Genomic DNA, 72,089 nt, shown 5'->3' on the forward strand with positions numbered 1-72,089 from the left:
TGGGTGTATGAACACATAAATGTGGTACGATGGATGTACAAGCCTTGATATTTAATCCAACAGCAGCTTCTTAACAAGTCAGCTGCTGTTGGATCAAATATCAAGGATGGGATGATGAGTACATGTTTATACACCCATTCATTATACAAATTTTCATCTACTTTAACAAATGTTTGTTTTCGTACAACCAAAGATACCAGTTACATGGTCTGATTGCTTTGACTTGTTTTGTTGGCCCACCCACATAGTCTATTTTTTAGTGTTTAGTGTTTAGGCCTTAAGAATAAAAAGTTAAAAACCGAATGGCGGGTAACCCGCGGGCACCAACGCCCAACCCAGACCCACCCGCGGGTCACGGGTACGGGTTGGGTGCTGGTATTTTTTTTCGCGGGTATTGAAATGGGTACCCGTACCCCTGCGGGCCCGGTGTACCCGCGGGTACGGGTCCCATTTTGCCGGGTCTATCTGCGCTCGAGCTCATAAACCTTTTTCCCTTATTATTATGATTATTATTAGGGATTTGCTAGCGTCCATCGCAAAAGGCATTTCGCGGATGGTCTGTTGCATCTGACAACAGCCACACCGGCTCACTTTTCAGCATATTTTGTCTTCATTCACGAAGTGGCTGCTGTCAGATGCAACAGACCATCCACAAAATGCCTTTTGCGTATTATTATTATTATTATTATTATTATTATTATTATTATTATTAGGGGAATGCTAGCCGTATACGGAAGGTCTGCAAATAAACCTCACACATGAGGATACGTCTCTACCTAACTCCTAGAGTCTGGCTGGAATGTGGAATGCATTCAAAAGAGATAACTGTTTCCACATGTCTTCATGGAGGTGCATTTGAGATACGTATGTAGCTACCATTTCTCCTAGCCTCCTCCTCCTCTTCTTCTTCTTCTTCTTCTTCTTATTATTGTTATTATTATTATTAGGGATTTGCTAGGGATCATTGCAGAATGCATTTTACGGTTGGGCTATTGCATGTGAGAGCAGCCACACAGGCTCAGACTTTGTCTTATTTGTTTAATTAATCTGGGATGGCTGCTCTCTCATGCAACAGTCAAATTGCTAAATGCCTTCTGCGATGGTCCCTAACAAATTCCTTAATAATAATAATAATAATAATAGTATTAGTATTAGAGAAAAATGTTCCTAAGCTATAGCTCAAAAACACATGTGGCTTCACATTTTTTGGGGGATTCAAAACATTCATTTTGAAGGCCCTTGCATGGATTGGGTGTGTACCAAAAATCAGCCCTATAAGATCATCTTAACCCAATCAAAATTGGAGTGGAAAATGGACAGATATTGTGTGTCCATGTTTCTGCCCATTTTTTCCCTCAACAGATGGCAGGGTTAGGATGATCCTATAGGGCTGATTTTTGGTACACACCCTATCCATGGAAGGACCTTACAAATGAATGATTTGGATCCCCAAAAAATGTGGAGCCACATGTGTTTTTGAGCTATAGCGTAGATAACCTACAGCTTAGATAAGCTACAGCTTAGGAACACTTTCCTCTTATTATTATTATTATTATTATTAAGGACTTGCTAGGCAATTTCACATAAACCTATTTCTTGGCCAAGGGGGTTCTCCTCTTCAGAAAAAGTGACCCAAGAAATGGATCACCCAAACAATGTGGCCCCTACTGTATCTTAAGCTAGTGTGTAGATAACTTATCTACACTAGTGTGTAGAAACTCTTTTCTCATATGCTACAGCCGGTCCATATGCCTTCTGCGATGGTCCCTAGCAAATCCCTCATTATTACTACTACTACTAAATGAGGCGGGTGCAAGTCGAAATGTGGCCAGAACAAATCTCCCAGCCCTAGTACTCAGTTGATGCAGTCATGACTCAACTAAAGAAAGTCGGGCACACACACACCCCCGAATAGTTAACTTTTAAGCCTTTTGGAGTTAACGGTGGCTCCTCCACCCCCTTGTATATCCCCTCTGGGGGAAAGTATCACTGCCCAGAAAGTCGAAAGAGTTTTGATTGACTTTGTACCTCAAAACACGGCCTTAAATAATAATGTGGCCAATGTAAGCGAGTACACTCGGCGAGTTTTGAAACTTTATAGTTTAAACGGTGTTCATCATAGTTTACCCCAAACGAGCTCTTTGACTATTAAAATAAAGTAAGTGATACATCTAGTCCCTTTTCTTCCCTGGGAACCCCCTTCTACTTCAAAAAGAGCAGTCTTAAATACAAGAGAGGGGGTGGCGCGTGGAAGAAAAATGGGGAGAATATATCATTTCCCTAATATATAATTGCTATTATTCGGAAATATTGGGAACGTGCTTTAATCATCTTCACCGGCAATTAAATACACGTCATGAGATATGTGAGAGGTAAAGCAAAGGAAGAGAGCGTTGTGAGCGTGTGAATCCTATAAATAAAAGAGGTGAAAGGAGGTGGAATTTATCTTTTCTTCCATTAATACCTAAGGCTCCTTTCCCTTCTTTCAAATCTCATCTCTCCTTATTATAAAGCAAAAATCTCAGCACCCTTTCAATCCAAATTTTTTCTCTCTGATTCAATGTTTGAAATCTCAAACACCCATCTGCATCTTTGTGTTCTTTCTTTTTTTTTCCATTTTTATTCCCCTTATGACCCAACATATTTAGAATCTTTGGAGGGTCTGTGAGTTTTTCTTATTCTGAATTCTCTTTTCCATATTTCATGTTAGTACACAAAATCTATCGATTCACCGGCCGTAAATCTGTAGATTTTTACGCTGTTCTTGGTCAAATACTGAAGTAATTAAATCCAGATAGATTGTTTTTAAATTTACCATATCAAGTCATCACACATGTGATAATGGAGAGAGAGGAAGAGAACTACTCAGTATGTTTTACTCTCTATATATCCCTCTACTGTTATTTTCCCATCAATTTGACATGTAAGAATGATGTTTTACTTGAAATCTGAAATGTTACAGGCAGATCTTCCGTCGGGCTTTACGGGACTGGACTACTCTCTAGATCACCACCACCATCATCAACTTCTCAGGCCAAGGAATATTGGAGAGAATTCGGAAAACGGCATTGGGATGGTTGATTACATGTTGAACAATCCTCCCCCTACCTCGGCCGACAAATTGAACTTTGCCGACGTGATGCAATTTTCCGATTACGGACCCAAGTTGGCCTTAAACCAACCGATGATCTCCGATGAATACACCGAGATTGACCCCGTCTACTTCCTTAAATTCCCTGTATTGAGTGACAAGTTTCAAGACCCTCTAATGGTTCCTCCCCCACCGGCCGATGGGAGATTCAATCAAACAAGTATAGAGAGTAGAGCAACAATTATGGAAGAAGGTGATGATGATGGAGAGGAAGAAGAAGCTTTAGTATCCGAGGAGACATCGGTGCGGCTTCATCTACTAGGAAGTATGAACAACAGCGGTTAGTATAGAAAATCAAAATACTTTCCAATATACCCAAATGTCTTTTGATGAAAATCAAGCAATACTATTAATTTTAACTGAAATTTTTTTAGATACCCTAACAGGTAAGACCCGGCGGAAGAGGCCAAGATCTGTTAAGACTAATGAGGAGGTGGAGAGCCAAAGGATGACTCATATTGCAGTGGAAAGAAACAGAAGGAAACAGATGAATGAGCACCTTAGAGTGCTTAGGTCTCTCATGCCAGGCTCATATGTGCAAAGGGTAATGCAACAAAAGAAACCCTAATTCTCTATTCTTATTTTCTTTTATCCTTTTCAGCCACATGCTTACTTTCTAAAAAAAATAGTTTTTGATTTTTGTTTTGTTACCTCAATTTCTAAGCTGTTAGAGTAAAAACTATGATGGGTTTTAAGTTTTGATCTAAGAAGACTCATGCTTTCTTAGTTTCAAGAAATTAAAAAACTACAAAGAGATGGATTTAAAGTTAGAGAAAAATGAAAATTTCATGATTTTTTCAATGTTAAATTCAACAAAGGGATGGTACGTATTTCATGCTTTTTTCTCAACGTTAGATTCAACAAAATTATGGGTATTTATGTTGAAGTAAAAATTAAGAAGAAAAAGAGAGATCTTAAACAAAAATTTCATATTTTTTTCAATGTTAAATTCAACAAAAGGAAGGTATTTCATGATTTTTCTCAAAGTTAGATGCATCAAAATGATGGGTATTTATGTTGAATTAAAAATTAAAAAAATATAAAGAGAGATAATTTGCTGATGAGTAGGAACAAGAAATTGAAAAATAAAATAGAGTGATAAGTTGTCTACTGAGTAGGAAATGTGGGTTTTTTAAGTAGTATAAATTTACAGGGAGACCAAGCATCAATTATTGGGGGTGCAATTGAGTTTGTAAGGGAATTAGAGCAACTTCTTCAGTGCTTAGAATCCCAAAAGCGACGACGATTATTTGGCGGAGAAGGCACTCCACGTCCCATAGGCGATTCTCCTTCTTTGGCAATCCAACCATCACAAACACCATTCTTTCCCTCCTTACCACTCCCTAATGATCAGATCAAGCTCCTAGAATTTGAAGGCGGCCTCCAAGAAGAAACGGCCGAGATCAAATCATGCTTAGCGGATGTCGAGGTTAAGCTCTTGGGCTTTGATGCTATGATCAAGATCCTCTCTCGAAGGAGACCCGGCCAGCTTCTTAAGACGATAGCTGCCCTCGAAGATCTTCAGCTCAATATTCTCCACACCAACATCACCACCATTGAACAAACTGTTCTCTACTCCTTCAATGTCAAGGTAACATTCTTTAATCTCATGTTTGGCAACCATGAATTTTTTTTTTTTTCAGAAAAATATTAGCTTACCAAGTGTTGAGAGAGTAGGGAAAGTGGGCAACAAATCAAATATATTAACTACTGAGCAAACCTAGGCTCATGTAAAGATTCCAAAAAGATGCTCTGGATAGAATTTAGAGGGCATGAGTTAGGAGATGATGCAAAGTGGCAGGGGCGGAGCCAGGAATTTGAACTTGGGGTGCCTAACAAATTTGCACAGGGCTTGCATTGGTCATTGGGGGGGGCCATAATGGGGGTCAAATGGATTTTGCAATAGTCATTAGGTGGGGTCAAAGGGATTTTGCAAATCATTGGGGGGCCTTGCCCCCCCCCCCCCACCCCAAAGCTCTATGTGCCTCCGCCCCTGCAAAGTGGCTGAAAAATTAGGGGAAAAAAACTCTATTTTGAGTAGAGTTTTTCTTTTCCTTGTTTTTCAGCCACTTCTCACCCTCTCCTCACTTACACCCTCTCAATTCTCACCCTCTCCCACTTTCCCTACCCCTCTCTCAACACTTGGTATGCTAATATTTCATGGAAAAAATCACAGTTGGCAAACAGGCTCTCTCTCTCTCTCTCTCTCTCTCTCTCTCTCTCTCTCTCTCTCTCTCTCTCTCTCTCTCTCTCTCATGCTTGAAAATCATATCCAATGGTCAGATTGCCGGCGAGCCGAGGTTTACGGCGGAAGATATCGCGAATTCAGTTCAACAGATATTCAACTTCATCCATGCAAGTACCATATGATCTTCAAACAGTTTCTCTTCTGTCATATTATGGGCACTCTATATTAGTAAAACTATTACTTACCAAAGTGATGCTACTTCAAAGTTAAAAAACTGTCTGTACTCATCTATCAATCTATATACATTATTTGCTGCCTTTGTTGTAAATCTATCTGTTTTGGAAGGTTCTGAGACAGTCTCTGGATATGGGTTTTGTTAATTAAAGCTTTTTGCACGTATTCTGGTTGAAAGTCAACGTGCACGACATTTTTTGCAGTGGGTTGACCTGTCAGACTTGACTTTGTTCTGATTAGGGTTTTGGGAGGAGGATGGTCCCGATCACTTTGGATTTTCCCTTCTCTATTTTTCATTGGCTGATGATAAATGCACCGCTTTTCTTAACCATGACCACCCTCCAGTAGTGCTTTTGATTTTGAGTCTTTTTTTCCATAGTTATGAAATTACAATGATGGGGTGGCCCTGGTAAATAAACGGTCGGATTTATCATTTCCGTTCTCATTTAGCTATTGACGTAGGGCCCATCATCTACCACTCATATCACACTATTCTAATTGATTTTCAAAGTCACACCCATGGGACCATCCTAATCATCTCATGGATGGATTTTATTTATTGATCGGATGGTTCAGAGTAATTATTGCTTGTGTTGAATAATGTATTAGGGGTAGTTTAGTCATTATTAGTAGATTAGGGGTATTGACGTAGGGCCCATCATCTACCACTCATATCACACTATTGGGCCTATATATACATCATATTCATGAAGAGCTCCCTAGTGGAGTTTTTCCATCCTTCACTCCTCTTCTTCTTCTTCCTCTCTTCTAACCCTAATCTCATTACTATCATGGTATCAGAGCCAAAGGGATGATCCTCAATGAAAAGAAGAAGAGTCTATCCTACTTTATCTCTTTCACTCCATTCCCTCCGTCTCTTTCCCGCAATATTTTTTTTCTTATTGTTTTCCCAAACAGCGTAAACCTCTCTCTCTCTCTCTCTCTCTCTCTCTCTCTCTCTCTCTCTCTCTTCGAAAATAGAAAACCCTAAAATATCAGATCTAGCAAAATCCCTAAAATATGTCTCTCTAGTTTATCTTTCCTCCTCCTCTCATATTTTCACTCTCACTCTCACGTGTGCCATATCGTTTCTCTCTGTTTGTGCTATTTTTGCGCCGTATGGCCTTCTCTCTCTAACATCTCTCTTTTCGTATCCTCCCACCGTAAATCTGAAACCCCATATCCCTCTATTTATGGAAAACAAAACAAAAAGATTTTCATTCACTCGCATTTACGATCTCATATCCTCTTCTCTCTCTCTCTCTCTCTCTCTCTCTCTCTCTCTCTCTCTCTCTCTCTCTATTGTTTAAGGCAACCATTCTTGTGGGTTTGAGTTTGTCGTAAACTCAAAAAAAAAAACATGCAAAACTCTTTTGCTGTGAACTCTCATTCTCCATCCAAACCCTTTTGGGTTCTCTTCTCCCACCTATTCGTCCATATTCACCCCAAATCTTCACTCTAAATCATTTATTTCCTTTTTTTTATATTTTTTGGCCTCTTTGAGTCTCGACTCAAACATCTCAATCTCAACTCACAATCCCAAATCCCCTTCTTGTATCATACTTTCTCACCACCTAAGCCAAATGGCTCCCAATATACCCAAACTCCCTCTAAATCTTTTTATTTTCTCTTCCTTTGGGTTGCTATCCAAGGCGCATACCAAGAGTTGACTGAAATGTCCGAGAGAGGTATGGTGCCTTGGAAGTCTTCTTTCGTGGTTTTTGGTGTTGTTTATTTTCTTTTATTGTCTTGCGGTTGTCTTCTTGTCATCTCTTATCTCTTTCTTTCCATTGTATTTTATGACATTTGTGTTCTTTGTGTTTTTCTATGTCCTTTATGTTGTATTCAAGGCGCACAACAAGTGTTTAGTGAAGTGTCCAAGAGAGGTGTTGCGCGTTGCTTATCATCTTTTGGTTGCAAGTTGAGAGACCGCAGGCTTCAACTTGAGGGGGAGTGTTATCATGTAGCCCTTTGAAGTCCTTTGCGTGTTGTCATGTAGTTCTTTGTATCTTTCCTTTAGGGGGAGTGTTGTTCTCTTTGTTGTCTTTTCTTGAGGGGGGAGTGTTGTTAGTATTGTCTTTATCTTCTTGAGGGAGTGTTGTTTTATTTTCATATCGAATTTTCATGTCTCTTTGTGTTATCCGGCTTTATGCCTTATCTCTTCATGTTATCTTCCCCCTCTTTTTCCTGGCAATGGCTTCCATATCTATCGTTGGTTGGCTCTCTTACAAGTGACGGGACCGTCACCTCTAAGAGAGCCGACCAATGATGGATATGAAAGTCATCGCTCGGAAAAGGAAGGAGAAGATAACACGAAGAGAGAAGGCATAATGCCGGATAACACAAAGAGACATGGAAACATTGTATCTAAACAAGACAACACTCCCTCAAGAAGACAAAGACAACACTAACAACACTCCCCCTCAAGAAAAGACAACAAAGAGGATAACACTCCCCCCTAAAGGAAAGATACAAAGAACTACATGACAACACTCAAAGGACTTCAAAGGACTACATGATAACAACGATGGCTTCCATATCCATCGTTGGTCGGTTCTCTTACAGGTGACAGTTGTTTTCCGTCGATCTCTCTTTTCCGGGCGATGGTTTCCCCATCGTCGGTTGGCTCTTTTCAGGCGAAGATGTTCATGCAGTCGACCTAGTCTCTAGACGATGGTGTCACCATCGTTGGTTGTTTATCTTCCCTATCTCTTCTTCTCTCTAGGTGATAGTTTCGATGGTTTCCCATCAGTAGTTATCTTCTATTTGCATGGTGCTGCTTAACTGGTATTCATGTTCGTGGTGCTTCACAGTTGATCACGTGCGCGCTTTTGGTGTGCCTTTTTTGCTCGATGGATCATTGCTATTTCCCTACCAAGGTGCACGGTTCGATCATTTGTGGTTCCAGACTTATTTGCCTGGTTCTCATTCAGTGGGGGACCTGGTTGTGACTGCTCTCACCGTAGTGCTACTTCAGGGGGAGCTGTTCCTTTTTTGTGGCGCTGATCTCGACGACCATAGTCTAATGGTGGCAGTTATATTTTGTTATGCTTTCCTTATGTATTCACCACACCAACTTGAGGATGAGTATTATACCAAGCTGGATGTGTGTATGAATTGTACGTTTTGATGTATGGTCTTTTGTTGTTCTTTTAGTTGTTGTTGTAGTTTCTTTGTAGCAAGCTGGATTTTCATAGTGTATACACTCCAGTTTGAGGGGGTGTTGAATAATGTATTAGGAGTAGTTTAGTCATTACTAGTAGATTATGGGTATTGTAGTCATTGTACATTGTTGCCCTTGTTTGGGCCTATATATACATCATATTCATAAGGAGCTCCCTAGTGTAGTATCTCCATTCTTCACTCCTCCTCTTCTTCTTCCTCTCTCCTAACCCTAATCTCATTTCTAACAGCTTGGTTGCTTATCGAAAATAAGGTGCACTACGCAATGGCCCATCTGATTTCGTGATTATAAGCACAACCTCGCATCAATATTATTATGGAAGCAAATGATATATATCTGCACTCACTTCATTGTCTTAACAATGATACTTTTGTCTTCTTTGTTATAATTTCTGAAAAATTATCAGTAGCCAATTGACAAGGTGATTGATGAATTAGAGATTCAATTATCAAAGCAAGAAGATTCAATTATCAAAGCAAGTGAGTGTAGGTCCCGATTTTTGGAATACTCTCTAAGCTTTGTTGTCGTTGTTGTTGTTATTGGTGGCATATATGCTACACATAGGAATTCGGGGCATTTTGGTCATTTTTTTATCAGATATAGTTATTTTGGTTATTTTTATTGGAAAAGGTATCTCATTCATTTTTTTTTTCAAATGAAGCGCAGCAATCTAAGGAGATGTCACTTGTTAGGGACTTCATTGTGAACTGGCTAGATGTGATGAAGGTGCATTATGTGACATGGAGGTTGTTGTGCCCAAATTCCAGCACAAGAGGTCTTAGGAAAAACAGTTACCTTAGAGATTTTGTTTCTAATTATTTTATCTTTATCTTTAGCTAGCATCCATTTAGTTTTAAGAGATTTTAAATCTTTTTAGAGTTTTTCTTTTGTTATTAGTTAAATAAAGAAGCTGTCCTATAGTGGTTTTTAGTGGTTTTTAGTGATTAGGGGTCTTTTATTAACGAAGAGTCATTGACTTGTAAGGTGATATATACGAAGGATTGAGAATACGAGGGTGGGGGGGACTTTTGGACATTTAAAACATTTTGTAATTCATGTATTGAACGAGTGTTTGATTACAAAAAGGTTATAAATCATCGTAATGTGAAGATTATGGCTATCCAAATTGAAAAAGCATGCCTCAGAATGGTGGGAACAATTAAAGATCCGTAGAGAAAGATTAGGAAAAGTGAAGATCAGTTCGTGGGAGAAGATGAAGTTAAAGAAGTTCTTATCAGAAAACAACCTTCAAGACAGCCACATGAAACTATATAATCTTCAGCAAGAAAATCAGGTTGTAGATAACTATATGGAGGTGTTCGATTTGCTTATAATGTGGTGTGTAGTGATTGAGCCTGAAGAGCAAATTGTCACGCGCTATTTGGGAGTCTTAAAAAAGAAGATTGAGGATGTGGTAACATTATAACCCTATGGGAGTCACAATGGCATGTACAAGTTGACTATTAATATTGAGAAGCAATAAAATAGCGCTCAAGATGTTCGATGATGACTGACCTCGAGAACTAGAGCCAATACCTAGGGAGAACCAGGAAATCAACCAATTTCAGTCAGGATGCGACAATTTTTTATCATATCGGCAGTGAAAAGGACCATAGAGATTGGATGGAGGTCTAACCCCTCTAGCAAGCCAAAGACCGGTGGGACACCTAATTAAGTACTTCAAGTGCTTAAATTTCAGGCATATAGCTTCATAATACCCAAACCAAAGGTATCTACACTTGATCGAAGAACTTGTTCTAGATAAACAACCACAATTTGATGACTATAATGATGATGTGGATGACTAGATCACTTGGAGCAATCATGGAGAGACATTAGTTATTCGATGTGCCATGAACACAGCTCCAAAGTTGAAGGAAAGTCTGCTTGTTTGTGGTATAACATTTTTCATAAGATGTATGTCAAATGAAAAGAATTGCAATCTCATCATTAACAGTGAGAGTTGTAAGAACATGGTAGCACAAGAGATGGCTAACAAACTCAACCTCAAGACCGAGAAGAGGCCTATGGCTTACAAGCTTGCATGATTCAAAAAATAAAATGAAGTACTTTTAAACTAACGATGTTTAGTTTCTTTTTCTATCAGTAAACCATATCAAGATACTTAATGGTGTGATGTGGTGCTGATGGATGCTTGTCACTTGTTTTTAGGTTGACCATGACAATATGATCGAAAAGCTACCCATGATGGGTACAATAGAGGGGGAAGTCCATCGCCAAATTTTTTTAAGGAATCGAAAAATAATAATGGATGGTATTTATTGTTTGTTAAAGAAGTTAACAAGGAGAGTTCGATTCCAACATTACTTTGAACCCATGATAAGTGAATATTTTGATGTTGTTTTGCATGAACTATCGGTTGGATTACTGTCGATGAGGGACATTCAACATCATAAAGACCTTATCCTAAGCTCGAGTTTACTGAATAAGGTACCCTATCGAATGAATTCTAGTGAGCATGAAGAACTCCATAAGCAAGTGGCGAAGCTTATTGATAAGGGACTAATTTGAGAGAGTGAAAAAAACATACGAATAATTATTCAAGAAGGCTAATGTGCCAATATTTCTCTGAAATACTCCTGCGTATCCTACAGCAAGTGGATGATCATTGTCCCTTGATCGAGGGTGATTAATTATGTAGGACGGTATCTGGATTCTTTAGGTTCTTTGTCAATTTCTAACTTAAGTTAGAATCCTACTTGAATTAGGATTACAGTAGTAGTTTAGTCTTTTAGTTTGAGTAGGATAAGTAGCAGATGTCTTTTAGTTTGTGTAAATACCCGAAATACCCTCCCTCCAAAATTCGTCCCCCTCTATTGGTGAGCGGCGTTTTTGTCCTTAAGAGTTTGAATTAGATTAGGGCTTCTTTAGAAAATCCTATAAATACATCATTAAGGGAGATTAAGAAACCATAAAACGTTTTTTTTTTTTTTTTGCAACCCTAAGAAGAGATCTTCGTGGAGAAAGAGAGGAAGTCAGTGATTCAAGAAGAGAGGTCGCGAACCGAGGTAAGATTATTAATCTTTAATGGTTAAACGAATAAAAAGAACCCTAAATTAGGAATTCGATGTGAAAAGAGATGTGATTAGAGGCTTGATTTTAATCTATGACGGACTTTATGGTAGATCTTGGATTCCTTGGGATTCGTTTCGTGTTGAATTCCCAAAGAACTCAAGATCAATTATTTGTATCCATAGAAACCTTGATATTCGAGGATTTAGCATAGAGTTGGATTTATAATTTTTAGTAATTAATCATTGGGATTCGGATCGTGAAATTGGGTTCATTGGATTCCTCTTGATTATATAATTCCAATGGATCTGACCTCGCGTAATTCAGAGTCCAGATGAGAAAGATAGAAATTACTAAAGCTATGTGAAATCGGGTAAAACCGGTTTTTTCAGGGGCAGGCGACTGGTTAGACCAATCGACTGGCGCACCCAAAAACTGTGTTTTACATCGAAACAGTAGTTGAGGGACAGTCGGCGGGTTCGACCAATCGACGGGTTCGACCAGTCTACTGGAGCGCTTAAGAGAGTTTCATATATGGGGACAGTAGCCTTCGGCCAGTCGACTGGTGGAGCCCAGTCGACTGCCAATGACCTGAGAATTGTGAATTATTTTGGGGACCCCCAATTCAGTTTGTGTGTGCATTGCCTTAATTTTAGGCCCTTATGTGATGTGAATGAACCATTTGAAATAGGTATTTGACCTCTAAGGAAAGGGATAAAGAAACTGATTCGGTATTGAGGTACGTAATTTTGTACTACCTTAGTGTTGCGATTCACCTTTTGAATACTATGACATTGTTGATTGTGAACCCCAAACTTTCTGAATTGTGAAGCTACTAATAAACTTTAGATCTTTATTTGGATTTTGCATGCTCAACCCCTTTTTGTTTTTCTCAAATATATGAACCCTTGGAATATTGATTTATCTTTATTGTGAAACTATTTTGGAATCAAGTTGAAACACTTACCTTGAACTTTGAACACCTTCTTTCGAACTGTGTGAACTTTGAACACCTATGGAGAGGCTTAGGTATATGTGAACTCAGAAAAGACCCCCACCAATAGGGCATAGGCATTATTAGCCTATATGTGAACTGTGATCCCGCCAATGGGGGACAATCGTTGGCCCTGTCGACAGGTATGTGAACCCAGGAACTAGTTCCGACACCATGGGCGGTCGGTGTAAGCAATAACTTGCTTTGTGGACCCGTGGGCAGTCGGGGTGAAAATAATTTGTTTTTTGAACTAAGCCGATGATCTCAGGGTGGTATCGTACCCATATTGGTTACTTTCAGTGACCCTTTGAATATATTGTGACCTTCGATGTGATACTAGACTTGTGCCCTTATGAACCTTTGTTCCCTCCTTATTGAACTTGTGATAATCGCTTTACTTGTGGTTTATACCCTCTCTGTGAACTTTCCTTTTGTATCATGCAATTATCCCACTTTTGTAGTGTGTTATTATGTACTGAGCTTTTTAGTTGACTGTGGTTATATTAATATTTCAGAGTTCGATCCTCGTGGAATCAGCGATGAGGGCAAGAGTGATCCTGATTTCTGACCATCGTTGCTTATTAGTACTTTTATATTATTTAGACAATGAGTATTGTTGAGGACTATTGATATTGTGTTATTTGATTTCGTACTTTCATTTTTGTGGGATTTTAGGTTAGATGAGAGATTTGGAAAAGAATTGATATTTGATTATTGGGCGGATGTAAGACATTTAAATTTGGTTATTTAGATTATTTGGATTATTGCAAATGATTTTTATATTTGCGTTGCTTATTAATACTTTTATATTATTTAGACAATGAGTATTGTTGAGGACTATTGATATTGTGTTATTTGATTTCGTACTTTCATTTTTGTGGGATTTTGGGTTAGATGAGAGATTTAGAAAAGAATTGATATTTGATTATTGGGCGGATGTAAGACATTTAAATTTGGTTATTTAGATTATTTGGATTATTGCAGATGATTTTTATATTTGCTTTGCTAGGCTTGTATGCTTGTGAAGCTTGCTTTGCAGGTGTATGGAGATGTCACACCCCTAAGCCTTGTGTATTGATTATGTATGTATGAGTATGGGTTGGGGGCGTGACAGTTTGACTAGATGAGAAGTTGAGTTCGAGTAAGATAAAAAGTTAAAAAGGAGGAGGAAAATAAAAAATCAATAAATAGGGGGTGTGTGCATGGTGCATGGAGACTTTCTTCATTGAGTAAATTTCGGTTTAAGAGTTTCCCCTTCGCTCTTCTTTCCTTGTGGATTCAAGGCTTTCACCAGGGTAAGTTATTGACCTCCCCTTCCCTTTCAAGCTTCTGCTTAGTCAATTAAAAAATCTTCTTTTTTATGAAAAAAATCAATTATTGAACTTAACCAAAGGATGAATTTTTGTGCACTTAACAAACTTTTTTTCCCTATTGAATGCTAAACATTGACCCAATATAGAAGCTTCTTTTAGAATATCTCGTGAAGTATGGATGAAAAAAGAGCGTTGAGAAAGTTGGATAAAAAGGTTGGGGTTCATGTGATGTAGATAGGGATATCCAAAACCTTTTTTCATAGCTTTGAAAGAGGCCCCAAGAAGAATCTCTCAAAGAATGCAACTAAATCTTCTAGGCTCTGTTTGGTTGCAAAAAGTAGGGAAGACGGCTGAGCATTTCTAGGAATATGAAATACCAAATGTTGTTTGGTTGTCATTTTTTAGCTCAAATCCCATGGGACTACTAGACATGGAAGAGACATCATTATTAGCTTTTTGCTTAGGTGGCGCCTATGTGGCGGGATTGTCCCCTCCCCTACTTTTCCAATGCCGGACCTTGTTTTTGGTAAAATTTAGAGGGGAGAAGAGTAGAATATGAAATGACATGTGTAATCATTACTTTTCTCTCTCTTTCTCTCTCTTCTACTATTTATTTTGTTAATGACACCCCTCCATTCTCCCACATGCTTTGACATCTAACCAAACACACTACCAAAATTCCCTCTAATTTTCTCTAGACAAGTTTACACATATCCCACCCTTGTCACCTCCTTGTTGACTACTACTTCCACTAAAATCTCATCTAACCAAACAGAGCCCTAAGAGCTTCATCCAAACTTCTATCATCTTAAGGGAAAATTTTATGTGGGTCACACGTGATCGAGGCCGTTGATCTTGTCAAACAGCATTAGGCAATACATGCGCTCTTCGTCTCGGGTCAAACCTACATCTGATCATCAAGATCAACGCATTTAAACGTCAGTAGTTAGTGGTAAAACCCCTGTTTGGATATTGAAGGAAAAACATTTCCTGGGAAAAGTTTTTTATTTGTTTTCACATTTTAGAGGGAAACGATAAATTTTAGGGATATCATTATAAATTTGGCTACTGATGTTGGCACTACTCTTGATAATTGCACAAACTCAACTTATCTTTTTCTTCTTTCTCGCCTTCTTTGGGCTTTTTGGGGACTGTAAAAACCTCGGACAGCTTTGTATCATAAGATCTCGTTTCCGTACATTGAGTACAAATCAACGAGATGCGGGGTAGAATTTTCTTGGAAAAAAATTCTAGGGAAAATGAATTTTCCAATATTTGGCTAACACATTTTCAAAGAATAAAAAACATAATAATTTTTCCCTTTTTTCTAGGATAATTTCAGCGCCATGTTCGGATCCAAAGTTTTCCACAACACGAGAAATTAATGTGTGGATAGTTTTAGGGTGATGATATTTTTACCCCCCCCCCCCCCTCTCCCGGCACACTTGCACACCCCCTTATAAAGTGATTTGACATAAAGTTGCCCACTTTTCACGTCAAATCAGGTTATCAGGGGGGCGTGCACGTAATGGAGAGGGGATGAAAATATCATCTCCCTAGTTTCATGCCAAAATGTTGGATTTTGGAGTCCTCTTTCCATCACAAAAGGCTTTTCGAGCTCGTCTGTCACACGTCAGACCAGAGGTTTCTGTCACACCTCAGACCAGCCACCTCGTCAATGGAGGTTGTCTTCATTCATGAGGTGGCTGGTCTGACGTGAGAAAGACCAGCCGTGAAATGCCTTTTGCACTAGCAATTCCCTCTTTATTAAAAGGAAAAAGTGCCAATGGGGGGTCACTAAAATACGAGAATTGCCAACGGGGAACACGCTTTTGAAAAATTGTTGGAGAGGTACGAAATGGGGGTTAACAAGTCTAAAAGGGGGTTATCAACCCTCTAAATGGGGTTATCAAACTCTCAAAAGGGTTTACCATCCCTCTTTAACAATTTTTCAAAGGGAAAAATACAGATACACCCCCTCTAGTTTCTGACACATTCAACTCTAACTCTGACTTTCAAAGTGTGACAAGTACACCCCCTGAAGTTTTTTTAACGTGATGGATTAGACGGCGAGGTGGAAATTATCAAAATGCCCTCATCTTCCTCAACTGAAAATTAGGGTTTTATTCAAAACCTTGTTTATTTATCAACATAAACCCTCGATTTAGGAGTTTTATTTTTCTTCATTCACACATTATCATGATTTGCACATAAACCCTAATATTTTAGGGATTTTCTTTGCTTTTATCAATGTTTTTTTTCTTAAATGTGGGTTTTTGTGTAGCCATGGGGTGGGCTTTCATTGTCTGTCGTGGAGGTGACGGCAGCGGCCAGAGGTGCGACGGCGGCGGTGGGAAATGGCAACCCTAATCCCTCCGCAAATTAGGGTATTTTTATCCTCAAAATATTAACCATGATTAGTTTCAGTCTTTCCGTCATGTTAAACTGACGGACAGTTGACGGAGGGGGTGTACTTGTCACGTTTTGAAAGTCAGGGTGAGAGTTGAATGTGTCAAAAACTAGATGTCTGTAAATGTAATTTTTCCTTTTTCAAAATTGTGTCCCCTGTTGGCAATTCCAGCTTTTTTGCGTCCCCCATCGGCAATTTTTCCTCATTAAAAACATGCCCTTTATAGTGTTAAAGCGAAGTACCTCTCTTTCTAGCACGAGAGGAAGCAATAAATAATGAGAAATAAAAGGACATGTTTGGATGTTGAGAAATTTTTTTGTTGGAAAATGTTTTTTCCTAAAAATTTCTTCATATATTTTTTTTCTTAAAAAAATTGTTCTTCAGTTTGGTTTACATCCTACAAGTTTTATGAAAAAAAATTAAATTCTAATGCTCGATTGATGTTTGTCAACATTTTCATGAAAAACTACCAAGAGTAATGCTAATATAAAGGTACCCCTTTGCACGAGCCCAACGACAAGGGAGCCCCATTTGACCGACATCCTATCCTATAAAAAATGACCAAACTAGTCTTTAAACTTCAATTTTTTATTAGAGTCCGGTTACTTGGTACCATTGGTATTATCAATAACAAAATTTTTAAAGAAAGTTTGAACTAAATAAAAAAGTAAAAAATATATGTTGCATGCATATGAAAATCCATGCGACCCAACTTTTACTAGGCATATCACTTTCCTTTTATCCCAACACCCCTCGTGAGTAAAATTCAAAATCATTTCCCTACCTTATGAGAAAGCCAACCCTGCCGACCTTTCTCTCAACTTGTTTAGGTACGTACGTCCCCAATCCTAATGCAATCTCTCTCCTCCCCTTTTCTATAAAGTATTGTATGGCCCACTCCATGGGATGATCCAAACGGTCCATCTGTTGATCCGGAACGTAAATATGTTGGAGCCCAGAAATCAGTTCCATAGGATGATCCTGACACTCCAATCTATAAAGGGCTGCACATTATGAACACCTCTATAGATCGTAGGGTTAGGATCATTCTATGGAAATTATTTCTTGGGCACAACCTATTTACGTTGTGGATCAACAGATGGACGTTTTGGATCATCCAATGGAATGGGCCATACGGTCACATCATGTAAAATCTCATATCTTAAAAAAAATAAAAATAAAAAAATCTCAGCCGTATATCTACTTAGGAGAGACTCCATACATAACTAAACCAAAGATTGTTTTAAACTTTCTAAAACAATACCAGGATATAGATCATTACCTGGTATATTATTGTTACCCACAAAAAGATAATCTTATAACTCATCAACATTTCACTTTGTTAGATTATTTGATGTTTGATGATTGCTATATTGGCATATTTACTTATAATCATCATTGATCCATATAGTTGAAATATTATTGGCAAAATGACTAAACATAGATTTAATAACAGAAATGCTTTAAAAAATCATGTGCATTTTCATTATGATTGTTGTAAAGTTGATCGATCCTCGATCCGGGTTCTTAGTTGTGATCAGATAGTCATAGTATAAATGTATGTTGCTTCTCCCTCAACAATGTAATATAAAATGTTTAGCAGGAAATCTATAAGGGCCCGTTTGGATACCACATGCATTTGTATTTTAATTTGGATTTTAGTTTTGGATACAAAACACATCAGTCATCTTCATGATCATGTTTTGAGAGAGAGAGAGAGAGAGAGAGGAATGTCTCGCTACTGCGAGAGCAACGTCGAGGAGCAGCGATGGTGACAGAAGTTGCCACAAACATTGATTTCCAAATAATGTCTCGCAGAAGAGATTTGAAAATCAGAATTTTTTGCACTGTTGTAACTGATTTGGAAATTCTAAGGATCTGATCTAGTTCAAAATATCAACTAAATCCATATCTAAATCTTGCTGGTATCCAAACGTGGACTAAATTATTTTTAAATGTATCTAATTAGGTGGCCTCATTGTAGGTCATGCCCTAGTTAAGTGTTCCACGTTTACCATAAACTCAAAGCCCACCAAGCACTTTGTTCAAATGGGTCAATGTTGCACAGCAAGGATCCTCACACTATTTCTAATTAGGGTCCATTTCTTTGACGTAAAATGGGCCTAAAACAAATTGTAGGCCATCTTTTCCCTCCAAATGTGCGTAAAATTTGTTTTATGCCCAGTTTACACCGAAAGAAACAGAGCCCAGGGGTAAATCTCCTTTCATATGCTGTAATTTTCACTTCGATTCCTATTAAGGTCCCAGCAAAAAGAGAACAAAGGGTGGAGTAGAAGCCATTTAGGTCCATGATATAATACCAGATCGGGATCTCAAGGAGTGTCAGCAGTGTCTAGTCAATAAAGGGGTACCATTATCAGTATAGAGTGCAGATACTTTTACTCAAAATACTATCAACAGCCAATCAAAGTAGTAAATAAATGAGTGACATTGTGAAGAGAGAGTGCAGATATCATTACTCATCACAAAAAAAGCTCGGATCAAATGAAAAAGAATTCCTCAGCCGGGTTTTGTCTCTGTTTTTTGAAATTTAAGTTACCACGAAACTCTCCTAGAAATACCCTCTAAAGAGGTTCCATGTCTAAATTTGTCTTCTTTGTTGTTGTTACAAAAGGCGAGGCGAGGCGAGGGAAGGACTGAAGGAGGGCGGGATATGCAACTGATGCAAAAAACAGAGATAAACATCTCTGCCTCCCTTCGCTTTGCCGTGTGACAATACTAATAATAACAATAATAATAACAGGCCTCCATTTTGTTTCCTCCCCCCTCCCCTCGCCACCTCACAATCCAAAGAAAAACAGTTTTCCTTTGCAGATATTTAGTTTCTTTCTTCATAATATAAGCCACTTTCATGGACAATAGCAAAAAATAATGAACATGGCAAAACCCACCAATTATGCGCTGTACTCAAAGGACTGTGGTGGCTGAGGCTCCTCCTCAACAGCCATCGCCGAGGCCGATCCCTGCTGAACTGTTGCGGGCGAGACCATAGAGGAGGGTGCATCTGTGAGAACAAGTACTTCTGGTTCAGTTGGCCGCAGATCCCTCAAGAGAACAAACCCAGATGGGGCTGGTTTAATAGGCACATATCTGCTTTCCTCTAGAAACTTGACAAATTTCTCCTGAGCAGGAACCACCCTAGCTGGGTTTGTCAGGATTTCAAAAGACGGTTCAGGTTCCACCTTCTTTTCTGATGGGTTATCCACCTGAAAATAGAACATCTTAACAATAAATTTACAACTACAACAAGGAAACAAGAGTTGACACAACAACACATTTTCTCATATCTAATGCATGTCTGTCCTGATGCCAATATAAATGGCTTTAGCAAAGCAATAAGTCTCCAAGGCTTTGCACTGGATGTATGGGAGTGAAATAAAAAAGAGTAACATGAGAGTCGGCAAAACGTGTAACTAGATGCTGATATAGCTAAACTCTCTCTATCATTAATATACTATAAAGCTCTATTTTGGAACATTCATGTTATAAATTAGAGTTAATAATGAATAGAGAAATTTAAATATTTAAAAAAGGTTATATATTTAAGGTAGCTCATGCATTCTCACAGTTGAGAATCTTGCATCTTTGACAGCATATTATATGTACCTGCATGGATTCACCATCCTTGTCAGTGGATTTAGGTCCCTTCCCAGAACTCGAGCCAATTAAAGCATCTTCATTGGATAATTTTTCTGTGCTAGCTTTCTGATCCATCTCTTTCTTAGCCCTAGCCTTGGCTTTTGCGGATGTTGATAAAACAGCGGTAGGAAGTTTAACTGTTGATGTCGTAGTTGGTGGAGTTGTAGGGCGGGGATACTCAAACAAGGATGGCTTGGCATTGGATAAGAACTCAAATTTTGGGACTTTTAGATCGAAGTTGAGTCCAATGAAAGCAGTAGGAGAGAAGGCGAGACTAATGAAATAAATAAGGGGGTACCAATACCAAAACTGACTAAATACCACGAGCCCAACAACCGCAGTTATCTTATCATGCTTAGTTTTAGAAAGCAGCCTGATGGTGACATTCCTCCCACCTGCATCAAGAATACCAGCAGCCAGAATTGCACCCATCTTGCTCATTGTGTCTTCATGCTTATCAAGGACTATTTTCTCCAATTGTCGCCTGAAACAAAACGTGCAACTATAAGTTAAGAGCCAATGATGAGTGGTGAGGTGGGGTCATACCTATGTCACAAATATCACCGATATTTTCAAAATATCGCGTATTTATCGCGACGTTTTGATAAAAAACAAAATCCCGAAATAATCTCGAGATTTTAAAAATATAGCGATATTTTCATTTTTATCATAAAATATCATAAACAATCACAATAATATCCTGATATTTTTACGGTATTATTTATTTTATATTTTTTCTTAAATTGTATACATTTACAAGGCGGAAACAGCCTCTCTATAAAGCAGGGGTAAGGCTGTGTACATCTAGCCCTCCCCAGACTCCGCAATGGCAGGAGCTGGTGGGAGCCTCGTGCACTGGGCCGTCCTTTTTTTGTATACATTTATATATTTTTAAAATAATTTTATTTCTATCATTTTTTCCCAATATAACCCCGAAAAAATAAAAAATAATATATCCCGAGTTTTCCCTTGCCAAGAAATTCCCGAGAACGACATTTGTGACATAGATCATACTCTGTAAAAATAATACCTGAATGTTCCCACACGGGAATCACAAGCTTCATTAGTCTGTACCATGACCATAGCCATTGCTATGAGAGCCCCCTGGCGAACAAAATCGACAACATCTGAAGTAAGAGGCTCCAACAAAGAAATGGCTTCACTCAGACCGGTACCTGCACAGGAAATGCCCACTGCCAGAGCGGCACCATACCGAACATGTGGGTTGTACGATTCAGAGAGCAAGGAAACAATTCTTGGAGTCTGCAGAGATTTAAAACAAAAGCAAAGCAATGGTAAGATATAGAATAGAAAGAATAGGATGTGAGAACTAGCATATAGGGGTGCAACTTGGATCGAGTTCAACCCAAAAAAAAAAAAAATCAGGTCGGGTTGGGTTTTCCTAACCCGGGGTTGAGTTTGGGTCGGTTCAGGTTGAGGGCTCGGGCAACCCGACCCGTTGGAAACTCGACATTTTTTTATCATTTTCTTTTAAGTTTTTAGTAAGCTTAAAAACTCAGGTTGGGTCAGGTTGGAACTTGGGTCGGGTAGGTTCAAGTTGGAAAAAAGGGTTCCTCGGGTTGGGTCGAGTTGAACCTCATCACGTTAGAACTCGGGTCGGGTCGGGTTGAGTAAATAGTTCCTCGGGTTGGGTTTGGGTTGGCCTCAACCTGACCCAACCCGACCCGAGTTACACCCCACTAGCATATTATACTATGCATACATTGAGCCAACCACAATTTATGAATTGAGTTATTGTTTTTTTTTTTTTTTAATGACATGAATTGAGTTATTGTTATCATGAAACAAAATGCCAACACCAATTTTTTATGGTAGGATTAACAAAAAAAGTTGAATCACTCTCTTGTTTCATTCTCATTGAGTGCTTTAATCTCATGCTTCTGCCATTGCGATATTGCATCTAGTTTTGTTCGTCTCAATTAACTCAGAACCAGATATGGCCCAGAGCCCCCACATCAAGTCCAATGATTGGAGAGAAAGGGTATTGATTTAGTAAAACAGAAACTCAAACCAAGAACATTCAGCAACAACTAATTGGAAGGAAAGTTAAAATGCCAACCTGTTCAGGTTCCGAGTATAGAACGAATCCAAGGGCTAGAACGGCAGTCCTCCTTACATCATCACTCACGTCTGATACAGCGAAATGCAGCAGCTGCCGAATGGCTTTGTTGTTTGCTGTTCCTCTATAAGCCAACGCCAAGGCATACATACCTCCATAACGCAGTATCGGATCTTGATCGCGGGTCATTTGCTCAATCAATGTGTCAGCCTCTTCTTCCCTCCCATACACTGTAAGTGCAATTCCTAGAGATAATCCCCTGCAATAATTCAGGTAACCAAATAAACTATGTCAGAAATATCATTCTCGGGAATTTCTTGGCAAGGGAAAATTATTTTATTAAGGGTTTATATCGGAAAAAACGATAAAAAAATTATTTAAAAAATGTATAAATATATAAAATTTAAGAAGAAAAAAAACCGTACAAATATCCGGATAATATCACGACATTATCATGATATTTTATTATAATAATGAAAATATCACTATTTTTAAAATCTCAGGATTATTTCGGGATTTTGTCGTTTTATCAAAATTTCGGGATAAAAATGCGATATTTTGAAAATAAAATATCGGAGATATTTGTGACATAGCAAATAAATAAGGACATGAAGCTTGATGAGTGGAAGCTTCGCTGAGATATCCTAATACGCGTACCTGATTATTTTCTCATGCTGTGTGTCATGTGCATAAGCAAGCATCTCACTTGCCTTCTCGCTAGCAGTTCCAACCATCAATAAACCCATACTGATACCTGCGGCTTCCCCGGCAACAGCACTATCCGTATAAAGAACGGTCTTGACATCATCATATATCTCCTCATCGGCAGTTCCAAGAGCTGCTAAACCAAGACCCAAGCATGCCCCATGCTGAATAACCTGCATGCGAAAAAAATTTATCCTAATATAAAACTAATTACTAGAATATAGTTAGGTTTTAAAACCAGGGAATCAATAAACAACCTCAACACTTGTACTGCGTAGGCTTTCGCGAAGGAATTGTTTGATGCCTTCCCCATGGTTGGCATGAATAAGACCTAAAGCATAAAGAGCACCGCCTTCAGAGTATGGACTTCCGCCACCGGCAGCACCACTCTGTGGCAGGTACGGTGCCATCAGAGACCTGCCTTGCTGAAGGTGACCTCGGTGAATAACACCCAACCCAGCAGTAGCGCTGAATTTAGCCCAATTCGTAGCTCTGCTCAGCCAGTCCTGTCAAGACAAAGAACATGAGATAGTTAATTATAAGCATGGTTTAAAATTTTGGGCCAATACCAAAAGTACATGACTTCAGTGTCGACCCAAATTTCGGCCAAAATTCAAGAAATGCTGATTCGATTTTATTTTTTTTGTTTTTTCCAAAAAAAATTGGATGTTTTAAAATTTCGGGCTGAAATTACAGAAATTTCAGATGAAATTTTATAACATGACCGATTTTTTTAAATTACCAATTTTGGTATTTTGGCAGAAATTTCAGTTCCGGCCACTACCAAAACCGACACCGAAACCGAATTTTAATCCTTGATTATAAGTAATTTGAATTAGTCTTGGAAGTTTCAAACCTTATAGTCCAGTGTTTAGACAGCAAGAAATTAGAGAATGGGAACATGTAAAAATTAAGGACAGATATCCAAGTTACCAGGTTTTCCCTCAGAAATGTATCCACAGTTGTTCCAGCATGCATTATTGCATTGGCATAAATAGTTGCACTGTGGCAAACACTGTTTCTCATTTCAACAGATTGCTTTATTGTCTTCAGGATCAAAAGATCGGACCTACATACAAATCCCAATTACAATTCCGTTATGAATAATGGATCTTCAATCAAATTGCTAGAGAATTTGCATAACAAGACTTCTATTAATTATGAAAAGATGTATAAGTCATAGTCTGACCTGTTGTGACTGTATAGAAACTGCAATGTCAACTGTATTGATGTCTCTCCTGACAAAATCCCCTTTATTTTAGCTAGTCTCTCAGCATAAGTGACTTCATTTGGATCCATTTCCTCGGCAGTTCCATTAGGTGTAAGAACTCCATCTGTCATGTGAATATCTTCTGATGTAGTCGTAGCAATTGGATGCTCAGGGTTTAAGCGATTTGAAGATTGAGACTGTCGAGACTTGGGATCAGGTAGACAATTTCTCATTTTTAATAGGAAAGATTGATACTCATTTTCCACAAGATCAAAAGCTATCTGAAATGACAGCAGAGCCTCATCCTGCAGATCACATTAGTGCATTATCATTTCCAAAAGAAAAAAGTATACTACTAATTTCAATAGCCAAGCACAGAACTAGGGTTGCAACTCGGGTAGGGAGGGTCGGGTTTTCCAAAACCCTATCCTACGAGAGAAATTATCTCGGGTTGCGTAGGGTCAGGCCTATTTTTTTATGGGAAAACCTGAGATTTATAAACACGACCCTACCTGAGATAGTTTCCGGGGTTGGGTTGGGTATTTATTTTTTAGCGTAGAATAGTGACTACTTTCAAAGATTGTACAAAACAACAAATCTTCACACAAAAATCTCTAAATTTATGTCATCAAGAGCATAAATTTAAGAAGGAAACTATATTTTCGTATCACAAATATTATCACCTAAATGAAAACAGTAATATCAATATATTGGAAAATAATTTACCATGTTATTCAAATGATATTTAAGAAGACACAGTAAGAAAGTCATAGTACACCTATATGAGTTGGGTCGGGCTTCAGGTTTCGGGTTTTTTAATTCTTTAAACCAGCCCCTACCCAAGATTGAGTTGGGTTTTTCAACCTAAACCCCAACCCAACCCAGGACCCACGATTTCTAAACCAGACCTACGATATTTGCAGGTTGGGTTGAAGCAGGTCCGGTAAAACCCAACCAAAGTTGCAACCATACACAGAACCAATGCCAGCAGAACTTCATTGTGAAATCATGCACTAAATTATCATAGTTTACCATTCAAAAGAAAGGTACAATGTCATAACTTCAACTTCCAAGTGCAGAAAACGCCAGAGGACAACAAAAGTAGTACCTTATTGGTAGACCGCAGAAGCTTCTCTAATATGCTAGCAACACTTTCAGGTTCATCCAGAAACATAAGACATTGGCAGATGCTCAAGTAATCAGGAGAAGGCAGTCTTTGATATATCTTAACAAGAAGTCGAAGAACCTGTAAGCAAACAAAGTCAAGGATTAGCTCGCTAGAGCACTCATCCTAAAGGTTGTTATCAGTTCTTTCGTGCATGTATACAGGCAATAAGAGAGACCAATAGACCTGTCATCTCAAGCACCTAATAGAGCGGATTAATAAGCGTGTCAGAATCAAGCAACGTAACGCCTAAGGTAGGAATAGATACACAGAACAACAATGAATTATGTCAAAACATTAAGCATAGAAAAGCCCAAAATTAATTCGGGATAACGTCTCTAAATGCACATCAGAACTCGAAACATAAATCCCAAAATTTTTACAATCCTAATTTAAACTATTAGCTTAGAATTTCAGCCCTTATATCCATCTAAATAAGCTCTGACTTCTATTTTTAAAGCAGCCAAAAAACCAGCAGCAGGAAGGACTAAAAGGGATCTTCTTTTTGGCTTAAACTGATAATTCTCGTGTCTGGCTCAAGTTCTGTCTTGAAGTTATGAATTAAATTAAAATGATCAAAACATTGGTAATAGCTAAACGGAAAATTACAAGAATCATTAAAAATAGAAATAAATATGAATGACCATTAAAAAAAAGAAATAAATATCAACATCATGGTAACTTTTTGTCATGCTTTCATATGTTTTGCGTTTTTCTTCGTCGATTGATGGTTCGGCATATTTTTAAGGGTAGATCCATGAATTTATGCATTTATTTGACTATTTTTTTGTTATTTTTCCCATTTTCTTCACCCTTTTCATATTTTCATAATTAATATGTGCTGATGTTTTGAGCAAAATCTTATCTTTAGTTGTTCACTCACTTTTAGACTTATAGTCTAAGTCTACGAGTAGATAGAAATAAAGGAAAAAGCAAAACAAGTGATTTAATGACATCCCAACAAACTTGAAGGCATCGGAAACACACTACAAAATTATATAGATTCAACTATAAAAAAATATGTATTGGGTAAATAAATATGCCATAATCATTAAATTTATGGTATATAGGAATATGTGATGGAAAGTACATGCATTGCACTGTTTTTAGTATCATGTAAAAAGGAAAAAAATTCACAAATATCAACCTACAATACCCAGATACACATATGAATGCAAACATTGACATAGGCACGGAGATACAAGTCAGCAATTTTTGAAATGTAGGACACAGGGATACAGAAATCCCATGCCTTTGGATAAGATAAAAGACATATATATAACATAACATAGTTAAATTTAACTAGATTCAACTAGAAGATGGAATTAATTACTTTTATAGCATGAATAACACTCACATACTCAAAATTACAATTGCATATGCCGCATTTTTAACAAGCAAAAAACATGATAGTTATTTTTACCTGTACAAGTATATATGCAGCAACAGTATGAGCATTCCTATCTGGTCATGTCGGACATAGGATGGTAGGCCGACACAAACATTCAACCATCTAGGAATCATAAGTATTAAGCAATATGTATCGCTCTAGCAACATGCTGATATGCATACCAATTTCACACCCCCGAAACCGCCCCATCCAAATTCCAAAACACAATTTCACACATAACTGCCGACCCTCACACAAAAGAACTCCCACCTGACTAGTCTATGATAATCACCTAATTGATCCTAATATAAGTTATACAATAACCAATGATGGATTTTAAAATATTGCATTATAATGAACTTGATAGATATTGCCTTTGGTTGTTAAGGAAGATAATTTCTTTTACCTCACGCCGATATTCTCGTCGATTAACAAAAGAATGGGAGATACCAATGCAATATGAAAGTGTTCCGTGGACATTCTCACTGCTTGTAATTGCTTCTTCAAGCTTATCCAGTCTTCTACACTCAACAGCCATTCCCATAGCTTGCTGATATTTTCCATCCAAAATACATCTAGATGAAACAAAGGTAAGATAAAGACCAAACATTCAAAATAGGAATGCAAGAAAAATGAGAACACATTAAAATAACATACTTTTCAAGCATTCTTTCCACTATAGCCTCCAATCTAGGATCCACCTGTGCTGCTTCTTTATTTGACTCTGCAGCTTTTGACTTAAGACTCGCATATTCGTCTATGGCTTTAGCTGGTAGCCACATAAAACAATATACAAGAAGCTAAATTTATTTTTTTATATTTTTTTTTAATGGTAAGAAGCTAAATTTATTCTGCTGGAAAAATACCATAAATTTCAAGATAAAATGCATATGCCAAGACATAAAACAATTCTTACCGAGAAGTGTATGAACATAATCAGAATCTTCCGAAACATCAAAAAGAGGTCCAGCACCTAGTGCATATGACAATGAGTCATTAAGTTCCCCAAGGTAGTAAAAAACCTGCGGGAAAACCAACACCGAGTAAAAGTGATTAATTAAATCCATTTCAAAAAATAAGTGATTAATTAAAGTTGTACTTTTATGCAACAAAAGTCCACAAGGACATTGATGCCCGAGGCCGCAAACTGAAAGAAGTTCAGGGTGTTGCGTTATCTGCATGCCAAGACCCAGTATTTGTGGCTGACCAGAAATTTCGTAATAAAAACTGACTGCGTACATTTTAAATTTGTCTAGAATAGTCCATCAACCATCAAGTCCAGAGATATCAAGATTTGCATTTATCGAGTGCTCAAGACAGAGTGAAGAAGCCGATATCTTTGACCAAAATATCATAAATCCAAATAAAAATCCACAGTTTATGTCATTGTTTAATACCTCAAAAGATGACTCAACTTGGAAATGAGGTGACTCGCGTCGTCTGAGTAACTCAAGACTCATACTTTTAATGTGATGGACTAATAGAATGCCTGAGTTGCATATATTTTACATTTTATCATAATATTCAGCCAACGAGCTACTTGACAAGTTGACTCAATTTTCTACTGAGTCAACTCGAGTGGGAGGAGTTCAAGTCAAACTGTTGAGTTTTTAAACCATGGTTTATGTGGAAGCATGAAACACCACCAAAAGAATTAGGAGTGCACTTGACAAAGAGACATTCATCAGTCATTAAACAAAAGTCGACAGAATAACAATGACAAAATCCTTAATAGTTAATCATGACCTTTGAAACAACCAATGCAGCAAGTTGTCTTTGATCAAACTCCTCATCTTCATATAGACTTTCACTGCATAAAACAATAACAAATTAGCTACTCCAAAAATAATAATTAATGTAGAGAAAATGCACCATCCATACCGAACTTTAAATCAAATATAGAATTACAACTTCCATGCATAGCTATCAAGTTAGTTTCGTTCGCGTTTCGTTTTGGTCAGTGGAATGGGGTGTTTCGGTGTATCGTCCGTTGCGGTGTGTTTTGTTTCGAAAAAGACGTTGGGACGGGGGAATTTAAACAATAAAAAATTAAAAACAAATAAAAATGGAAAATAGAAGGAACCATTAACAAACTTAACAAAAAAAATTACATTTGTTCCTACATAAAACATCTACAGTAATCATGATATTGGCTTTTGATGAGTCTAATTAATGTCAAATTTAGTGCAAAAAATCAATGAAACTAACTATTTATCATACAAGATTCTAATTACAACTATTACAAATAAAATTAAAAAACAGTAAAAGAAACCTTAAAAGACAAATAAAATCTAAAATATAGTTCTTTTTTTAATGGTGGAGAATTTCATTATCTAATATATAGTTCATCTTCGAATACAGTACTTTAACTTAGATAAAGACTACACCCTTTAATGTATAATGCTTTGGAAGTAGAAGATGAACAGAAAAATTACGAAAAATATCGTACAAATGCCTTGCTTCCCTCTTCGTATCATTCAAAAAAATATCTTATTCTCTCAAGTATTTCGGAAATTCTTGATGGAGTGCGCAATTCATGTGTTTTTAACTTTCTCATATGTTTGACGAGGTAAAAAGTGGCTATAAATCGAGCCAAAAACAAGGCTAAAATAGGAAAAAACCGTCTTAACAAAATACAAGTTTGAACGAAACAGTACAAAAACGAACCATTACCGAACCAAATTTTAATCAGTATGTTCCTACTTTACATACCCCAACTAGTTTGGGACAAAGGCTTAGTTGAGTTGAGTTGAGATGTTTCTACTTTACATACTGGTTTTGACATTGGTACGAAACGTTTGGTCCGTTTCAGACGAAACGAAACGAAATTCACAAATTAACTTCTATGCATATAAAACTATCTTTTCTAATGGTAGTCTATACATGTTTTTTTTAATGGTATAATAAAACTATCAAAAGAGGGCGAGCCTCGGCGCAACGGCAAGGTTGCTCCATTGTGACCCAGTGGTCATGGGTTCGAGTCACGGAAACAGCCTCTCTGCAAGGCAGGGGTGAGGCTGCATACATCTAGCCCTCCCCAGACCCCGCAATGGCGGGAGCCTCGTGCACTGGGCCGCCCTTTTTTATAATAAAACTATCAAAGCATAAATAGGCCAAGATTAATTAGCTTAACTTTAGTAAACAAATTGAGACTCATCAATGGAAATTTATTTAATTAAAATTGATAAATCTAAAGCATCAAACATCATCGAAGCACAAAAAAGTGATGCAAAATTTTAGTTGTATAAATCAACATGCAACGGACATGAGAAATTAGTGAAGGCTCTAGAGACTAATAGTTCTCCCCACTAAAAGTTTAGGAAAATAAATAAAGTGAAGCGATATATTGGCCACTTTTCTTCCTCGGGCAACCACCCTTTGGTGTATGTATGACTACGCTATTTACAATGCAGCGAGGTGGCCCAAGGAAGATTAGGGGACAAATATATCATTTCGCTAATATACCATCATAATAGAAATGTTGAAAACAAGGGTTTCCTCAGTCTTGGTGGGGTCTGTAGAACTGACTTACGTTCAGAAACAACAAAACTCTAATTAGAAAATGATTCTTTCGGTCAGGACCATGCCAAGCTACAAAGTATCTAGAAGTCGCAAATAAGTACTCTAAAGTCAACACCTTAGTTATCAATTTTGCTCCGTTCGCCGTTTTGTTTTGGTCAGTCGAACGGAACGTTTCGGTGTTTCGTCTGTTTCAGCCTTTCACTTCATAATAGACGCTACAACCGGAGAATCTTTTTTAATAGTTAAATATTTTTAAAAAATCTAAGAAAATAGAAAAACTACAAGAAACTATCATGTGAACCAAATTTAACCAAAAAAACACATTTTATTACTTAAACAATAAATTTATTGTGATGCATCAAAAAATTAAAAATAATAATAGGGTCTAGATGGGTTTATATAGAATTTAGGTAGGTTTATATAGGGTTTTTCATGGTGGGGGAGAGATGGAAAATAACCTTCAAACGGCTATAAAACGGTCAAAAGGTCAAAAATAAGGGTAAAACCAAAAAAGAGTCATTAGGGGGTGTTTTGGTGTGTGTGTGTGCGGGGAGGGGGGGGGGGAGGGGGGCGGGGGGGGCGGGGGGGAGAGATGGGATGTAGAACTTTTATGGACTGAGTAGACAAACTTCCTTTCTAGTTTTTGCTTTGGCACCATCTATTTAGGCCAGTTTCAATATTTTCTACAGGGAGATCCTTGAGATTAATAAAAGGGAGACCTTTTCCTTTTGATTTTATTAGCGATCTGCTTTCTATCCCTTAATTTCATAGTTGGCACTAGTACGAGCATAGATTTATGTGATTCGAAGTAGATATTGTCCAGTGTGTGTTACTATAACTAATGCACATCTCAAGAACCATTGAGGTCGTATTGTTGACAGCTACTCATATTAGACCCATCGCATAACTAATGCGCGTTTAGATCTGAGAGAAACAAGTGAAACCGTCACCATAAATCAGTGTGGAGAACTATCCCATGAGAAGTGTTGATCACTCGTGTAACAGTGAAGGTGAGAGGAAAACTACTACTATTTGTAGCAATTGTGATGGGATGAGATCTTGAAGAGCTAAGTACCACACGAGAAGAAAATGGTCAGCTCAACTTCAATGGATGATGACTTTGCAATCCAGGATGCGAAGGATAGGAAGTGTCCTACGGAACCATAAGAGGATGACAAGATTGGTGTACTTAGGACCATAGTTGCCAGAGCGGAAAGCGAGTGCAAGAAGTGATGCAGGAAGCGAAAGCGGGGAGCAGGGGGTTTAGAAAATAGAAAATGCAGGAAGCGAAAAGCTATAAAGAAAATAAAGAGAAAATGCGTGTGAAGCGTCATTGGAAGTCAACATGAAGCATCTAAGAAGCTTCATTAGAAGCGAACAAGTACATAGAAAGAGTAGGATTGTAGTAGGTTAGGAATAGACTACTTAAAGAAGGACCTTGGAGTCATGACAAAGGGACTGATATTTTGTGGAATGAGATGTCTAGTTATATCAGGAAAGTGGCTCGAAGTCAACATGAAGCATCTAAGAAGCTTTACATAGAAAGAGTAGGATTGTAGTAGGTTAAGAATAGACTGCATAAAGAAGGACCTTGGAGTCATGACAAAGGGACTGATATTATGTGGAATGAGATGTCTAGTTATATCAGGAAAGTGGCTCGAGAGGTACTTGGAGAATCTAGAGGAAGTGGGCCGCCGTCTAAAGATATGTGGTGGTGGAATGAGGAGGTCCAAAAGGTGATTAGGACTAAAAGAGAGTTATAAATGTTTGCATAAGTGTAGAAATGAGGAGAACATTAAGAAGTATAAATTGGCTAAAAGGCAAGCTAAGAAGGCAGTAAGGGAAGCTAGAGGCAAGGCCTATGAGGATTTGTACCACAAGGTACGGACGAAAGAGGGTGAAAAAGATGTTTACAAGCTTGCTAAGATGAGAGAAAGTAAAAGAAGGGACTTGAATCATATAAATGCATCTACGACGAGAATCAAAGATTGTTAGTAAAAGAAAACAAGGTTAGAGAGAGGTGGAGAAGCTACTTCGATAAGTTGTTTAATGGAGAACCCGTGGCGAATTTGGAAGAACTTGATAACGCTTTCGATGATACAAACCAGAGGTTTGTTCATAGAATTTGAACATCAGAGTTAAGAGTAGATATGAAAAATATGAAATTAGGTAAGGCTATGGGGTCTGATGGTATTCCTATTGAGACTTGGAGATGGTTGGGTGATGTGGGTTTGGTTTGGTTAACGAGATTATTTAACAATATTTTGAAGACTAAGAAGATGCCTGATGAGTGGAGGATGGGATGTAGAACTTTTTTGGACTGAGTAGACAAACTTCCTTTCTAGTTTTTGCTTTGGCACCATCTATTTAGGCCAGTTCCAATATTTTCTACAGGGAGATCCTTGGGATTAATAAAAGGGAGACCTTTTCCTTTTGACTTTATTAGCTATCTGCTTTTTATCCCTTAATTTAATAGTTGGCACTAGTACGAGCATAGATTTATGTGATTCGAAGAAGATATTGTCCAGTGTGTGTTACTATAACTAATGCACATCTCAAGAACCATTGAGGTCGTATTGTTGACAGCTACTCACATTAGACCTTAGAAGCAGGAACCTTCTCTCGGGGTGCCGCTCCCACCTTGGAACCTCGATTCGGCGCTCCTTAGGAAGGAGCTTCCAGGGAGCGCGACCCCAGAGAGACGGGAACCACTCTAATGACGCTCCCAGCCTGTTTCTATTACTCTATAAGTCCCACCATCACTATCTTCCTCACTTCAAACTCCTCCAACTCTTCAAAGTACTTCATGGGAGCAAGCACAAATGCTTGTGCATCTTCAGAAGGGACGAGGAACGAGTGCACACAAATGAAGATGGTGAGGATGGTTACAAATTAGCTTTTAGATGTACTTAAATTTTGAAAGATACACATGAAAATGGTTAGAAACAACTATTTTTTGATGTATTTGAATTTTGAAAGATATATAAATAAAATATTACATACACGCTCCCAAACTTAGACTCTTCTAGACCCACGCTTCCCCGCTCCCACTCCCGCACCCTCCTCCGCACCCGCTTCGTGCTTCTAAGCATTAGACCCATCGCATGACTAATGCACCGTTTAGATCTGAGAGAAACAAGTGAAACCGTCACCATAAATCAGTGTGGATAACTATCCCATGAGAAGTGTTGATCACTCGTGTAACAGTGACGGTGAGAAGAAAACTACTACTATTTCTAGCAATTGTGTTGGGATGAGGTCTTGAAGAGCTAAGTACCACACGAGAAGAAAATGGTCAGCTCAACTTCAATGGATGATGACTTTGCAATCCAGGATGAGAAGGATAGGAAGTGTCCTAAGGAACCATAAGAGGATGACAAGAATGGTGTACTTAGAAGCATAGTTGCCAGAGCGCGAAGCGAGTGCAAGAAGTGATGCAGGAAGCGTAACCGGGGAGCAGGGGGTTTAGAAAAATTGAAAATGAAGGAAGCGAAAAGCTATAAAGAAAATAAAGAGAAAATGTGTGTGAAGCGTCACTCGAAGTCAACATGAAACATTTAAGAAGATTCACTAGAAGCGAACAAGTACATAGAAAGAGTAGGATTGTAGTAGGTTAGGAATAGACTGCTTAAAGAAGGACCTTGGAGTCATGACGAAGGGACTGATATTATGTATAATGAGATGTCTCGTTATATCAGGAAAATGGCTCGAGAGGTACTTGGAGAATCTAGAGGAAGTGGGCCGCCGTCTAAACATATGTGGTGGTGGAATGAGGAGGTCCAAAAGGTGATTAGGACTAAAAGAGAGTGTTATAAATGTTTGCATAAGTGTAGAAATGAGGAGAACATTGAGAAGTATAAATTGGCTAAAAATGAAGCTAAGAAGGCAGTAAGCGAAGCTAGAGGCAAGGCCTATGAGGATTTGTACCACAAGTTACGGACGAAAGAGGGTGAAAAAGATGTTTACAAGCTTGCTAAGATGAGAGAAAGTAAAAGAAGGGACTTGAATCATATAAATGCATCTACGACGAGAATCAAAGATTGTTAGTAAAAGAAAACAAGGTTAGAGAGAGGTGGAGAAGCTACTTCGATAAGTTGTTTAATGGAGAACCCGTAGCAAATTTGGGAGAACTTGATAACGCTTTTGATGACACAAACCGAAGGTTTGTTCATAGAATTTGAACATCAGAGTTAAGAGTAGCTATAAAAAATATGAAATTAGGTAAGGCTATGCGGTCTGATGGTATTGCTATTGAGACTTGGAGATGCTTGGGTGATGTGTGTTTGGTTTGGTTAACGAGATTATTTAACAATATTTTGAAGACTAAGAAGATGCCTGATGAGTGGACGATGGGATGTAAAACTTTTATGGACTGAGTAGACAAACTTCCGTTCTATTTTTTGCTTTGGCACCATCTATTTAGGCCAGTTTCCATATTTTCTACAGGGAGATCCTTGGAATTAATAAAAGGGAGACCTTTTCCTTTGGACTTTATTAGCTATCTGCTTTTTATCCCTTAATTTAATAGTTGGCACTAGTAGGAGCATAGATTTATGTGATTCGAAGTAGAAATTGTGCAGTGTGTGTTACTATAACTAATGCACATCTCAAGAACCATTGAGGTCGTATTGTTGACAGCTACTCACATTAGACCCATTGCATGACTAATGCACCGTTTAGCTCTGAGAGAAACAAGTGAAACCGTCACCATAAATCAGTGTGGATAACTATCCCATGAGAAGTGTTGATCACTCGTGTAACAGTGACGGTGAGAGGAAAACTATTACTATTTCTAGCAATTGTGATGGGATGAGATCTTGAAGAGCTAAGTACCACACGAGAAGAAAATGGTCAGCTCAACTTCAATAGATGATGACTTTGCAATCCAGGATGAGAATGATAGGAAGTGTCCTAAGGAACCATAAGAGGATGACAAGATTGGTGTACATAGGACCATAGTTGGCAGAGCGGGAAGCGAGTGCAAGAAGTGATACAGGAAGCGAAAGCAGGAAGCAGGGGGTTTAGAAAAATAGAAAATGCAGGAAGCGAAAAGCTATAAAGAAAATAAAGAGAAAATTTGTGTGAAGCGTCACTGGAAGTCTAGATGAAGCATCTAAGAAGATTCATTGGAAGCGAACAAGTACATAGAAAGAGTAGGATTGTAGTAGGTTAGGAATAGACTGCTTAAAGGACCTTGGAGTCGTAACGAAGGGACTGATATTATGTGGAATGAGATGTCTCGTTATATCAGGAAAATGGCTCGAGAGGTACTTGGAAAATCTAGAGGAAGTGGGCCACCGTCTAAAGATATGTGGTGGTGGAATGAGGAGGTCCAAAAGATGATTAGGACTAAAAGAGAGTGTTATAAATGTTTGCATAAGTGTAGAAATGAGGAGAACATTGAGAAGTATAAATTGGCTAAAAAGGAAGCTAAGAAGGCAGTAAGGGAAGCTAGAGGCAAGGCCCATGAGGATTTGTACCACAAGTTACGGACGAAAGAGGGTGAAAAAGATGTTTACAAGCTTGCTAAGATGAGATAAAGTAAAATAAGGGACTTGAATCATATAAATGCATCAACGGCGAGAATCAAAGATTGTTAGTAAAAGAAAACGAGGTTAAAGACAGGTCGAGAAGCTACTTCGATAAGTTGTTAAATGGAGAACCCGTAGCAAATTTGGGAGAACTTGATAACGCTTTTGATGATACAATCCGGAGGTTTGTTCATAGAATTTGAACATCAGAGTTAAGAGTAGCTATGAAAAATATGAAATTGGGTAAGGCTATGCAGTCTGATGGTATTCCTATTGAGACTTGGAGATGCTTGGGTGATGTGGGTTTGGTTTGGTTAACGAGAATATTTAACAATATTTTAAAGACTAAGAAGATGCCTGATGAGTGGAAGATGGGATGTAGAACTTTTATGGACTGAGTAGACAAACTTCCTTTCTATTTTTTGCTTTGGCACCATCTATTTAGGCCAGTTTCAATATTTTCTACAAGGAGATCCTTGGGATTAATAAAAGGGAGACCTTTTCCTTTTGACTTTATTAGGTATCTGCTTTTTATCCCTTAATTTAATAGTTGGCACTAGTATGAGCATAGACTTATGTGATTCGAAGTAGATATTGTCCAGTGTGTGTTATTATAACTAATGCACATCTCAAGAACCATTGAGGTCGTATTGTTGACAGCTACTCACATTAGACCCATCGCATGACTAATGCACCGTTTAGATCTGAGAGAAACAAGTGAAACCGTCACCATAAATCAGTGTGGATAACTATCCCATGAGAAGTGTTGATCACTCGTGTAACAGTGACGGTGAGAGGAAAACTACTACTATTCTAGCAATTGTGTTGGGATGAGATCTTGAAGAGCTAAGTACCACACGAGAAGAACATGGTCAGCTCAACTTCAATGGATGATGGCTTTGCAATCCAGGATGAGAAGGATAGGAAGTGTCCTAAGGAACCATAAGAGGATGACAAGATTGGTGTACTGAGGACCATAGTTGCCAGAGCGGGAAGCGAGTGCAAGAAGCGATGCAGGAAGCGAAAGCGGGAAGCAGGGGGTTTAGAAAAATAGAAAATGCAGGAAGCGAAAAGCTATAAAGAAAATAAAGAGAAAATGTGTGTGAAGGGTCACTGGAAGTCAACATGAAGCATTTAAGAAGATTCATTGGAAGGGAACAAGTACATAGAAAGAGTAGGATTGTAGTAGATTAGGAATAGACTGCTTAAAAAAGGACCTTGGAGTCATGACGAAGGGACTGATATTATGTGGAATGAGATGTCTCATTATATTAGGAAAATGGCTAGAGAGGGACTTGGAGAATCTAGAGGAAGTGGGCCGCCGTCTAAAGATATGTGGTGGTGGAATGAGGAGGTCCAAAAGGTGATTAGGACTAAAAGAGAGTGTTATAAATGTTTGCATAAGTGTAGAAATGAGGAGAACATTGAGAAGTATAAATTGGCTAAAAAGGAAGCTAAGAAGGCAGTAAGGGAAGCTAGAGGCAAGGCCTATGAGGATTTGTACCACAAGTTACGGACGAAAGAGGGTGAAAAAGATGTTTACAAGCTTGCTAAGGTGAGATAAAGTAAAAGAAGGGACTTGAATCATATAAATGCATCAACAACATATATATGCATCAACAACGAGAATCAAAGATTGTTAGTAAAAGAAAACGAGGTTAAAGAGAGGTCGAGAAGCTACTTCGTTAAGTTGTTTAACGGAGAACCCGTAGCAAATTTGGGAGAACTTGATAACGCTTTTGATGATACAAACCGGAGGTTTGTTCATAGAATTTGAACATCAGAGTTAAGAGTAGCTATGAAAAATATGAAATTACGTAAGGCTATGGGGTCTGATGGTATTCCTATTGAGACTTGGAGATGCTTGGGTGATGTGGGTTTGGTTTGATTAACGAGATTATTTAACAATATTTTGAAGACTAAGAAGATGCCTGATGAGTGGAGGATGGGATGTAGAACTTTTATGGACTGAGTAGACAAACTTCCTTTCTATTTTTTGCTTTGGCACCATCTATTTAGGCCAGTTTCAATATTTTCTACAAGGAGATCCTTGGGATTAATAAAAGGGAGACCTTTCCTTTTGACTTTATTAGCTATCTGCTTTTTATCCCTTAATTTAATAGTTGGCACTAGTACGAGCATAGATTTATGTGATTCGAAGTAGATATTGTCCAGTGTGTGTTATTATAACTAATGCACATCTCAAGAACCATTGAGGTCCTATTGTTGACAGCTACTCACATTAGACCCATCGCATGACTAATGCACCGTTTAGATCTGAGAGAAACAAGTGAAACCGTCACCATAAATCAGTGTGGATAACTATCCCATGAGAAGTGTTGATCACTCGTGTAACAGTGACGGTGAGAGGAAAACTACTACTATTTCTAGCAATTGGGTTGGGATGAGATCTTGAAGAGCTAAGTACCACACGAGAAGAAAATGGTCAGCTCAACTTCAATGGATGATGACTTTGCAATCCAGGATGAGAAGGTTAGGAAGTGTCCTAAGGAACCATAAGAGGATGACAAGATTGGTGTACTTAGGACCATAGTTGGCAGAGCGGGAAGCGAGTGCAAGAAGTGATGCAGGAAGCGAAAGCGGGAAGCAGGGAGTTTAGAAAAATAGAAAATGCAGGAAGTGAAAAGCTATAAAGAAAATAAAGAGAAAATGTGTGTGAAGCGTCACTGGAAGTCAACATGAAGCATCTAAGAAGATTCATTGGAAGCGAACAAGTACATAGAAAGAGTAGGATTGTAGTAGGTTACGAATAGACTGCTTAAAAAAGGACCTTGGAGTCATGATGAAGGGACTGATATTATGTGGAATGAGATGTCTCGTTATATCAGGAAAATGGCTCGAGAGGTACTTGGAGAATCTAGAGGAAGTGGGCCGCCGTCTAAAGATATGTGGTGGTGGAATGAAGAGGTCCAAAAGGTGATTAGGACTAAAAGAGAGTGTTATAAATGTTTGCATAAGTGTAGAAATGAGGAGAACATTGAGAAGTATAAATTGGCTAAAAATGAAGCTAAGAAGGCAGTAAGGGAAGCTAGAGGCAAGGCCTATGAGGATTTGTACCACAAGTTACGGACGAAAGAGGGTGAAAAAGATGTTTACAAGCTTGCTAAGATGAGAGAAAGTAAAAGAAGGGACTTGAATCATATAAATGCATCAACGACGAGAATCAAAGATTGTTAGTAAAAGAAAACGAGGTTAAAGAGAGGTCGAGAAGCTACTTCGATAAGTTGTTTAATGGAGAAACCGTAGCAAATTTGGGAGAACTTGATAACACTTTTGATGATACAAACCGGAGGTTTGTTCATAGAATTTGAACATCAGAGTTAAGAGTAGCTATGAAAAATATGAAATTAGGTAAGGCTATGGGGTCTGATGGTATTGTTATTGAGACTTGGAGATGCTTGGGTGATGTGGGTTTGGTTTGGTTAACGAGATTATTTAACAATATTTTGAAGACTAAGAAGATGCCTGATGAGTGGAGGAAGAGTTCATTAGTAGCTGTTTATAAGAATAAAGGGGACATTCAGAGTTGCACCAATTACCGGGGAATTAAGCTAATGGGACACACCATGAAGCTTTGGGAGGGGGTAATTGAAATTGAATATAGACTAAGAAAATGTGTCAGAGAATCAGTTTGGTTTCATGCCCAGACGATCGACTATGGAAGCTATCTTCTTGATTAGGCAATTAATTGAGAGATTTAGAGAAAATAAAAAGAGCCTTCATATGGTTTTCATTGATTTGGAGAAAGTGTATGATAGGGTTCCCAAGTGTTATGTGGTGGGTCCTTGAAAGGAAAAAAAAACCTACTAAATATGTTGATGTGATTAAGGATATGTACAATGTGATTAAGAGTATGTACGATGGAGTAGTGACTAGTGTCAGGCACATCTAGTGTGTTTCCAATTACAATAAGACTGCATCAAGGATCGGCTCTAAGCCCTTATCTTTTTACGTTAGTTATGGATGAACTTAAGGAGGGTATACAAGATGAGGTGTCGGGGTGTATGTTATTTACAAATGACATAATATTAATTAACGAAACCAAAGCAGGAGTTGATGCTAAGTTAGAGTTATGGAGAACTACTTTGGAATCCAAAGATTTTAGACTGAGTAGGACTAAGACAGTATATGGAGTGCAACTTTAGTAATGTAAGGAGGCAGAGCGAGGATGTAGTAAATATGACTGGACAAGAGGTACCTAAGAGGGATATCTTTCGCTATCTTGGTTCAATCCTACATAAGGAAGGAGAGATTGAAGAAGATGTTAACCACAAAATAAGAGCAGGTTGGTTGAAGTGGAAGCATGCTTCAGTAGTTCTGGGTGACTGTAAAATACCTACCAAGTTGAAGGGAAAGTTTTATAAGACAACTGTGAGGCCAACCATGTTGTACGGCTCAGAATATTGGGCCACCAAGAAGCAGCATGTGCATAAGAAGAGTGTAGCGGAGATGCGAATGCTTAGATGGATGTGCGGCCACACAAGGTTAGATAGAATTAAAAATGAAGACATTCGTAAAATGGTGGGGGTGGCACCATTTCAGGAGAAGATGAGAGGGCACCGCTTAAGTTGGTTTGGGCATATCCAACATAGGCCTTTGGATGCTCCAGTGAGAAGAAGTGACTCGTGCCAAGTTGATGGAGTAAAAAGAGGTAGGGGCAGACCGACAACAACTTGGGTAGAAACAGTGAGGAAAGACTTGATCATAGTTTTAAATTTCGGCCGAAATCTGAAATTTCAGCTGAAATATTTCGGTTTCAGTTTGGACCGAAACCGAAATTACATTGAATCGGATTTTTACATGATTTCCCCAAAATTTTGCCGAAATCTGAAATTTCGTTTTTCACCCTTGTTTACAAAATTTCCATTGAAAAGTAAAGACTTCTACCGAAATTTCCACCGAAATTTTGTACTTTTTGGGGGAAATTTAAGAAAACCGAAATTTTTTTCAAAATTTTACATGATTTCGGCCAAAATTTCTACGGAAACCGAAATATTTTGGTTTCGGTGGTGGCCGAAACCGACATTTAAAACCTTGGACTTGATGGCTAGGAACATAACAGAGAATATGACCTTGGATAAGAGAAAATGTAAGAAAATATTTTTTTTTTACCTTTAAAAAAAAGAATGTAAGAAAATGATCCATGTAGACGAACCCAACTAGTGTCAGGATTAGACTTAGTCAATTTGAGCCGGGTAGATTCTTTCACCTTCTTCATGAAAATTTTCTAAAGGATTCATTAGACAACCCCAACTAGTTTGGGACAAAGGCTTAGTTGAGTTGAGTATATTTAATGTAAGTTTTTGGAAAAAGATCCGCATAATTTTCATTTAAAACTTAAGATCAGTTTTCAAGTTGTAAATGCAATTTTTTTAAATATGCCCCATCATTATCAAAAGAAAAAATATTCATTCAGGATGAAACAATGATGTAGGACGATCTTTGTAGATTTGTTTGTCAGTTAGAACTTCTAATCAAAGATAAGTTAGAATCCTTATTAGATTAGGATTAGTTAGCAATGTTTTAGTTGAGAGAAATCAGGAAACATGAAAAATCTATAAATATAGTCGTGTGATGTATGTTGGGAGATCTTTTGAATGTAATAAACTCGTGTAAGTTTTTATCTTCCTTGTGGATTCAAGGTTTTCCTCTTGTGGATTCAAGAGTTTGTTAAAGAAGACGGTGTTCTTCTTCTACTGGGTTGAAGACGGTGTTCTTCGTCCTTCCGCACGCTTCTGCCCGCGTCAAGTTGGTATCAAAGCGAGGTCACTCCTCGAATCGAACCAGCTTGCATCCGCCATCATCAAACACCATCACGAGATCCGGATTTATGATGCCGATTACCCGCACAACAATCCAACTTCTTGTTTCAGGTTAGTTTTCTCTACCCTTTACACTCAACTCCGCTTTTCGCCACCATCCGCTTCCTTTTGTTCCCAGCCGTGCCCTTCTTTCATCACCCTTGACTTCTCTTTTCTCAGCCAATTTAAAAAAAATTATAGTTTCAGGCCACCTTTGTTACAGCCACCATATAGGATTCCGCAATATCCCCAAACCCTTGTTAGTAGCCACCCAAACCCATTTTGTTCATCTCAGCCCTTAGCCCTTAGATTTCAATCATGATCGACAACCCACTTTTGCCCAACTTCTAGGCTATTAGCTATGTCCCATTCAGTTCCCAATTCCACGAGTGAGACCCATATGTTGCACTCCCTGTTAATCCCAAAATCATCCTTTTATCTCCTCGAACAACCTTTCTGTAACCAGCCCTACCATCTCCACATAACCAGCCAAGAAATAATCTCCATTAACTACCCATGATTTGCATCTTCTCCCTTGAGCCCCAAAGCTTCCATGGATACTAGCAGCCAACTTTCCCAAACCAGTCAATGTACCTCTTTCAGCCACACAAAAGTACAAAACCCATCAGGCTTTAGTTGCACCCACATTGAATCTCAGCCACACCTTCCCAATTAGCCTTCTGAGAACCCCATCTTTACCCTAGAACCAAATCACAAACCACATCCGAAGTCAGCTATTCCCAAAGATTTTTGCAATCCCTATTTTTTTAGCCTCTTTATTTTTAGTTAGCAAATCCCATTTTTGCCATCCTCTTATATTTAGCCACACCTTAATTTTTGGTGTTTCCCAAAAGTTGATTAATTTTAGGCATTTCCCAAAAGCTTGCCTTGCAAAACTTCCCATTTCCTATTTTGTTGCATGGTTTGCAACCGCAAGCCTCTGTCTTTTCTTTCTCTGTAATCAAGAATGCTAGTTCCCTATATTTTTGCCTTAGATCCTAAAGTTTAGCAGTGTAACAAAATCCCTTTAAAAAAAAGCCATCTTCCCTATTTTATTTCACCCGAGAATCACCCTCTCTCTTGGACGCATAACTCCTAGTTCTTAGGCTACCCAAACCTGTAGAAAACCAATTACCAGCCTCTCAAAACCGCCAGCCCATACCTCCTTTAAAACAGTGGCATAACCTCCTCTTAGCCAGCCATAAAAACTACCTAAATACATTCCAACACTGCCGTCTCCTTTCGATTAAAATCCACCACCTTACAATTGAGAACACCACTCCTTTCTAATATCTAACAGCCCATTGGTACCGTTTTCAATATGCCCTTTTCCTCCTCTCACCTGGCCTATTTCTTCTTGAACACAGCTATTCTAAAACCAGCCACCACCTCTTAGAAAGCAGCCTGTTCCTTGTAACCCTTTCTCTTCTTACATCTACCAACCACATCATCACTTTAATCCCCTTCTTCTTTTCTTGTTTCAATTACTGAACCTCATTTAAAAAAAAAAAAACCAACCAACCCAAAGCCTCTTCAATTCCTAGCCGGTTACACTTCTTTTTTTCCTCCCTAGTTTTTAGTCACCTCAACTTCCCTGTGTCAACCCGCAAACCAAAAACACCCTTTATTCTAACTATCTACCAAGCCAACTACCCTTCCACCCTCTTCCTTCCATTTTCTTTCACCTTTACCACCCATGGACCTATCTTTTGTGCCGCCTTTTTTTGGGTGTGGAAATTGTGAGACCGAGTGTTTGGCATGGCTTGATGCAATTGAAGATTGTACATATAAATATGACATGAGCCATGTAGAGACAGTTAAGTGTGCAAAACTGACTGTATCTCTTCATGCTAAATCCTTCTTAAGAAAGATAGAACGAGAATAATACAGATCAGGACAACCACCCTTCAATTGTTGGTATCATGTACGAGATCTCTTTATCAGGGAATTCGCACCGGTTACGTATCAAGAGTCTTTGAAGATCCAGGCTGTAATCAGGCGAGAGAAAGCCAAAAAAGCCCAGGACCGTGCCAAGAAGAAAGTTGCATGTCTCCTAATTCAAAAGACTTGGCGCATGTACCGGGCCAGGCGAGAATTTAAGAGGCACATCAATTCTGCAATCAGGATTCAAAGTTGGTGGCGTCAAAAGAACGCTCGAGTTAACTACCTGCTCACCAAGTATGCTACCAAAATCATTCAGAAAGCCTGGAGAGCTCGAATCTCTCGGCGGAGCATCGTGATGAAATTCTTAGTTGAAGCGCACCAATCAGGGATGACAGACGAAGAGTTATCCCATCTCTATGACAACCCCGTTGATATCGAGCAAAGTGAAGGATACGTTCTACCTCAACTACCAAGGATCAAAGAGTTTATTGAGGCCTTGATTTCTAATCGAATCAAGTGCTACCGCTGGCCCACACTTGTCAAATTACTAGGCCGATGGAAATACTTGATCAAATGGAAAGGAATGCAATTCGAAGTTGAAGCGAGCTACTCGTCATCAGAGATCTATTTCGCAACAAGCCTAAGTTTAAGTTTGTTCTTTTCATTTTTATCTAAACTCGAGGACGAGTTTCTTTAAGTGGGGGGAGATCTGAAGTAGGACGATCTCTGTAGATTTGTTTGTCAGTTAGAACTTCTAATCAAAGATAAGTTAGAATCCTTATTAGATTAGGATTAGTTAGCAATATTTTAGTTGAGAGAAATCAGGAAACATGAAAAATCTATAAATATAGTCGTGTGATGTATGTTGGGAGATCTTTTGAATGGAATAAACTCGTCTAAGTTTTTATCTTCCTTGTGGATTCAAGGTTTTCCTCTTGTGGATTCAAGAGTTTTATTAATCAAGACGGTGTTCTTCTTCTACCGGGTTGAAGACGGTGTTCTTCGTCCTTCCGCAAGCTTCCGCCCGCGTCAAATAATCACCTAAATAGGAAGCGTACTCTTAATTAAGAGGAAACATCTAAATTTGGGAAGCGAGAAGACCTTAACTTCCGAAGAGAGTTTCGGGGAGGAGAGCTTCCCATCTTACTAGGAAGTTTCCGGTAACTATGCTTAGGACTATTAGGGGAGAAAGATGAGAGTGAAGACTCCTGGCACTCCTCTACTAGTTGTTGGATTTCGAGACATAGTGCATTCTCCTGGATACAACCCCGATAAAGGAAATATTAAACACGCTTTTCTCTTACTATATGGTACAAAGTATCTCAAGGGAACTGAACAAGATGTCTAATGCCTTAACGAAGGACGGGGTGAGCTTTTAGGAACTAGGGAGAGCATATTCTTTTCAAGAAATTGTTTTATGCATATCCATTAATGTAATGCTGTGATTTATTTATTTTTGGGAATGGTAAAAAGATTTCATTAAAAGAAGAAGGGAGACCGAGGGGATCCCCAAGATACAAAGGGAACAATCTGGAGATTATACAAAAGAGAAATACAAAGACCAAAAGCTAGGGAGGGAGAAAATCAAAAAACTCCAAACTCTGACTAGAAGCTCCCTCTCTCGCCAATTTGTCCGCCTCCCCACTACTTGACCTTCGAACATGGGTAAAAGTCACCAGAGCGGCACCCAATCTATCTTTGATCTCATCGAATAAAGCTAAAAATCTCCAAGGGGGAGAAAGAGAGCCTCTTAACCACTTAATGATGTTGAGAGAGTCTCCTTCAATTACAAGTTTATTCAAGTCCATATTCGGAAGACTTTTAACTCCTTGATGAACAGCACGAACCTTTGCTTCTATAGCATCTGCCACGCCGATCGGTCCCCTAAATGCCCATATTACTCTCCCTGCCTCAACTCGAAGTAATGTGATGTTGTGATTATTACTAATGATGATGATTCATGACCATCTTATATCGTGTGTGTGTGAGAGAGATGATAAATGTGCCCCAAATTTTTCCATATAGGCAGTCTCTCTTTGAAAGAAAGTGATTAACTGGTCACAAAATGGAAGAGACGTAAAACGATCTATGGAATGGAAGAGAGATAACAAGATCTATGGAATGGAGTATCTTTCAAAAATTAGGCTCGGGTTTTAGTCGACGAGGGTGAGGAATAAGATAAGGGCAATGGAAATAGGCAATGAAGGCCGTAGGATCTGAATTTACTAGCAAGAGTAGACTATTGTAATAAGGAATAGGAGTGAAAAGGATGCGTGAAAATTAGGGTTTTGGATCTTAAAATATATGATTAGGCTAGAAAAATATTCCTACCACGCTTAGGGTATGTTTGGAGGAGTACAAATGTATGCCGAAAAAGTGCAGGTACGGGTTTTGGCAAGATTAAGGGGCACAAGAATCAAAGAATAATATGTAGATATCAAGAACTGAAAATAAAGAGGATTAAAGCAAGAAATTAAGGAGAAAGATCAGATCTGGAATCACTCCAGATCATGTGGAAATTCTTACAATGCCAAACATAACTCTATTATCTTGATAATGCAAACAATGACTTCTTCGCTATCATCCTTGGCGGCCTTGGACATGGGCCTTATGGAGTATATTTGCACATAGAGAGATGAAGAAAGTGAGGCGATTGTTATAAGCTATTGGGCTACTCTCTTTAACTATTTAATTCTTTGAATCTTCGTAGCCTGTACTTTGTACTTAGCCATTGTGTGTCAATCTCCAAACTACCAAATCTCTAATTGGCAATTTCAATAGACTCGTCATAATCACATACATTAATACACTAAAGTGCTATCCAATATCAAAGAGTTAATACTTAATAGTTAATTCCTACTAGAAAGTAGTAATAATATAGCAAATAACTTGAAAAGTTAAAATATAATGTGAAAAAGGTCAAAACTCTAAATGCAAGTGCCATTTAATATGAGAGTAGGAAATTCTGCATGGGTACAAAACTAAAACAAGCAACTCACACACAAAAGATCAGTGAGCAAACAGTACCAAATACTAAAAACCCTAACAAGCAAACCCATATAAAAAATAAACTCACTAATTTCACCCAAAGTAACCAACATTGCTGATGAATTAAAAGAACCCTAACTCAAAAATCAGAAAATGGGTACACATGAAAACAGAAAACAGACCCTTGACACATATTTATAGAAAAAGATAGAGGACAACAACAACAAAAAAAAACCTAGCATGATCTAAGACATATAAAATGAAAAAGAAAAGGGGTTTTTAGGTTAGGAACGGATCAGCAATAACTTGAAACACTATTTTAGAAAGAAAAGAGAAATAAGAACTCACATGGTTGGGACACTGGTGGAGATTTCAGGCCAGAAGGAATCAACGATGGTGTTGAGGTTGGAGAGAGCGTGAAGCTTCAAAACCGGGTGCGGTTCGTTCAACATGGCTAGAAGCCCGCTCGCAGAACTCACCATTGTGGCCATTAACACACGATGAATCAGAGATTTTCTGATAAAATAACGAGGAAAGGGAGGAGGAGATGGGGATTGGGGTTTGTGTCTTCTTTTAGGTTTCTTGCAGATTGAGCAAGGAAAGTCCTCTTTGTACTATCACAAAAAGGAAACCTAAAAAAGCCAGATAGATGAGAATACCTTGGTACAGTGTGGCACGCCTACTGCCACTACATCAGGTGGGTCCCACCTTTAAATGATCTGGGCCGTCCATTAGATATACTTTTGATTTGGATCTCTTTCAGCTAGACCTGGAAAAAGCGACCTGTGCCCGCAGGTCGACCCGACCCACCCGCAAATTTGCGGGCACGGGTCTAAGTTTTAGTGACCCGTGAAAAACTAACCCGCGGGTGACCCAACCCGCAAAAACACGGGTCGGGTCGGGTCAACCCGCGGGCACCCGCATTTTTACGTATTTTGTAATTTTTCTTCAGAATGTTATCAGCACTACTGTTTTTTCCGAGGGAACTCCTCACTTTATAAAAAGTACGGTATAGCCCGTACCATAGGATTATTCAAACCGTCCATTAGATGGGCCATAGCCTAAATAGGTTATGCCCCAAAAAAATTTCCATTTGGTTGATTCTAACCCTCCGATCTATAGAGGGTTAGGATCAACCCTCTAACATTCAGATTGGAGGGTTAGGATCATCCTATGAAAATGATTTTTGGAGCATAACCCATTTAGGCTATGGCCCATCTAATGGACGGTTTGGATCATCCTATGGTGTGGGCCATACCATACTTTTAATAAAGTGAGAGTGCGCTTATAAGAAAACAGTATTGTGGATAACATTTCCTTCGGTTTTTTATTTTACAAGAATTTGCTACCAAACTTCTCATGCAACTTCTCGCATGTCATTTGGTGGCAAATAAAAAAAACAAAAAAAAGTAATCATTACACCCAAAAAGTAAAATAGCTAAATTATAAAGTTTTAAATGAAAAATTACCTAGAAATGTTTATAAAGTTCTAAAATTACGAAAAAAATACAAATAAAATATAAAAGGTTATGAAAATTACGGAAAAAAACAGATGCGGTCAAATTGGATAATTATTACAATCCTATATATATATATATATATATATATATATATATATATATATATATATATATTTGCGGGTGACCCGCGGGTTGACCCGGCCACCCGCGGGCCGCGCGGGTCACCTAAATTCTGACTTGCAAAAATGCGGGTCATTTCCTCACCCGACCCGTGGACCCGCACCCGCATCACCCGCAGGTTGACCCGCTTTCAGCTAAAAACTTACTCCAATAATGCAATTCTAACGTTCAGTGACTCGTAATTTTGTCGTTGAATGTAAACCACGAGTTTTTTTTTTTTTTTTTTTAGTGGTGTAAGCCCTTACGGTCCCCCTAGTTTTCAAGAAGTATTACAGGGAGCACATCATAGGATGATCCAAACGGTCTATGTGATGGAATACAACATAAATAGGTTGTTTCTCATAAATTATTTCAATAGGATGATCCTAGCCCTCCGATCTATTGAGGCTTCCATAATATGCAGTTCCTCTATATATCAGAGGGTTGGGGTCATCTTATAGAAAAGATACTTTTAGGCACAACCTATTTACATTGTGGCCCATCACATGGACATTTTTGGATCATCCTATAGTGTGGTACGTGCAGTACTTTTTGAAAAATAGGGGAGTATAAGGGCTTACACCACACCAAGTATAAAATCGATATTCAATGAAAAAAGTTTATATTATTTGATGTTATGACAGGCTATTGGCATGGCCTTTTGGGCATAGGATCCAAAGCAAGACCTATCAAATGGACTCTTCATATCATTTCCCCCTTTTTTATCATATTATAATAGGAAGGGATTTGCCAAGTGATGGGGTGTAAAAACTCCAGCCACTCACAGGCTGCCACCTGTCCCAGAGCAGGTGAACTCCAGCCACTCACAGGCTGCCACCTGTCCCAGAGTAGGTGAACTCCAGCCACTCACAGGCTGCCACCTGTCCTGGAGTAGGTGAACTCCAGCCTCTTACAGGCCGCCATCTGTCCTGGACACCTGTCCAGGACACCTCACCAGGTTTTCCCTATAAAAAGGGATTCAAAGCTCAAACCAAGGGGTAATGCAAAAACCCTCTTCTCCATCCAAAACTCTTAGACTTCTCCCCTTCACTCCTGTCCATACTGACTTGAGTGTCGAAGGGCCTGTCCGGAGTAAAACCCGGGTCGGTCTTCTGACCTTGCTTGCCTCGTGCAGGACTCAGCCCTCATAGCTGGACTCATTCTCAACCACTCTATGATTCGTTCACTCCGGTCCTTCAAGACTCAGCTCCTCTGGTCATCCAACTCAGCTCTTACGTCACTGCTGTACCTGTTACCGATTTTAGGTCTAACAGATTGGCGCCATCCGTGGGACCCCAGAACTAAAAGCTGTTCTTACGCATCTCACAAAAAATGGCAGGGCGCAAGAGCGCGCGGATACCTACTACACGGACTGATCAAGCCGTGCTACCTCGCAAAACTCGGAGCAAACGAGTCGCCTCGCTGGTGGTAGCAGCTTCTGCTACCGCCGAGCAGAGCCCTGCTCGCTCAGAACACCTAAATCCCCTGCCCACTCCGGAGCAAGTCCAAGCCCTTTTTCAGCAAATGACAGCTCTAGTGGGGCAGTACCAACAGCTGCTGCATTCGCCTCCCCAACCTCCTCCGGAAGCTCCACGACCTGCGCAGGAAAGGTCGAATATCCTCAGAGGAGAGTCGTCGCGCCATGGTGAGGACCGAACTCACCACTCCAGACAAATCCATCACCCCACGGCGAGGCACGCTCTGACAGAGCCTCACTGCCGTCAAAGGTCGCGGTCCCGCTCTGCACAGAGGCGCCGAGCTCACGAAGAGCATGCACCACAAGTCAGGTCCCGGCCTCGTCGTAGGAGTCCGGCTCCGCAGCAAGCCAATCTGTGGGAAGAATCAGGTCCCTGGACCGCAGAACGGATCCGCTACTGCAGAGAATGGAGGAAATGGACCACCGACTAGAGGAACTGGCGAAGGACCAGAGCCGACCCGCCTCCAGGGCGTTCTCAAGTAGAACGCCTTTCACTGATGATGTCCTAGGTGCCCCAGCACCCAGAGGGTTCAAAATGCCAGCCGTCCCGCAGTACGACGGTACGACAGACCCCGTGGACCACTTGGAGACATTCAGAACAATGATGCTCCTCCACGGAGCTTCCGACGGCTTTCTTTGCAGAGCATTCCCTACGACGCTCACTGGCGCGGCAAGAGACTGGTACTCCAGGATCAAACCGAACTCCATCAACAACTTCGATGATTTCGGAGAGGATCTGGTCCGCCACTTCATGAGTAGCCGCAGGCCGAGGAAGACGACAGCATCCCTGATGGCCTTGCGGCAAGAGGATAATGAACCTCTCAAGGTGTTCGTCCGCCGATTCAACAGGGAGGCACTTCAAGTGCCAAATCTTGATCCCTCGGCAGCTATGAATGCGCTCCTCGCGGGGGCCAGGTCTAATGATTTCCGTCGGGCTGTAGCTCGACAAAATCCGCACTCACTGGCAGATCTCATGACCGGGGTAGAGGAGTACATCACGGTGGAAGAGACACTGGCAGCTCTTAACTCAAATCGGAGGATAACCTCTGAGGAGAAAAATCCGGCCAAGCAGCGTAGGGAGGATAAACCTCCCAGAAGAGAGAAGTCTCCGCCTCCGCAAAGAAGAGAGGAAAACTTCACGCCTCTCAATACCTCCAGGAAACATATATCGGCTGCAATCAGCGAAGAGGAATTCGTGAAGTTGCCCGCTAGAATGATCTCCAAAGGAAACCGTAGAGATCCATCAAAATACTGTCGGTTCCACAAGGACCACGGTCACGACACGGATGAGTGTTGGCAACTCAAAGAAGAAATTGAGCAGCTCATCAGCCGCGGATATTTGAAAAAGTATATCCGAACTGACGGCCGCAACACAGAGCGCAGAGGAAAAAGCCCCCAGGGCCGCAGCCCTCGCAGATCACAGCAGCCCCCTGCTCGGGACAAAACCCCTCAGCTGGCCATTGCGCAGCCTGAGGCACTCCGGCCTCAGCCAAGGGGGGTCATTGGCACAATCATGGGTGGGCCTGCCGCTGGGGGCACATCCTCCGCTGCTCGCAAAGCATATGCGCGACGAGTTAACGTTGTGCACACAACCAGCAAAAAGACTAGAACGGAGAATGAGATCTCCTTCTCAGATGCAGATCTGGATAACCTTATCCTGCCCCACGACGATGCACTGGTTTTAACCATGGTCGTTGCCAACTGGGAGGTGAAGAAAATTCTCATGGACAATGGGAGCTCAGTGGACATTCTATACTACCACGCCTTTGAGAAAATGATGATAGGCGACGACCGTTTGAAGCCGGCAAACTCAGACCTATTTGGCTTCTCCGGAGAGGTCGTGAAAGTAGTGGGGCAGATTGAGCTCCCCGTTCTTGTCGGAGACCCACCTCGTCAAGCATTCGCCATGGTCAACTTCCTGGTAGTAAGGGCCACTTCGGTCTATAATGCTATCCTAGGACGGCCTGGGCAAACCTGATTCGTGCAGTGGCTTCGGCTTATCACCAAAAGATGAAGTTCATAACCCCCAACGGCGTGGGAGAAGTTCGAGGAGATCAACCCCAATCCAAGGAGTGCTACGCGATGGCCCTCAAAGGCAAAAATGCAGTGGAATCACTGCCAATCGAACTACTCGATGTAAGGGACGAACTCAGGGTGACTGAACCCGCCGAAGACCTCCGCAAAATATTATCGGTAGTCGTACCGCCCGGCATGAAAGGTGATTTTGTAAATTAAGTTTATGTTAATATGAATAAATAATTCTTTTGCAGATTCAGATTTCCTCTTATATTTGGAAACCCAGTTCATAAAACTTGGGTACTTGTATCTGGAAACCCAGTTCCCTAAAACTCGGGTACTCACTGGAAACCCAGTTCTTAAACTTGGGTACTCACTGGAAACCCAGTTCTTAAACTCGGGTACTCACTGGAAACCCAGTTCTTAAACTTGGGTACTCACTGGAAACCCAGTTCTTAAACTCGGGTACTCACTGGAAACCCAGTTCTTAAACATGGGTACTCACTGGAAACCCAGTTCTTAAACTTGGGTGCTTGTATCTGGAAACCCAGTTCGCTAAAACTCGGGTACTCGTTACTTGGAAACCCAGTTCGCTAAAACTGGGTACTCGCTACTTGGTTCGCCACGGCTCGTCTCCACAAAGATCGGAAGCGCACTTCTAGTCAGAAACGGGCCCGGGCAGAAAACCAAACCCTTGCAAAAACCCAAGTTCAATAAACTTGGTCATCTCCAGCCAGACTGGATATAACGCGTTTCAACAAAACGACAAAAACCAGTCCGGTCCGAACCGGACTGGGCGCAAGACGACAAAAATCAGTCCGGCCCAAGCCGGACTGGATATGACGCGTTCTACAAAATGACAAAAACCAGTCCGGCCCAAGCCAGACTGGATATGACGCGTCTCGCTACACGACAAAATCCGGACTAATAAGCTCCGGACTGCTACAAAATCCGGACTGCTCCAAGTTCCGGACTGATAAGCTCCGGACTGCTACAAAATTCGGACTGCTCCAAGCTCCGGACTGACAAAATCCGGACTGATAAGCTCCGGACTGCTCCAAAATCCGGACTGATAAGCTCCGGACTACTCCAAAAGCCGAACTGGATATAGCGCAAAGTGCTACAGGACAAAATCCAGTTCATTTCAATCCGAACTGGATATAGCGCAAAGCGCTACAGGACAAAATCCAGCTCATCTCTAGCCGAACTGGATATGGCGCAAAGCGCTACAGGACAAAATCCAGCTCATCTCAAGCCGACCAGGACTCGGTGAGATTCGCTACAAGACAAATTTCAATTTCGTCTTTTAGCTGATTGCGCTATATTCAGTTCATCTCAATCCGAACTGGATATAGCGCAAAGCGCTACAGGACAAAATCCAGCTCATCTAAACTCCGGACTGGATTTCCGGACTCATTTCCAGCCGGACTGGCTCAACTCCGGACTGGATTTCCGGACTCATTTTCAGCCGGACTCCGGACTGGATCTCCGGACTCATCTCCAGCCGAACTGGATATGGCGCAAAGCGCTACAGGACAAAATCCAGCTCATCTCAAGCCGACCAGGACTCGGTGAGATTCGCTACAAGACAAATTTCAATTTCGTCTTTTAGCTGATTGCGCTATATTCAGTTCATCTCAATCCGAACTGGATATAGCGCAAAGCGCTACAGAACAAAATCCAGCTCATCTCAACTCCAGACTGGATTTCCGGACTCATTTCCAGCCGGACTGGCTCAACTCCGGACTCATTTTCAGCCGGACTCCGGACTGGATCTCCGGACTCATCTCCAGCCGAACTGGATATGGCGCAAAGCACTACAGGACAAAATCCAGCTCATCTCAAGCCGACCAGGACTCGGTGAGATTCGCTACAAGACAAATTTCAATTTCGTCTTTTAGCTGATTGCGCTATAATCAGTTCATCTCAATCCGAACTGGATATAGCGCAAAGCGCTACAGGACAAAATCCAGCTCATCTCAAGCCGACCAGGACTCGGTGAGATTCGCTACAAGACAAATTTCAATTTCGTCTTTTAGCTGATTGCGCTATATTCAGTTCATCTCAATCCGAACTGGATATAGCGCAAAGCGCTACAGGACAAAATCCAGCTCATCTCAAGCCGAACTGGATATGGCGCAAAGCGCTACAGGACAAAATCCAGTTCATCTCAATCCGAACTGGATATAGCGCAAAGCGCTACAGGACAAAATCCAGCTCATCTCAAGCCGAACTGGATATGGCGCAAAGCGCTACAGGACAAAATCCAGTTCATCTCAAGCCGAACTGGATATGGCGCAAAGCGCTACAGGACAAAATCCAGTTCATCTCAAGCCGAACTGGATATAGCGCAAAGCACTACAGGACAAAAATCAGTCCGGTTGAAGCCGTACTCCGGACTGGAGCTCCGTACTCCGGACTGGATCTCCGTACTCCGGACTGGAGCTCCGTACTCCGGACTGGATCTCCGTACTCCGAACTGGATGACGCGTTCTACAAAATGACAAAAATCAGTCCGGTTGAAGCCGTACTCCGGACTGGAGCTCCGTACTCCGGACTGGATATGACGCGTTCTACAAAACGACAAAAATCAGTCCGGTTGAAGCCGTACTCCGGACTGGAGCTCCGTACTCCGAACTGGATCTCCGTACTCCGGACTGGATATGACGCGTTCTACAAAACGACAAAAATCAGTCCGGTTGAAGCCGTACTCCGGACTGGAGAGCCGTACTCCGGACTGGATCTCCGTACTCCGGACTGGATCTCCGTACTCCGGACTGGAGCTCCGTACTCCAGACTGGATATGACGCGTTCTACAAAACGACAAAAATTAGTCCGGTTGAAGCCGTACTCCGGACTGGAGCTCCGTACTCCTGACTGGATATGACGCGTTCTACAAAACGACAAAAATCAGTCCGGTTGAAGCCGTACTCCGGACTAGAGCTCCGTACTCCGGACTGGAGCTCCGTACTCCGTACTCCGGACTGGATATGACGCGTTCTACAAAACGACAAAAATCGGTCCGGTTGAAGCCGTACTCCGGACTAGAGCTCCGTACTCCGAACTGGATCTCCGTACTCCGGACTGGATATGACGCGTTCTACAAAACGACAAAAATCAGTCCGGTTGAAGCCGTACTCCGGACTGGATCTCCGTACTCCGGACTGGATCTCCGTACTCCGGACTGGATATGACGCGTTCTACAAAACGACAAAAATTAGTCTGGTTGAAGCCGTGCTCCGGACTGGAGCTCCGTACTCCGGACTGGATCTCCGTACTCCGGACTGGAGCTCCGTACTCCGGACTGGATATGACGCGTTCTACAAAATAAGAAAAATCAGTCCGGTTGAAGCCGTACTCCGGACTAGAGCTCCGTACTCCGGATTGGAGCTCCGTACTCCGTACTCCGGACTGGATATGACGCGTTCTACAAAACGACAAAAATCGGTCCGGTTGAAGTCATACTCCGGACTGGAGCTCCGTACTCCGAACTGGATCTCCGTACTCCGGACTGGATATGACGCGTTCTACAAAACGACAAAAATCAGTCCGGTTGAAGCCGTACTCCGGACTGGATCTCCGTACTCCGGACTGGATATGACGCGTTCTACAAAACGACAAAAATCAGTCTGGTTGAAGCCGTACTCCGGACTGGATCTCCGTACTCCGGACTGGAGCTCCGTACTCCGGACTGGACGCGTTCTACAAAACGACAAAAATCAGTCCGGTTGAAGCCGTACTCCGGACTGGAGCTCCGTACTCCGGACTGGAGCTCCGTACTCCGTACTCCGGACTGGATATGACGCGTTCTACAAAATGACAAAAATAAGTCCGGTTGAAGCCGTACTCCGGACTGGAGCTCCGTACTCCGGACTGGATCTCCGTACTCCGGACTGGAGCTCCGTACTCCGGACTGGATATGACGCGTTCTACAAAACGACAAAAATCAGTCCGGTTGAAGCCGCACTCCGGACTGGAGCTCCGTACTCCGGACTGGATCTCCGTACTCCGGACTGGATATGACGCGTTCTACAAAATAAGAAAAATCAGTCCGGTTGAAGCCGTACTCCGGACTGGATCTCCGTACTCCGGACTCCGGACTGGAGCTCCGGACTGAACTCCAGCCGGACTCCGAACTGGACCTCCAGACTCAACTCCAGCCGGACTCCGGACTGGACTTCCAGACTCAACTCCAGCCGGACTCCGGACTGGACCTCCAGACTGAACCTTCCGATTCACTTCCACACAACACCTGTCCATCCAGATAAGCGATCAACCACACTTTCCCAAGTCACTCAATGACTTGGAAAACTGGGGGGCAACTGATGGGGTGTAAAAACTCCAGCCACTCACAGGCTGCCACCTGTCCCAGAGCAGGTGAACTCCAGCCACTCACAGGCTGCCACCTGTCCCAGAGTAGGTGAACTCCAGCCACTCACAGGCTGCCACCTGTCCTGGAGTAGGTGAACTCCAGCCTCTTACAGGCCGCCATCTGTCCTGGACACCTGTCCAGGACACCTCACCAGGTTTTCCCTATAAAAAGGGATTCAAAGCTCAAACCAAGGGGTAATGCAAAAACCCTCTTCTCCACCCAAAACTCTTAGACTTTTCCCCTTCACTCCTGTCCATACTGACTTGAGTGTCGAAGGGCCTGTCCGGAGTAAAACCCGGGTCGGTCTTCTGACCTTGCTTGCCTCCTTCAGGACTCAGCTCCTCTGGTCATCCAGCTCAGCTCTTACGTCACTGCTGTACCTGTTACCGATTTTAGGTCTAACACCAAGCAATTTCACGGAAAGCCATTTCACGGCCATCTTTTGTATGTGATGACAGCCACATATGTAAACTTTTTGGCAGATGTAGGCTCATTCAATTAATTCATCTAGCATGGCTGTCGTCACTTGCAAAAGATGAAACGGCATTCCGTGAAATTGCCTAGCAAGATACAAACGAAAAGAATGATTGCATTCTTATATACTCTGAACCTGCACTATCAAAAGAAAGGACTTGCATTAGCCAGTAGGTCCACAAAGAAGGTGAAGGATCAGAATGCTCTCCCCTTTACAGGGACATCTGCACTTCGAAAGGTAGTCTGCAGAGGAGTTAGCCTCCCGCCAGACATGAGTCACTAGCCAGCTTTTGAAAGATTTTAGAGCTTCTATCATTTAGTATATGAGAGTGCTTTTACTCCAAGGGGTCTTGTATCGGTCATTGAGAATGTTAATAGCGAATGTGGAGTCGGATTCTATCCACAGGTTTGTGATCTCCATCTTCTATGCAAGTCTAATTCCTATAGCTTCCATTTCTGTAGCATAGATATCTTTAGTGCCGGCCTCGAGGGAATACATTGCGTGAATGTTCCCCTCTGAGCATCTCACAAGTTTCCTCCAATGCTAGCTCCATCTGCCTCAAGAAATGCATCGGAATTCAATTTCAATCCCCTTGCTCACGGCCTGATCCATTTGCATGTTTTGATGGGGTTGTTTTTCGGCATTAGTTTGTACCAGAAATTTTGAGCTATATTGCTGTTGCGATTGGTGCTATTTTCTTCCAGATGTGGGTGTTGCATTTTAATTCTTATTGTTTGGACGATATTTGTAAAGAAACGTGAAACATTACTGTGTTACTATTTTCATTTCATTTCGTTCTACAACATATATAAGTTTTACATGGTTAAAAAGATAAAGGTAATAAACAAGAGATAGATATAAGTAGTTACAACAAAAAAACAGAGGGGGTGATAAATCGACCCTCATATATCTTAAATGGACCCCATGTCTCTTTCTCTCTCCTCTCCTCTCTCTCTCTAACCCAGAGGAGTGAGAAAGAGACATAGGGGGGTCGATTTATCACTTCCCAAAAACAGAATGAAAGATAAACTAATAGATAAAGGTAATGGTCAGACGAGCTGAAGTTTGTTGGGATGAGGATTTGATATGAATGGGATTCTTGGAGATATGGATAACCCACGACTTAAAAATATCTTCTAACACTCCCCCTTAAGTTGGTGCGTGAATGTCTCGAACACCCAACTTGCCAACAAAAAACTGGAAAGAAACTTTTCCCAAAGATTTGGTGAAAAGATCTGCAATTTGATGTTTTTAGGGCACATAAGATGTATGGATCTGCCATTGTTGAACCTTTTCACGAACAAGGTAGCAATCTATATTTACGTGTGTTGTGCGTTCGTGAAACACTGGATTCGCCGCCATGTGTAAGGCAGCTTGGTTGTCAATAAAAAGCTTTGAAGGTTGGACGTGTGGAATTAATATGTCATGTAGTAGATAGCATAGCCAAGTGAGTTCGCATGTAGCATTTGTCATGGCGGTATATTCTGCTTTAGCGGAAGACCGAGAGACAGTTGTTTGTTTGTTGGTTCTCTAAGAAATTGGACTATTGTCAAGGAATGTGCAATATCCAGTGAGAGGTTTTCAAGTATCAGTGCATGAAGCACAATAAGAATCACAGTAAGAATTTAGTTGAAGCTACCCAGAAGAGGACAAGAAAATTCCTTGACTAGGCAAGTTTTTGAGATACCTCAGTACTCGGAAAGCAACATCGAGATGTGGTTTTCTTGGAGCGGTCATGAATTGACTTAATATGTGAACCGAATAAGCAATATCTAATCTAGTAATAGTTAAATAAATTAATCGGCCAATTAGGCGGCGATATATTATAGGGTCTAGTAGGAGCTCCCCATCAACAGAACTTAATTTTAAATTTTGTTCCATAGGAAAATCGGTAGTGCGAGTTCCTAACAGGCCAAAATCTTGTAAAATATCAAGTGTATATTTTCATTGTGATAAAAAAAAAATACCTGAAGAATTTCTAGCAACTAGGGGTGCAACTGAGGTCTGGTGGGGTTGGGTTGAGTCCAACCCGACCTGACCCGATCCGAGGAACCCATTTTTCTAACCCAAACCCAATCTGACCCGACCCAATTTCCAACCCGACGAGGTTCAACCCGACCCGACTTGACCCGAGTTTCTAAGCTTTAAAAAAAAAATGTCTAGTTTCACTCGGATCAGGTTGCCAAACCCCAAACCCGAACCCAACCCGAACTCAACCCGGGTTGGGAAAAGTCAACCCGAACCCGAACCCAACCCGACCGGAGTTGCACCCCTACTAGCAACCTCAATCCCTAAAAAGTATTTTAGGATTCCAAGTTTTTAATTTGAATTTTATTATTAGGAAATTATTTGAATTCAATAATGGACTGATCATCAAAACCAGTCACAATAATATCATCGACATAAATTAATAGTGTTGTAAAAGAAACATCAGTATTTTTATAAACAAGGAATAATCAGCTTATGATTGTGTAAAACAATGAGAAATTAAAACTAAAGATAGTTTGGGGAACCATTGACGTGATGCACCTTAGCCATAAAGGGATTTGTTGAGTTTGCAAACCCAAAATCATGAGGAATGGTCATATAAACATCGTCATGGAGGTCACCGTGAAGGAAAGTGTTGTTTACATGAAGCTTGTGTAATGACCATTTCTAGGTGGAAGCAATTACAAGTAAGTATCGAACAATGACTAATTTTGTCACCAATGCATAAGTCCAATGAGAATCGAGACCTTGTCATTGAGTATAACCATTAGCAACTAAACGAGCTTTATATCTCTCTACGGTCACATCAGAATTATATTTAATTTTATAAATCCATTTACACCTGATAGCTTTAGTATTAAGATGTAGAGTTGTTAACCTTCAAGTGTTATTTTGCTCAAGAGCATGAATCTCTTTTGCCGTGGTATCTTTCTAACGGTCACGTTTCACTGCTTCCCTGAAGCTACATGGTTCATGATTTCTTGAAATAGCCATTGAAAAAACCTTATGGTGTGATGAAAAATTATCATAAAAAAATCTGAAATGGGGTATTGGTAGAACTGGGTCCAAAGAACCAAGATAATCTTGAAGTTTAACAGGCATCTTTTTTATGTGAGATGTTCTTCACAATGGAAGAGGTGGACTTTGAGATGGATCACGAGTTGGAAATCTAGATTCCAAAGAATAAGTATTATCATAGGGAATTGTGGGCAGAGAAGAGTCCAATGAATTTCCATGAGGTGTGGAAAAATGTGAATTTGACTGACAAAAATTATTATTGTTATGACTAGGAGAAATATTTGATAAAGGTAGAGGTAGAACGGCATGTTGCCTGTTATCATGATTGACACCGTGAAAAGGAACAATGTGTTCATAGAACACAACATCCCTTGGAATTTGAATTTTGTTGGTTTCAAGATCAAGTAAATTGCAACCCTTTTGACCATAAGGGTATCCAAGAAAAATACGTTTATATGTTATATGGCCAAACTTTTGTTTATGAGATGCTAGATTTGTAACATAACACAGGCAACCAAAAACTTTTAGGTGGTCATAAGATGGGGGTTTGCAGAATAATTTTTCAAATTGAAACATATGATTTAATAAGGGAGTAGGTTTTCTATTAATTAGATAAACAACTGTTAAAATGCACTCAGACCATAATTCTTTTGGTAAGTTAGATTGGAAATAGAGTGATCTCGCCACTTCAAGAATGTGAAGGTGTTTTTGTTCTGCAACTCCATTTTGTTGTGGAGTTGAAACACAACTAAATTATTCTACTACACCTTGGTTTTATAGAAAAATTTTGAGTTCAGAATGCATGAAAATGCATGAAAATGGGTCAGACCATAATTCATTTAAAATTTGGACAAGACCAACCATTCAATCATCCTATAAATGAAGAAGAAGACAAAATGTTGGATAAACACAGACACCATGCAACCAAGTGAGCATTATCTCACACGAAAGAAAAAGGGACAACAAGTAAAGAGAGGGACTTAACTAAACTACTAATATATGCGTCACCACGCTTAACTGTACTAACTTGCGTTGACTAGAGGTAAAAATGACGAAGCTCAGACAAGTTGGGGCCACTATTAGGGAACTGGTGACACAAATATCATTAACCTCATTTTGTTTGTAAACAAAATGCAAAGTCTCAAATTATGATCACAGGTTCAACGCTATTGATGTGGTTTCAGATTATGATTAGGGCTGCAACTCGAGCCGGGTTTTACCCGACCCGCATCGACCCGACCTGAAAATAACTTGGGTTGGGTTCAGGTTTCATGGGTTTTGGGTCGAGCCGGGTTGAGCATTCAAAAGCCTGCATGAATCTGGGTCGAGCCGGGTTTGAAGGGGCCCGACCCGACCCGACCCGACCCGACCCGACCCGAGTTTCATAAGTTATAGTATGTACATTTTTTTCTATTGTTAGTTAAAAGTTAAAAGTGAAAACCCACGCACCCACTGTTAATGTATGTGAGTGTAATTTCTGCTTCTATGAGTTGAGTTGATTCCAGCATTTGATTCAACATTGTTTGATTGTAATTACAACATTGTTTGATTACGGCATTGTTTGATTCAAGTGTAATGTGAGTGTAATTACATCATTGTTTGATTCAAGTGTAATGTGAGTGTAATTTCTGCTTCTATGAGTTGCCTTGCCTTGCCAAACAAGAATTTTCCTTAAAAAATTGCGTCAGCGTGAAAAAACCCAACCCGACCCGACCCAACCCGAGATTTATCATGGGTAGGGCCGGGTTTGGGAATTGTGGGTTTTCCGGGAAAAAACCGGACCCGACCCGACCCGAGATATTTCTCGGGTAGTGTTGGGTTCTCCAAAACCCGACCCGCCCAACCCGAGTTGCAGCCCTAATTATGATTGCATCAAATCTGCCTACGTGCATCTAGTGAAATAATTTACGATAGTTAAAAAATACTTAGCATGTGAATGAAAAGAAGTAACATATGGTCCCCATACATCCAAATGTAATAATTCAAAAGGATAAATGGATGAAATGCCACTAGAAGTAAAAGGCAAACAAGTTTGTTTTGCTCGTGGGCAAACATTACAATGACAATTATTGAGAATAGAAATATTAGGAAAAGTCATAGATAAATGACTAAGTCTAGAGGGAGAAACATTGCCTAATGTACAGTGCCAAACATCAAAGTTAGACTCATTATAGAAGGCAGAACTAGGAAAACTGAAATAATAAAGTCCTCCTTCTTCTCTACCCACTCCAATCCTCTTCGTCGAGAGGTCCTGAAAAATACAGGAGTCGGGATAAAAAAACAACAGAACAATTTAGAGATTTTGTAAGCCAACTAACAAATAATAAATTAAATTTAAAATCAGAAACAGAAAGAACATTTTCGAGACTAATAGGAGTTAGTTGAAAAGCACTAGAATGGGAAACTATAGACAGATTCCCATTTGGTAATTGAATTGGAATTTTGGCCCTTTTTGAGGTGAACATATGCATAAGACATATGCTCACTAGCACCCATATCAATTATCCATTTATGAGGATTAAAAGAAAGGAAAGAAAATGGTGTATTACCTACAAGATTGGAGGCACATGATTGTTGATCATAGCAATGATGCGATCATATTATTCTAGAGTGAATGTTGGTGCAACTGTAGGTGGTGGTGGAGTAGCATGTGCAGCATTGTTCAACTACGGGCCAGTATAGAGATGATGGCGGGGTGGATATCCATGAAGGAGATAGCATCTCTCCTTAGTGTGACTGTAGACACCCCATTTTGACCGAACCCCAAATAACCTTGTTTAAATAAAAAAAAACCTTTATATCATTGAATTAGAGTCCCAAATTTTACCCTAAGGTAGGCTAGGATCCCAGGTAGGTCCCTTTAAAATTTTGTTGAAATCCGTTGTGGTTTGCCTAACAAACGAGCGTAGTTTGTAGTATAGTGTATGTATAGTGTAGCAGAAGGGGATTGACTTATCCAGCTTAGGGGGCGGCTAAGTCAGTGTAATTTGCGGCAGAAGGTTGTTTCTGAGTACCTAATGGGGGTGCAAATATATATTTTTAATTTCGTTGGATTTTTCCTATGGACCACCTATTTTGGCACAAACCAATGTAAAATAACTTCAAAAGGGGTTTTCCAAGCAAATAATAGGGGTGAAGAATTTACTCAGAAATGCCTATAAATATGGTATGAGGGCTCCATTTAGGGGGGATTTTCATTTTAGTTTCTTCTTTTAGAGAGAGAAACTCTGAGCTTTTAGAGAGAGAGAGAGAGAGAGAAAGGGAGATCTAGGATTTTGATCAAGATTCTTCTTTGTTCGATCATCTTCCTCGGCCAATTCTTCTGGCATGGGAATCGGAGTTCTAGTTTAGTTTTTTACTATATTTTTCCTTTATCGTTTGCATCTACTACATTGATTTGTCATCTTTGCTTGTCAAAAACCTGTTAGAAACCCTAATTCCAAGCTTTCTCTCCTATTTTCACAGGAGAAGTCCCAAATCTGTTTGATTTCTGATGAGGATCAACTCATTTTTCTCGGTTTTAATTTTAGACACTTTAGAGATTTGCTGAAACATTAGATCTGTGCTATAAACCCTAGTCCTCTGTTATTCTCTTCTCCGATCATAATTCGGCAAAGCTCCGGCGATCCATCGGAATACGGCATATTTCCTTTAAATTTCAGCCAATCGCAAGCTGGATTAGGTTACTTGTGCCCTAATTCGTTCCTTTGAGGTAATTTCAGAGGAAGAGAGTGAAGAAGGTAATGCTATTTTTTCTATTCTTTTTTATTTCTTTCATATATAGATCAATCATATGATGATTCATTTGTTCTTTGTATGCATGATGTTTTAGTGTTTGATTTTCATCTTCTTTTTCTCGATTATTACTATGAGCATAAAGTTCTAAAAACACTGAAACATTTTAAAAATCACAAAAAATCTAAAAATCGTGAAAACTTTAAAGAAATTGAAAAGTGAAAGATTTTAGGAGCATATTAGAAAAGTTTATTTCTGAACTACGTTGGCTTGATCATCTTCCACGAGGTAGTAGATAGCTTGGGATCTTTATCCCAAGTCCAGTTAAACCTTCAAAAATAAACCATGCAAACCTTTTGGAAAGATAAAAAGCTTTAAAGCTTTTCAATAAACATATTCTCGAAAAGATCTTCCTCTAGAGTTAGGATTTTGTCCTAGATGTGTTGAGTGTTTTGGGTATTTTGTGTTTGTGTTAGAGTTAGGAGTCTGTCCTAGCAAGGAGTTTGTCTTCGCCTCTGTCCGATCAGTTGGCGATCAACATCACCGACTAATGACTAGAATATGATGTGTTAGACAGCCTATCTCTTCCCTAGGATTACAGCCTCGTTGCACATAGGATGTAGGGCCCACTTGCATTAGCTTAGGGCTAAACTTGCATCCAGTTAGGACATATAGAGAGTCCTAAAATCTACAATCCATTTTAACTTAAATGATATCTCTCAACAAGCTTTAATCATAAGTCGAGTCCGGTCATTAGGGCCGAGTCCAGTTGATCGAGTCTAGGAGAGCGGTCCTAGATGTACTAGGCATCATAGTTTAGAATATGAGTGTAAGAACTGCGTGGCCTTGTGTAGACACCCCATTTTGACCGAACCCTAAACCCATCACTCTAAATAAAAAAACCCATTAAATCACTGATTTAGGGTCCCAAATTCCACCCTAAGGTAGGTTAGGGTCCCACCAAGGTTCCTGCAAAATTTCGTTGAAATCCGAGCTAATTTGCCTAGAGAACGAGCAGAGACAGTGTGCGTAGTGTAAATCCAGAAGGGAGGTGAATTATCCTGGAGGGAGCCCTCATGGATCCGAATGGGACACGACTCGGGCATGCGCCCATCAATTTTTTGCGCAATTTGTGTGCCCATCAAAATGTAGTGCCGATATTGAACCCCAAAATTGCTTATAAAAGCCAACTTTAAGCCTCATTTGTGATTTTGAATTAGGGATTTCTTTGCAGTCTTAGAGAGAGAGAGAGAGAGAGCAGGAATTAGGAGAGAGAAACCAGATCTAAGAACCCTAATTTCCTTTTTCTTTTTCTCACCGAAAACCCAATCTCAAGCCATTCATCTCCTTTGATTTTCTTCTCCGGCCACACTCCGGCCAAATTCTCGCGGGATTTAGGTTATTACTTTGCTTCTAATAAATGGGTTCAGATCTCATCAACACCTTGTTAGATCTTTATGCTATTTTCTTTGTTGAATTCAAACCCTATCTTCTTCAAGTTATTTTCTTCTCCCCTTTGCTAATTCCAGCACTATTGACCTTAGATCCAAAGCTAAACCCTAGATATACACATTAAAGCCTTAGATCTAACCCTAACGTTTTATCTTCTCCGTGATACTCGCCGTAATACGGCGGATCTCCATGGAATCCTGTCGAATCCACTTCACCATCACTATCATATATTACCTCTGTAAATTGAAACCCTCTCTGCAAATCAAAGCCCTTCCCTCTTTGTTTTTAGATAAAGAAGAAGAAGAAACAGCTATAGCATTCAACAGATCTTTGCTCTGTAAATGAGGAGTAGCAAAATTGCTCATCTGATCTCCTTCTTGAGTTCCAAATCTTGTTCTTCAAACAATTTGTCTAGTGATCCATTAACATTGAAAGAATATAGAAAATTGGGAAAGATTTCAGAGCTAGGGCTTCAATAGCAGAGAGTAGAGAGAGGGTTTTGATAAAAAACTAGATTTAGTAGAGAGATGTGAGAGTAGAAGCAAATCGATGAGGAAAAGATGGAGAAGAGTATTGTGTTGAGGAATTAAAAGAAGAAGACCTCTGATCTTTGTAATTTTCTAGTCACAACGAGAATCAGAGCTATTGTATGACAATTCAAATCTGAGAAATGAAGAAGCTAAGAAAGAGATTTGTGGGAGAGTGAGGGTTTCAAAGAGAAAAATCTCGAGAGAGATTGGGGAAGAGCAGAGGAAGAGGAGATCTTCAGTTTTTTTTTTTCCAATCGTTGTGCCTGAATCAATTACTTCTGCAAATCACTATCCGGTGGACCTCCGGTGCATTTTCCTTTCTCTGATCATCGCATTCAAGTCGAAAGAGAGGTACAATTTCTACAGTAAAGAACAAGTAATTCTTCTCATTCCTTTATTAATCTCCTTTTCTATGTTGGTGTGTTGAATTCCGATTTTCTCATTGCTATGGTTAGTAGATGATTCTAGTGATGGCATGTTCTTAAGTTTGTATCATATATTTTTCTTGATCGTTGTCAAATTTTTCTTTGATCTGGATTTCACCTCTACCTTATCCCGTTCACTAGCCTTGACACTTGTACTGTTGATCTTTGAATTGAAATTCCAAGGGCTTGAGTCATTGCTATGGGAAGAATCCTCTTGATTTTCTTCATATCACAATTCTTGGTTATGGTAGCAGTGTATCCAATAAAACTTTTTGGATACAGCTTGTCTCTACTCATTCAAGTGTCTTGTGGGAATAATTATGGCCCATTCATTACTGTCACAGTGTATGATCGAGAAGTTATATTGCTTCAGTCCTTTTGCGATTCAAATTTAAAAGCATCTGTCACTTGTTTCATGATAATGTGCTGACCATTGGTTCAAGTGCTGTTGTGACAAGATGCTCACACATTATTGCTTTGTTTAGTCATGTCCTGGTGATTGTTTGAATTTAATCATTTTTGTTCTCCTGTTGAACGGCATGTTTGAGCTGTGGTCATATTCCATGTCATTCGGTGTGTCATTTGAATACAGAAAGGTGGGTTGAGTTAAGATGATTGTATAGATAGAGCAAAGAGAGTTAAGATGATTAAATAGATAGAGCAAAGAGAGCAAAGACATAAGCCAAATGAGAGTTCAATTTCATTTTAGACTTTACTAAAGCTCAAATTGATCACATTTTTCATGTTCAGTGCCATCATCTCCTGGTTGATTTATTCATTTCTCACGTAATTGCTCTCCTTGTTTTCAATTCACAATTAACATGTCAATGGTGAAGGCTAGCTGCTATGATGTTATTTTTCACTTCGGAGCCGAACTTATCTCTTGTGGATTATCATTTTGATATGATAGTTAGCTAATGAACTCATGTTATGGTAGTTGTATGTATCTATCTTGTTATCCCTTTGTTCCCTTTTGTAGTAGAATGAGTTGCAAATAGGATACATGCACCTTAAAATTGTACAAGATAGTTTACACAATTATTTTTCTTAAGGCAATCAGTAAAGAGGACATCAAATCTAGCAACTACCATGTCTTACAGCTTATCCAATTCTAGTTTGTTCTATATATAGAGGGGAATGATATCAATTCAGTCACATTTGGCCAAGTGTACACCTCCTCCCTGTTTTCTTTCAATATTGGCTTGCGGATTTGAGGGTGTTTCTACTACTTCCAAATGTATCTTGTGAGAATCCTTTTTAGAAATGGTAACTATCACTTGATAATTCTTTAAATAACATAAGACAAGCTGAGTTTGCCCTATTGTGGAGGTATAGTACTGTAAACGTTAGATATTGTTTCTGTCATTTCGTCTTTTACGTGTCCAGTTTGCACTCTTAGATAGAGCTCCATCCCATTGCCTGCCCATATTATCTTCCCTGCACCAAGGTTTGAGCATTTTTCTTCTTAATTGGTTTATGAGAGCTTTTGGAGACTATGATGGCGTTGTGATAGTTCTTTAATCACGAAGGGATGAAGTATATTGATGGAGTTGTCTGAACATGACATTACTAATATCATTTCCCTATTCAGCACCACCCTGTTCTGTGAGCTGAATGGTCTTGAATTTTTTTTATGGGTTGTTATAAGGATAATAGTAATATGGGGTTACTATAAGCTAAAAGATAAGTTAAGTTGATGCAACTGTGTGAACATGTTTATCCTTTTAATTGCTAGAAACTAGCTGTATGGAAGAAATTGCATAAACTCTTTGTTTATACCTATAGTTCATTGCTTATGTACATAAAAAGATGCCTCTTTCAGGGAAATATCATTGAATGCATTTGTATAATCTGTTGAGAATTTAATAAACTGAAAGGTACATATAGATTTTACAATGCATTGAGCTAAGTACTGAGGATGGTCATGAATAAGTTGTTTGGGTCAGATTATGTTGAAGCTCATTGTGCTCATTTCATTTCATTTTTTTAGAGCTGCTCCTCTTATGTTGGTCTGAGTTGTAAGTGAGTACAAGTATTGTATGTGAATGGATGCCATGCATTATCATATCTAGATGATGTTTCTATCATATTGTTCTATATTTGTCAATTATAGTAGTTATTTCATATGTATATTGTGTTATTAGTGAAATAGCTTGTCAAGGAGGTAAGTATACCTCAAGTTTTGGTCTTTTTCTGAGACTTGCATAGTCTCAATGACATCTCTTGGTTATTTTCAGTAGGAGCCAATCGAGTTTTTTTTAGTTTTTATCATTGTAAAGGCGATGAAGGTGTTAGCCCAAGCCCATCCTTAGGGGACTTGCTCAGTCCAAGTAGCACTCCCTTCTTTTATTTAAAAGACTTGCCCAGTCTTTTATATGTGTATCCCTTAGACAATAGGTATTCCTATTCATTACAAGGGCAATGAAAGAGTTATCTAGAGCCCTCTTTTAGAAGATAAGCTATGTCTCATGTAGAAAAAGTCATACCCTTTGGAGACAGACTTTGTCTCATTAGTGAGTCAACCCATAGAAGACTACCTAAGTCTCGTTGCTAGTGCACCCTTAATAGGTTAAAGACTAACTCAGTCTCATAGCTTCCCTAACCCTATTTTATCATTGCAAGCGCAATGATAAGGTTACTTGGAACCCTCCATAGGAGACATTCAGTGTCTCATTAGAGTTTGTTGTTCTTCTTATAGGAGACAGGCTTTGTCTCATTGGTCATAGATGCCCCCTCTTTTAGGAGACTTACCCAGTCTCATAAGCATCCTTAATTATCTCTCTTTCTTCTAGAAAACATGCTTTGTCTAGATATCATCCCCTTCTTAGAGTCACCAGTTTAGGAATCAGTCCTTAGTATAAGAGTTTGTCCGTAGAGAGTTTGTCCTCTAGATTTAGGAGTCAGTCATAGGAGTCTGTCCTATCGTCATAGTGAGCTAAGATTCTGTACAACCTTTCATCAAGTCATGGGATTATGTCAAACCCTTGCAAAGTATAGGATTCTGTCCAACCTTTGCAAATCTTCTGAGTCTGTCCTGCCCTTATAGATGTTTAGGAGTCTGTCCATTCTTTTTATGAGTTTATCTTTAGATAGGAGTTCCCTTTTTAGCTATAGGGATTTAGCCCTTAGCCCTGACACTCTTCCATGCTGTGGATCACGGGGTGCAGACATATGGGTTCCCTTTGGCTGAAAGGGTGGAATCACTTTAAAAATTCAAAAACATTGAAGAACTTTAAACAACAAAAATACTTGAAAACATGAAAATTCAAAAACAATAGAAATAAAAAACTTACAAAAATATTCTCAAAAGTCATGAATCATTAGGAGAGTAGTTAGGAGAGTCTGTTTCCGAACTACATTGGCTTGATCCCCTCCCACGGGTTACGTAGGCAGCTTGGGACTCCATCCCAAGTCCAGTCAAACTTTGTAAATAAAATATTTTCAAACATTTCAAACAAATCTTTTACACCCAATTTTTGAAAAGATCTATCCCTAGAGTTAGGAGTTTGTGTTAGATGTTTGGGATGTCTTAGAGTTAGGAGTCTGTCCTGGTTATGTTGATGCTTTGTGTGTCTTGTCGGGTGAGTGTCCCTAGAGCTAAGAGGCAGCGAGTCGTGGTCGGTTAGACACTTAGTCGAGATGATGGCTAGATTATGATGCATTTAGTTAGCCCATTATTTTTCTTAGGACATACAGCCTAGTTACACATAGGATGTAGGGCCCACCCGCATTAGACTAGGTTGATTTGCATTAGTATAGGGCATATAGGCATGTCTAAAATACTTAAACAACTTAAACATGAGTTGAATCGTGTTGTGTTGAGTCTAGTGTGGTCTAGGCACAGTTAGGCATGGTAGCTTCGAATAGACCACCGAACTACGTTGACTCTGATTCTTCCCGAGGCTGGAATACGTAGAGCAGCCGGGATGGCCATCCTGATCCGAGTCAAATTTCACATTAGAGTCTAGGGTTTGTCGTGTGTAGAGTCAAGTTGTATTGTGTGTTTGTTGTATTTTCTTACTTTCCTGTACGGATCTTATACCTTTAGGCATGTGTTCTTCCACCAGAACTTAGACACCAATTAGGCATGACACTCATAACCTAGTTATATTTAGGAGACACTTCTTTCATTTCTTTTATATGTGCTTATTATTTATCTCCGAGACATGCATGATTAGGTAGACGTCTTCTCGAAGATATATATATTCCCATTTCACGTGATTTTCACTCAAAATTCTTCAAAGTTAATAAAAATGGCATAAGAGACCGGGTGTTTACACTCGGGCGAATTAGGGGCGCCTAACACCTTTCCCATTCGTCATCAGGCACGAAATTCTGTATCTCTGGTTATCCGTTGTGATAGAGTATAGTATTGGATCAAGGGCCTACTTCCTTGGATGACGACTCTGAGTTATTTTAGGTAAGTCTCGATTCCGTGCTAGTCCCCGAATCAAGAGGTATCTCATTTTACATCCCCACTCATGCTGTGAGAGGCACTCTTTCGAGAGTTCCTTGGTAGAGCTTTCCTTCACGTGTGGAGATCTTAGAGGATCGATGTGGATCTCGTATCCACGCCAACGTCCTCGGGATCGGGGTCTACACCTTGATTCCTGTAGAGGCGGCAATAAGTAGGCGGTTTGGATGGATGTAAGGCCGTCCAAGATTTGAGCAAAAACGCTTAGAGTTTTAGGGTTTGTTGTTAGCATTTTGGAATTTGAGTCTGTTATTTGGCATTGTTCCTTGCATAGGATCATGTTAGTATGTTTTCTTCTATTGTTTTGAGAGTTTATTCACTTTAGATATACTTCCTGTGTAGTTTTACTTGTTCTTTCACTTGTTTAGTTGTAGCATTTACATCTTTATTTTTTTCCTACTTGCTTCATTCACATGTTTAGTTGTAGCTCTTTACTGCTTTCATGTTCATTATCTCGATCACATGTTTAGCTATAGTATTTACTTGCTTATCGTATAATTGTTTTGCTGTAGTTTCACATGCTTAGTTGTAGCTATTTAAGGCTTTTTCTGTTTATTTTATCTTATTATATCTGCTATCATTTGCTTAGCTGTAGAGATGCATGTGATTGCTTTCTGCTTTTTTAGATGTGATGAGTTAGGATTAGATGGAATGTATGGAGATAGATGGCAGGATTATTTGGTATTGGATAAACTCTAGTTTCCTACGCCTCTTTTAGAGACGGCAGATTCTAGTATTCTTTTCAATGTCAGATGACAGTGATATCAATTCTCTTTAGGATTTGGATGTGTGAACCCCGATCCGAGAGAGAGGTGGGGGATGAGCCCCCAACGGCCTTTAGATCATCCACGTGAAGGAGAGTTCTACCAAGAAACTCTCAAAATAGGTGCCACTCTCATAGCATAGCACGAGTGGCGATATAAAATGAATGATATACCTCTTGATCCGGAGCCAGGACTCGAAACTAAGACGTACCTAAAATAACTCAGAGTCGTCATCCATGGATAGGCCATGGAACCCCAAAAACAAATCCTCTGTGCAATGGATAACCAGAAATATATATGGGTCCGTGCCTGATTACGGATGAGGTAGGTCCGAAGAGCATCTCAATCCGCCCAAGTGCGAGCACCTGGTCTCTTATGTCATTTATTTATTAACCTTGAAGAGTTTTGGGTGAAAATCAGGTGAAATGAGAACAAATATCCCCGAGAAAAAAAAACGTCTACCTAAACATGCATCACATACAAAGATAAATAAAAGAAGTATCACCTAATCATAGCTAAGTTATGAGTGTCATGCCTAATAGGTGTCTAAGTTCTAGTAGGCAAACACATGCATGTTACAGCTAAAGGTATAAGGTATGTACATGAAAGTAAGAAAACACAAAAAAATATACAACACGACTCGATACCACACACGACACAACACAACAAATCCTAAGACTCTAAACGTTTTCGCCCGATTCTTTGGATGGTCTGATATTCATCCAAAGCCGCCTAAGTATCCCCGCCTCCACGAGAATCAAAGCAACGTAGTTCTTTGCAACTATTCTAAACTATGATGCCTAAGACATCTAGACCACTAAACTAGACCAGATCCTAAAAGACCAGACTGATTTTTAAAGCTTCTTGAACGATATTTAAATTTAGGTGGATTGTGATATTTTAGAACACCCTATATGCCCTAACTAAATACAGGTTAGCCCTAAGTTAATGCAGGTGGTTCCTACAACCTATGTGTAACTAGGCTGTGTGTCCTAAGGAAAACAATGGGATCACTAACGCATCCTAGACCTAGTCATCAGTCGGCGATATGAATCGCCAACTGACCGAACGGAGGCGCAACAAACTCCTAACTCTAACACAAACACAAACCACACAACAATCAAACAACACATTAAGGAGAAACTCCTAACTCTAAAACTCTCTATCTAGGACAAACTCCTAACTCTAGAGGAAATATTTTTTGAAAACAAGGTTTTAAAGTTGTTTGAATGATTTTTGAAAGATTTACAAAGTCTATTTACAAAGTTTGGCTGGACTTG

The 72,089-nt window shown here is 39.8% G+C and overlaps 2 protein-coding genes across 6 annotated transcripts; one reads left to right on the forward strand and one right to left on the reverse strand.

Moving 5' to 3' along the window:
• The first annotated feature begins 2,456 nt into the window (after positions 1 to 2,456).
• On the forward strand, positions 2,457 to 8,861 carry LOC143890890 (transcription factor FAMA-like). 5 transcript variants are annotated; one of them, XM_077395574.1, is made up of 6 exons: positions 2,457 to 2,868; positions 2,963 to 3,416; positions 3,526 to 3,695; positions 4,305 to 4,742; positions 5,435 to 5,506; positions 8,387 to 8,861. In XM_077395574.1, exons 1-6 carry the CDS (start codon positions 2,842 to 2,844, stop codon positions 8,522 to 8,524), a joined length of 1,299 nt encoding a protein of 432 aa, XP_077251689.1. In that variant the 5' UTR covers positions 2,457 to 2,841; the 3' UTR covers positions 8,525 to 8,861. The 5 variants fall into 5 exon arrangements, with proteins under 5 accessions (XP_077251689.1, XP_077251688.1, XP_077251687.1 ...); XM_077395573.1 differs by having other exon boundaries at positions 2,963 to 3,431; positions 3,538 to 3,695; positions 8,387 to 8,860; XM_077395572.1 differs by having other exon boundaries at positions 2,963 to 3,431; positions 8,387 to 8,858.
• A 10,077-nt stretch (positions 8,862 to 18,938) lies between these two features.
• Positions 18,939 to 47,090, reverse strand: LOC143889925 (26S proteasome non-ATPase regulatory subunit 1 homolog A-like). Its single transcript, XM_077394326.1, has 14 exons — positions 46,813 to 47,090; positions 28,464 to 28,527; positions 27,634 to 27,739; positions 27,375 to 27,486; positions 27,124 to 27,292; positions 25,271 to 25,408; positions 24,142 to 24,467; positions 23,886 to 24,021; positions 23,210 to 23,458; positions 22,905 to 23,125; positions 22,248 to 22,506; positions 21,198 to 21,430; positions 20,135 to 20,651; positions 18,939 to 19,734 (listed from the first exon to the last, which is right to left on the reverse strand). The coding sequence occupies exons 1-14, from the start codon at positions 46,953 to 46,955 to the stop codon at positions 19,423 to 19,425; spliced, it is 2,985 nt and encodes a 994-aa protein (XP_077250441.1). The 5' UTR covers positions 46,956 to 47,090; the 3' UTR covers positions 18,939 to 19,422.
• Positions 47,091 to 72,089: the final 24,999 nt, after the last annotated feature.

This window comes from Tasmannia lanceolata, unplaced genomic scaffold (assembly GCF_043159265.1).
Source record: "Tasmannia lanceolata isolate RefF3 unplaced genomic scaffold, GAP_Taslan_0.1 ptg000013l, whole genome shotgun sequence".
In the NCBI taxonomy this organism is placed as follows: domain Eukaryota; kingdom Viridiplantae; phylum Streptophyta; class Magnoliopsida; order Canellales; family Winteraceae; genus Tasmannia; species Tasmannia lanceolata.

Excerpts from the sequence above, each read along its gene's own strand:
- LOC143889925 (XM_077394326.1), bottom strand. The coding sequence starts at position 46,955 with ATGGCCACAATGGTGAGTTCTGCGAGCGGGCTTCTAGCCATGTTGAAC. Across the intron at positions 27,740-28,463 it reads CTGCATTGGTTGTTTCAAAG|GTTTTTTACTACCTTGGGGA; the intron begins GTCATGATTAAC and ends GTTTTCCCGCAG. Across the intron at positions 23,126-23,209 it reads TACGCAGTACAAGTGTTGAG|GTTATTCAGCATGGGGCATG; the intron begins GTTGTTTATTGA and ends TTTCGCATGCAG.
- LOC143890890 (XM_077395571.1), top strand. The coding sequence starts at position 2,930 with ATGATGTTTTACTTGAAATCTGAAATGTTACAGGCAGATCTTCCGTCG. Across the intron at positions 3,696-4,304 it reads CAGGCTCATATGTGCAAAGG|GGAGACCAAGCATCAATTAT; the intron begins GTAATGCAACAA and ends ATAAATTTACAG. Across the intron at positions 5,507-8,386 it reads AGATATTCAACTTCATCCAT|TTGATCACGTGCGCGCTTTT; the intron begins GCAAGTACCATA and ends GGTGCTTCACAG.